Source organism: Salminus brasiliensis, chromosome 23 (assembly GCF_030463535.1).
Source record: "Salminus brasiliensis chromosome 23, fSalBra1.hap2, whole genome shotgun sequence".
In the NCBI taxonomy this organism is placed as follows: Eukaryota; Metazoa; Chordata; class Actinopteri; order Characiformes; family Bryconidae; genus Salminus; species Salminus brasiliensis.
The window spans coordinates 949,176-1,019,656 of record NC_132900.1 but is presented as its reverse complement, the minus strand read 5'-3'; the positions used below and the strand labels follow the sequence as shown (position 1 = coordinate 1,019,656).

Below are 70,481 nucleotides of genomic sequence, written 5' to 3'. Positions count from 1 at the left end.
AAATGTGGGCAAGGATGGCACCTGTATAACCAGCTCTACTTGCATTTAGCAGATGCTCTTCTCCAGTGCAACTTACAAAAGGGCTTCACTGTTTCTCAGAAAATACCTTTAGCTAGTTTATATAGCCAAGAATTCACAAATACCTTATCTTTGATACTACTCAACACAAGTCAGTGTGGAGATTTACATTTACGGTATTTGGCTGACAGTCTTCTCCAGAGCGCCTTACAAGGTTACTCGTATTACAGAGCGGGAATTGAACCCCAGTCTCCCACGTAGTGTGTAGGTCACTGGTAGGTAGTGATATCTGTTGCGCCACACCAACCACAATACTCGACACTACACTTTGCTCAGGTACTCCTGGAACAGATGGGTCTTCAGTCTTACATGCTCTTGGTCCTTTACACAGTAAAGGCCTTTCACTGGCCACTGTTGTGATCAGCTGACCTGTGATGTCCCTTACTCAAAATCTGTCTGAAAATCAGTCTGAAACATCGTTCATAACAGCTAGAGGAAAGATCAGGGCTAATCTGCTCCATCTTGAACATCATTTACACACCAAATCGAGCTCTTTTAAAATAGGAACATAAACGAGCCCATTAAACACACACACAAACCCTGCAGGAGGCTGTACCTTGGTGATCTTGCTGAGGCGACTGGTGTCGATGGGTCTGGTTTTGGTGGTGATGGGCACCGTGTTCCAGCCCTCGTCCTGAGGCTGGTTCATCCTGCCGCCAGAGGAGTGGGGCCCCCGGACTCCGCGGCCCTGAGTCGAGTCTTTCTTGGACAGCAGCTGCTGCTGGACTTTAATCTGCTCTCTGTGCTCCTCCAGCTCGGCCTCTTTGTGGATCTGATCAATCGTCTTCGGACCCTGGTCGCCCCTCCTGGGGACCCAGTTGTTCTACCGCACAGGACGAGAGAAGAGAAGTGGTCACACATCTACACTGACTGCTGAAGCAAAGTAACCAATCAAAAAGTGCATTAATACACAGGGGGCAACATCCAGACAGTGTGAAGTATTTACCCGTCTGAGGTCCAAAACGTCCTGCAGCATGAAGCGAATCCTGGAGGACGTTTTCCTCTCCTTTATGATTTTCTCCATCTGGTTGAAATACTGATCCATGCGAGGCTGCGTACACAGTGTTCATTATTAATGCTGCATCAGCAACTAAAGCTATGTGCATGACAGGTACAGATATATACAGAGATATACTTGCTGTTAACTATGCATTTGCATATGCATGCAGCACACAAAAAACATATATATGTATATAATGTGTCCCGAACAGCAAGTACCTCTAGCCTGGCCTTTGCATTTTCACCAAAAAATAAAAAAATAGGTGTGTACTTCTATTCACACACACACACACACACACACACACACACACTAAACTGGACTCAAAGAAATGAAGAAAGAAAGAGAAGCTTTTATTTAGAAACTGAGAGTCCTACCTTGGCCTTCTCGAAGTCCAGGTCTTTGCCAATGGTGGACAGAAGCCTGCAGAGGCACTCCAGGCTCTCCTCATCGTGGTTCTTCAGCAGCTTCACGATGCAGTCGTGCATAATCGGCTCCGTCAGCATCTTCAGCTTGAACAGTTCGCCAATGAACTTGATGTTGCCGAGAGAGCGGCGGCGGGCCTGATCCTTCCCCTCCTCCAGCTCCTCTTTCAGACGCTGGCGTTCCTCGTCCTGGAGAAGAGAGCAGACTAAGATTAAACCTCTGCTTAATAATGCTGTAGTGTGCAACGCATGCATTGCTACTCGATTACTGAGCCACTACAGCACAGCTGCGTGCAGGGTGAAGGTGGTCAATTTAATATAAATGAAAAGCTCCAGCTTATCTTCTGAACTCCAGCAGAACACACTGGAGAAACTGTACCTCCTTCGCTGCATCAAGCTCCTTCTGTTTCTGCTCGAAGATCTCGTCGTCATCCTTGTCCTTCTCAAACTCCTTCTGACAGCGGTTGAGCAGCAGTTTACGGAAATTCACAGTGACTCCCGGTTTATCTGTGGTGGGGACTTTCAGCTGGACGGGACAAAACAAACAAACCAAGGTTTTAGAGCTGTTGTAGATCTGATGCACAAACACACACACCCCCTTAAGATCTCTCAGATCTGCAGTGCCAAAGTTAGCAATGGGTACCATCCAAAACACACCCGAAAAAAGCTGTGAAACCTGGTGGCTCTGTGCTATGCATCACTGCTGAAACCATTAGGAGTGGTTTTACAGAGAAAAATAAATAAGAAAAAGGCAGAAATAAATAAATAAAACAGATTTTGGTGGACGCATGTTGATCGCAGCTTTACTGAAGCCCCTTTATTCAAATTTTTATTAAATTCTTAATAAGTGTGTTAAATGCTTCCCCTTTTTCTCCTAGTTAGTTTGTAGCTCCCCCTAGCACTAGCAATGCTCCAGACATTAGGAGGGACGGGAGGCTTACAGAGTGTGAGCTGCTGGGTTCCTTGGTAGACCCGTCTGTTTAAGGGTATCGGTATTTACTCATTACAGTACACAGCTACAGTCACACACACAGCTCCTCAGTTCCTCAGTCCCATCAGTGTACATCAGTGGCCCAGACACGTGGCACATAATGGAGGTCATCAGTGGAGCGACACACACAGACACACACAGACACACACACACACACAAAGGAGAGGCACCAGCAGAGTCACTCACCCCCATAAGGCAGCGGCACATGTTTGCGTAAGCTACAGAGAAGTTGGGTTCAGAGATGGCCTTCTCGAAGACCAGGTCAATGACGCCCTTCAGCCTCTCCTCCGTGTCGATGGTCAGCTCCGTCACCTGCTTCATCAACTGCTGGAACATCTGCGGGGTCAGTTTGTTGAGGACGCTGCGGACGCGGCGGAACAGGTCCTGCGTCTTCAACGTCTCCGGGTCTTCTTCCCCTTCTGCGGCACTACGCACACGGGTCTTCTTCGCCGCCGGCTTCCACGCCTTCTCTGCCTTGTTCAGCTGGATGTCGTCGTTCAGAGACACGCTGGCGATGATCTTACGCGGCTCTTTGCGCGGACCCTGCTGAGAGCGGCGTGGGCCGGGGGGCTGCAGAGGAGGCACAAACACAACCTATTTAAACATTTATAATGACTAAATAATGACTGACGGTAAACCAAACGTAAATATGACTGAGGAAGATTATTTCTTTAAAACAAAGTATACAGTATATGGACAAAAGTCAAAAGTATTGGGACAGCTGCTCATTCGTTGTTTCTTGTGAAATCAAGGGTATTAAAAAGAGTTGATCCTGCTTTTGTTGGGAGTAACTGTTTCTACTGTCCAGAGAAGAAGACTTTCTACTAGATTCTGGAAGAGCATTACTGCGAGCTCCAACACCATCATTCCAGAGAACACAGTTCTTCCACTGCTCCACAGCTCAATGCTGGGGGGCTTTATATCCCTCTAGCCCACGCCTGGCATTAGGCAGCATGGAGCCAATAGGGTCATGATGTTTCTCTGTCCTATTCTATTGGCAGTACTTCTCCACAGGGACTAGACAAGCTGTTAGGATAGCATTTGGATAGCACTGCAGCAGCTAAGTGACTCTGCATTTAAAGTTATCATTGGTTCATCAAACATCAAATTAAACGAATAGATCATTACATTTATATAAAATAGAATACAGCGTAACTTACAGGGCCACGTCCACCTCCACCTCCACCTCCACCTCCTGCAGGCTGTCTGCCCAGGTTCGCGAACGAGGGTGTGAAGTCCGGGCCACAGTTCATCAGCCGACTGGGGTCCAAGGGCCTTAAGGGAGTTTTATTTGCCTATAGAGAAAAGATAACAGAGGATGGAGCGACGTGCGGACGACAGCCACAATTTAACTGTACAATAATAAACAGTCTGTTTATGGAGCTTCAACACTGCAGCAAAAACAAAGGACCAGGAAAATGGGTTGTGCTTTTTCTGATGTTTGAAAGCAAGTTGAAATGCAGAAATTAAAGATTGACCCTTAGGCAAGATTACATATGTTTAAGTATTATTTATTTATTTATTTAAACAGCCAAACAGACTGTAATAACATCCCATCCTTGCTAAGCAGTTTGTCCAGTTTTATGGCTAATTTTTATTAGAACCTTTCATATGCATCAGTGCAGAAGAGCCAGTCCAGCTTATTGTGTGTCAAATGTTTAGGATTTGGTCTATAACTGGCCTTATCCTTCTGAAACAGAAGCAGTTGCTCAGTGCTGCAGAAGTACTTCATAAACTTTACTGTACTGCCCAACACTTTCTAGGCGCAATCCTGACCTTGTCCAACACAACGTCGGAGATGTGCGGCAGGCCTTCAGGCTTGTGCATGCTGGCGCTGATGAACTGGAAGCGCAGCAGGAACTCCCGGTCGTAACACTTCTTCTCCTCTGGATTAATGGGCTTCCAATGCTCTGCAGTCGGGAAAGACAAGGATCAAAATCACTTCAGTAAAAGTTCAACAACAACAATTTCCATATACTCCAAAAGCCAGGGCTCAGAAACGGTTCGTAAAGAGCAGCGTAGAGGAGTTCTCCATGTGCCTTTTAACTGCCTGCTGCTCAATAACTTGGAGCTTGGATTACTTTGAACGACTGAATCTATTAATGTGAAGAGAAGACCTACATGAAATGTGGCACAGGTAAATGGAACGGCGCAGAATTAGAAAAGCAGTCACTTTCTATATTTTAATGGGGGAAATTAATACATTTAAAAAGAATAATAAAAAAAAGTACATTTATTTATTTATCTTTTCCCCCTTAACCAAAAGGTCTAATTTCAGCAGACTCCAGTTTTTAAGTTTCCACATTTTAGCAGAGCGCCAATTCAAGAGTGAGGGTGCGTGAACCAGATGGGGAGACTGGGCTTCAGAGTTTTGCTGGATTAATCCATTATTCAATTTCCAAATTAAATGCAATTTCCCTTCCTGGGATCAATAAAGTATTTCTGATTCTGACTTAGTTCATCAACCAGTAAACGCTGGTTGTTCAAGCTTAATCGTATTTGGGGTAAGAGCTAAAGTACAACCTATAAACAGTGGAACTCTAAATATCAGGATTTAAAGCAGAGTATTGAGTATTTAAGTCAGAGCTGGTATCGGTACTCTGTGTCGGCAGATACTTAAAAATCTGGTATCGGAAAGGGAACAATTAGGTCTCTGTGTATCCCTAAAAATAATAATAATAATAATAATAAAATTGATGGATCAAGTTGAAAATTGCTTACTGACTGTACTTAATATGACAGAACATATAAACAAGGGCCTGGTGAGCCTTGTCCCAGGCAGACGGCCCATGGTTTAGGCAGTGTTTTAGTGGAAGACCTTCTCTCATTTGAAAAAGCACCTATACACTGGAGTAGCCAGCCTTATTAGCCTCATAGCTCCAGTGCTAAACTGAAGTTTAGCTGCTTTACCCATCACACAGGACTACATTTGTACCAAGCAATATTTCTAGCTGAATCACTTTGGAAGGGCTGGGATTTCAAGAAGCATCTCACCTTCTTTATACTGGTACTTCTGCTCCACAGCTTTAGACGCCTCAGGCTCTATATTCTCCATATCCAGCTTGTCCTCCTTCTCCTCCCACGTCTCCTCGGACTCCTCAGCAGCCGGAGCCGGAGCCGGAGCCTCTGCAGGCTGGACTGGAGCGACTACAGGTTCAGGAGCGGGTTCTTTCTTCTCAGGCTAAAGAATGAGAGACAGAACGTTCCAGAACAATTCAACACCAACCACATTAACGCACCTCTACAGTCCCTCGCTACAGGACACTGCGTTCTAGGCATCTGATCTCAGGATATACCCTTGGGTATAGCAGGGTATAGTCACTCACTCCATCACTCCTGAGAAAAGGTACAGACCTCTTTGAAGGCATCCAGGAGATCTCCCACATCTTTGTTATTCAGATCCTTTAACTTCTTTTTCTTCTTTGGCACAGTCAGGACAGCTGGAGAGAGAGAGAGAGAGAGAGAGAGGATACAGTCAGAGGCTTTCCAGAGGACAACCTGACAAACTTTACCAGAAACTTAAAGCCCACAAGTAAAGTCTTGACCTCAGGAGATCTACATGAGCTCAAAAGCACAGCTGACAACCTGAGGTGTCTAAAAAGTGCCCTATAATATTCAGGTGAGCATGGTGCTGTAGTGCTTGGAGAAACGCTGCACACACACACACACACACTACTTATTTAGTATTTGAGATATATATATATATATATATATATATATATATATATATATATATATATATATATATATATAATTATTTGTTATATGTACATATATTTACACACTATTTATACAAATAAATAAAGTGTGATTATACATACACATTCTCCCTCTCATATATATATATATATATATAAAGACAGAAGTATTGGGACACCTGCTCTTCTAAAACCAAGGGTATTACAGAGCAATGCCACAAAAAGCAGAAAGCAGGATCAAAGTAAAATATCTATAGATGTTTTTCAGTTGGAAACAGGGGGGAAAAAAACCCCACACCACTAATAATCAATAATTCCTACTGCCACACTCACACCCTGTTTAATCAAACATCAATGGAGTGCGTGAACACAAGCCCATCATTAAGACACCAATTAATGGACGGACGCACTCATTACCTTTATAAAAGGCAACCTGATCATCATCTTTATCATCCACTGACAAATCACACCAATATAGTTGATACAGAAAAATCTGATATAATTAATATAATAGAATCACCAAACTGCACTGCATTACTGCAGGATTAGCGAAGAGTTCAGACTTGACTTTCTAAAAAGATGGACGCCCTCACCTTGCATAGTCGTCTCCTCAACAGGAACCTCCTCTGCCTTCACCTCGACAACCTCCGGTACCTCCGGAGCTGCGGGGGCGCTCTCCTGCGCTGGCGGAGCCTCAGGTTCAGCTACGGGTTCGGCACTGGCCTCTGGCTTCTCCTCAGGCAGCTCTTCGGGGTCCTGTGGCAACCCGTTGGGCACTGGGACCTGCTCGGGCTGCGCGGTGGAGGATTCCGGCTCAGGTATTTCCACCTAAAAAAGGTGGGGGACACAGAAAACCACATCAGGACGACGGACCTCGAGTATCAGATGGAGTCGGTCAATATTGATCAGTGGGAACAACTGTCCCACCCAAAGCTTTCACCCCCATTACCTTTAGGGGAGCAGTGGATGTGGCCTCAAGAGGAGCTTCCTCACTGCCATTGGTTGCTGGAGCGGAAGCCTCCTCAGTGGGCATAGCAGGAGCAGCAGGAGCAGCAGCTGTAGGTGCAGGTGTAGGCGCAGGGGCGGGGGCCGGGGCGCAGACAGACACAGGCGCTGCCGTTTTGACCAATGGCTCTGGCTCCTTCTCTACCGGCGCCTCAAGTTCCACCTTCTCTGCCTTCTCCGGTGGCTGCTCCACGGGAGCTACAGGAGGCTCTTCAGGCTCCTCCTGAACCTTCTGAGGTGGAGCCTCTGGAGGAACAGGAGCATCCACACTGTCGCTCTGTTTTGGCTCTGGAAGAGCAGGACTGTCCGCTGGAGCAGGTGGAGGAGACGGAGACGCTGCAGCATCAGCGCTGACGCTCTGAGGCAGAGGAACTACAGGAACTACAGGAACCGGCGTAGCGCTCAGAGGCGGAGCAGGCTGGTGGTCCGGAGCAGCTTTAGGCTCGGCAGCAAGAGGAGCAGCGACAGCAGCTGGCTCTGGCGTCTTAGACGGAGGTGGAGGAGTCACGGAGGCTGCTGAAGGAGCCACGGGCTTTACGCGGTCATCTGAAACAGCAAAGACATGCAGTTATTCTACTGCTGTTCTGTTCTCAGGAGGACTGGTTCCCCTCAAAGTTCTTCTCCTTCTTGATCTGATGTGTTTCATAGGCTTATTTTAAAAAAGGGTCAGACCTGGAGGTCTAATAAAGCTGCTTTGTAAAGCATAAATTTATGCATATATTTTTTTAACAAATTTAACAACCATCCATTAAGAGTCCCACTCAGTGTGCAAGCATTCAGATTTACAGAGCGATCATGCTAGCTGTTGTTTTGATCAAACTAGACCTGCCAATTCTGAACACATCCTAAAAACTCACCAGGGCGGATCACGACAGCAGCCGATGGCGGTGCAGTTTCGCCGTTAGTCTGCACTGGTCCTCCCATCTCCGGGCCTACAGACTGAAAAAGACCAGAAGATTGAAAACACACACACACACGTAAGTATTTATAAAAACACTCCAGGAAAACGTAAACACACAACGCCACCAGCGGCGAGCTCACCTGAGGCGGCGTGGGCGTAGACGCAGCTCTTCCTCCAGACATGATCTCCTCTGTGATGTCTCGCCCTCCCTGATTCGGGTCTCGTATTCTGATCTGGAGGGAAGAGGCAAGAAAGTACTAATGAGGATAAAACCAAACTGTATAGATGCAAGTAGATCACAGGGAGTCATACAGGGCCAGAAACCACATGAGGAAATCTATCGGATATTACTAGTGGTTGATATGGTGGTCTTCAGAGAGGCATTAGCTTCCATTATTTGTTGAGGCTGTTCACTTGGCTCAGAAATCAAATTCTAATCATTTTAAACAATTTTAACTGCATACAAAACGTGACAGCCAGCAATTTATTAAAATCTGCTGTTTAAATACTAAAAATCGTTCTTTAAGCATTTCACAAAGTATCCATGATAATTTGTACAGATTCCCATAAAATCATCATCATATCACCCAGCCTTACATTTTAAGTGAGCTGAGCATTGAACTACTTTCCATTACCTGTTTGCGCTCCCTTTTGTGTTGTGGGGGCGGTGCTTGCTGAGGGGGCGGGGCCTGCTGCGGCTGGGCAGGGTTCATTATAACAGGTGGGGTGGCTACTTGCGGCTGGAACTGTGGCTGAGCAGGGTAATAAGCTCCAGCTGGAGGAGAGATCAGAAATACTATTATTAGGTACAATCCCAATTTAACTATAAGTTTATATACACACACACACACACACACACACACACACACACACACACACACACAGTCAATCTAAGCAAAGTCCACAATGCAGGGTTGCCCAGCGCTCATTATAAACTGTGTGTGCCAGCACCTTTAGAAACAGGGTTGTTCACCACCTGCACCACAGATTCATCCACATGCAAGTGGCAAGGTCTGATTTTGAGAGGCTTAATCGTCGGATTAAAATAATGGTGGAAATAAACTGGATCATAAACAGCTATTAGAGAGAAGCATGCACAAGACGACCCACGACTAACGACGCATGAGGCAGAGCAGTACTTCTGGCTAATTTACACTCCTGAGGCGGCGTGATGTGTGTACACTTAGCGCAATACTGGCGAACTGAACCACAAGTCTGAAGGGTTCAAATTTGAAAGGGGAATTCCACCAAATTTCAAAATGCAATGCTGCCTCATGAGCCTTTGGAGTCGAGGGTCACCGTGGAGGTCACGGCAGCAAAAAGGGCAGGTGCATGCTCCAGGAAAACAGAATTTAATGGCAAAAATAAAAATAAATAAATAAAAACACAAGCAGCCCTGCGTTCCAGACTCACCAGGGTAGCGCTGGGAGGTGAGAGGAGCGGCGTGCAGAGAGATTCGGCCGTTCTCTCGGCCCGAACCTCTCCCCCCACCCCCCCGCCTCTCCCTCGCTGCTAGAGAGGCCTCTGAACTCGGTCCAGAGGGAAAGAGAGCAAGAGAGAGACACAGAGAGAGGCCGAGAGAGAGAGAGAGAGAGAGAGAGAGAAGGAATGAGAGAAAGAGGGCAGGAAGTGAATGACAAGATACAACAGGAAGCACGTATTAAAAGCACCATGACGTTAGAGAACCAGCAGAGAGAGAACCGGCCACTGGTGAGAGATGGTAGACTGGAGAAATCTGACCTGGGGTCTGCTGTGGCTTAATATAGACTCTTACCATATGCAGAACTATAATCAGGGTTTGTCCCGGAGTAGAAGCTCGTAGCTGGGCTGGCCACAGAATACTGCTGGGCCTGGGGAACGTATGGAGTACGGTACTGCAATTCAGAGAGAAAACAAAGACGGTTAAAGGCTGAAAGAACAGAAATGAGTCACTCTCTAAACAGCAGCAGGTATCATTTAAACCTCGGTTTACCATCAGCTGAGCACTAAACGCCTGTTTACGACTCCTGTCAGGGCTCAGACGATTTAAGGGACGCACATTAAGGCTTCATTAATATTCATACAGCTGTCTGACTGCTCAGGCACTTTCATTTGTCGCATTCAAATGAGGGACCGTCTTTAAAACTGCACAACGAAGCAATCTCCACCTGTTTGTTTAACGAGACATCGTTTAGTCTGCGTTTTTCCAAATATGTCTAAACACTGTCCCAACTCCACCGCAGCAGCTAATGGACGGCTGTGCCGACAAACATCGCTCAAGAGTGATTAGGTAAGAGAGCCATCTACCCTCCAGGGGAGAGGATGGCCAATTGCGCTCTCTGACCGGCAAAGCGGCATGGCTCGGGATCAGACCTTGCGACCCGCAGCATTATCCCCAACTCCTCTTAATCCATCAGCCAAGACAATCAGCACTGTGATTTTTTTTAATTCTCTGACTGAATGTAAAAGTAAAAACAGCTAAAATTATTTAGAGTGGGGGTTTGGGGTGAAACTGGTTCTAGATAAGCTCCCCCAGTCAGAGTTGTGGTTCTACAGTGGAGGTTCTAGATAACCTCCTCCAGTCAGAGCTGTGGTTCTACAGTGGAGGTTCTAGATAAGCTCCTCCAGTCAGAGCTGTGGTTCTACAGTGGAGGTGAAGGGAAGCAGACGTCTGAAGCTCTACTAAAAGCTCCTCACAGAAAGTTCTTCACCTAATGGTGATGAAGACGCTGCCTGATGCCTGAGACACGGTTCTACCAGAGTTCTGAGAAGAGTTCGGCTCTAGAACCTGCTTTTAGAACCAGATCATTAAAATGGTGGAGGGATACATGCTGCAGGGTGTAGTGCGGCTACAGAAAGTAGTCCCTAAAGAAAACTGGATTAGATCAGATTCTCTATTCACTATTTTACCATCACATATAAAACAGTGGGCAAGTTTCTTTACAGTGAGGCAGTTTCACGCCAAACCCGACTCCGGCTGTGGAGTTCCCCTTTAAGCATCTCTATGGACCCTCACCTGTCCAGATGGGATGAAGTATGCTGGGCCCTGAGAGTTGGCGAACTGCAGCTGCTGCTGCTGGATCATCATCATCTGGGAGTTCGGAGGGTAAACATGGGCCGGCGGCACCGCCCGGGGTGTGCTGCTGGGGGGCACCCGCGGGGCACTGCTGGGCAGGTTGGGCCGATTGTGGAAATACTGCTGTAACAACAGAAGAGAAGAAAGGGCTTTTTAGGAAACTCAACTATTTTAAAGGGTCCATATGCAATATGCTTTCTTCCATGGGAAGCTGCAGGGATCCATTTAACTCCCAACAGCCAAGAACGGAACAACGTTCAGCCTCTTTCCCAACATCATATCTCCAATGGCGCAGAGAACGGGCAACAGCAGAGAGAATGGGCAGGGCTAAAGCACTACAGGCTGAGCAGGTGAGGCTAAGGAGGCCTTTTTTCGAGCCTAGTTTGCATACATGGGCCGAGGTCTAAAAGTGCAGTGCTGTAGGTCTTGGGGAAACACTGAGATAAACAAATATGATAAAGTCAAAGTGTGACCAAGTGGGACGCTCACTACCCTTTTATAATCAGGACAGATTACACAACAGACACACTGACTCAGCAAGAGCCAACGGTCCACACAGTCTGTTCAACCACAAGCGCTGCAGATCGGCTTTAACGACTCCTTTAACTTTAAAACAACCTAATAGGACAATGTGACAAAGGCCCTTAACGGTCCTGATGGTGACTTATTAATTATTAAGAATTAAGTGGTCAAATTCATTTATTAGCCATATTGTCAGGTATCCCACACCGTCACTGGGCGATGTTTAAAAGTTTTGAGAAACCCAGCAAATGAACAAACCCCACCCTTGCAGGCTACAGCAGCGGTCCTTAAACACCCACTGTTTAGAAGTGGGTGCGTCACAGAAAGGGGCACAACCAGCGCAGGGCTATGAGCCTCAGGGATAGGGACCACTGCCCGTATAGTCCATTTAAGGAAATTAAGAAATAACCAACTCATTTACATAGCCACACCTCTTCTGCCTACCAGTCTAGCCACACCCACTCATACTGTAGTTCTGCAGTTCTCACTGGAGCGCCTTTCAAATGAGGCACAGCTAATCAGAACATAGCTCCTGAACATCAGCGTGTTGACATGTGGGGATAAAAGCATGTAAAGAAAAAAATGACAAATAAAAAAACATGTAAAAATGACCATTTAAACTACGACCATGACCAAGCTGTAGACTTCATACATTATATTAATACAATAAAACTATAAATGGCTGTATAATCTACTACATCAATATCAGACACAGGCACGGTCAGTTTGCACTTGGATATAATGTGAATTTGGCAGGTTTTTTGTTAAATGGACCAATAGAAAAGCTCCAAAATGACTTAGAATATAATCTCTATCGCACATATACATAAATCCAATATCCGTGCATCCCTACTCAATACCACTGTAATATCTAGGACCCGATCAGTCTGTACAGCTGGTCACCCAAGTTTAAGGCACCCATAATCATTCAACACCTCAAAGATCAAGAGAACACTGATCCAAGATCAGGTCTCCGCCCATGTAATCTTATTCAGTGCCATTTAAAAGGCGCCCACTGATTAAAGATCAGAATTCATACTGAGAAGTTCGACCACATTATATCACAGCCATCTCCTCAGCAACGGCGCCACCATGCTGCAGGAAGGAACGACTGCAGGCACACAGAACACAGAGCGACCGTACGGAGCGCAGCGCTGCTCTGACGCCCAGACACAGAGGGAGGGAGAGACGGAGGAGGAAAGAGATGAAGTTACCTGCAGTGACCTGAATCCACCCTTCAGCCGCACCACACCAGAGGAGGGAGCGCGAGAGCGAGAGAGAGAGAGAGAGAGAGAGAGAAGGAGGCAGAAAAAGGGAGCGAGAGAGGAGGACATGAAGCAGCCGTTAATCAGTTAGCTGTTAGCAGCAGCACAAATAAAGCAGACATGAGCACAGTGTGTTGATCAGGCAATAAGAGAAGCACAGTGAGCACAAACAGGATCACCTCAGACACAGGAAGGGAAAAGTGCAGATGCTGGATCTACATGTGCATGACAACGATGGAGCTGAAAGTCATCGGCATTAACAAACTGAAGAGCTGCTGACTAATTCTTACTGGACAGTTTCCATCCACTGCGTCTGTAGCGTACACGCCGTTCTCTTACGGTAATCAAGCGTTCTCCTAAACAGTCAGAAAGCCTGCCATATGGACGGAGATGGATATGGCGGGGTTTATAAGAGTTATGGGTGAGGACAAACAGAGGGAGGGATGTAACTGTAAGAGTGGGGATAGTGCCGGGTAGGAGCATGAACGGTGGTGGGAAACGGTAGTACGGACGGTGAGGAGTGAAGGTAAAGGAACGGATGGTGCCAGAGAGAGGGGGAAGGGTATGGATAGTGAGGAGTAAGAGTATAGGTATTGATGTGACCGGTATGGGTAAGAACATGGATGGTGGCAGGTATGGGTAAGGGTAGGGGTATGGATGGTGCTGGGTACAAGTAAATGTATGGACAGTGCTGGTATGAGTAAGGGTATGGATAGTGAGAAGTAAGAGTATAGGTATTGATGGTGATTGGAATGGGTAAGGATATGGATGGTGAGTAGTAAGGGTACGGATGGCGCTGAGTATGGGCAAGGATGGTGCTGGGTACGGGTAAGGGTATGGATAGCGAGGAGTAAGAGTAAGGGTTTTGATGGCGACTGGAATGGGTAAGGATGGCGCCAGATATGGGTATGGATGGTGCTGGTATGAGTAAGGGTATGGACAGTAAGGAGTAAGAGTATAGGTATTGATGGTGCCTGGAATGGGTAAGGATATGGATGGTGAGTAGTAAGGGTACGGATGTTGCTGGGTACGGGTATGGATAGCGAGGAGTAAGAGTAAGGGTCTTGATGGGGACTGGAATGTGTAAGGATATGGATGGTGAGTAATAAGGGTATGGACAGCGCCGGATATGGGTATGGAGGGTGCTGGGTACAAGGGTATGGACAGGAAGGAGTAAGAGTATAGGTATTGATGGTGACTGGTATGGGTTATGGGATACAGATGGTATTGCAAGGGTGTAGACGGCACAGGGTATAGTTAAGGGTCTAAGGACGGATAGTAACCGTGCAGCCTCCGAGTCTAAAGGTTTTCTACCAGTTCAGGGAAACGTGCTGAAGTTGTTCACTGCAGCGGAGCAAACGATACAGACGCACTGGAATACGGACTGTAACGATGGGGCTGAAGCCTGTCCTGCTCTTATTCACACAGATCTGCATCCGAACGGAACACTAGGCTCAGTGAAAGCGTTAGTACCTGTTGATGTAAAGCACGCGGCCCTGGAGCGAACTGGCGGGACAGCAGGAGAGAGAGAGAGAGAGAGAGAGAGAGCGAGAGATCAAAAACAGAGACCAAAAGGACATCGACCCGAATGTGCACGCCCACCCAAACACTCATACACACATACACTCCCACCCACACCCTCAATCACATGAAGCAACAAGTTAGAGCAGACATTTAGCTTAGCCACAAGAAGCTCTGAAGTCTGTGTGTGTGGGTGGGGGTGTGTGTACCTGTCTGGGCTGCGGTGCAGAGTTCATTTGTGGTGGGGGTCCAAAGACAACAGAAGGGGGCTGGCCAGGGGGGAAGGCAGCCTGTCAGTAAACAAAAGAAAAATGAACAGGGGCGGTCAGAGCTGAAGACAGGCTGTTGAATCATCCGGACACATTCTATTTTTATCCCTTGTAGCACTTGATCTTGCATTAATCTCCAACTAAAATAATCTTAGTAAACTTTGCACCTAACAATTACAAATAAATAAATAAAAAGGGGAACTAAAAGAGCCCCTAAAACCAATACGCAAGGATAGATGAACAAAACCCCTAAGATAAAAATAATAAAAAGTATCATAATACATATCAACTTGCCTTTCTCAGATTTTACACTGTTTTTACACCATAACAGTTTCTCATCTTATCGCAGGGTACTGAATCGTGACCCCTGTAACGTGATCTGATACAGTTTTTTGGCCAAAACACAGGCCTAGGTTTTAACATCACTGTTAAAAGTGATTACAGTAACAATCAACACCACATGTTCAATTATTATCAGGGATGCACCAATCAGATACTAGGATCGGATATTGGTCCAGATACTAACAAAATTAGCTTGATCAGGTATCGAGCTCAACTCGATTCTCGCACCGCCGGTATTCTAGGCTTCATAACTCTGGATCAGAGCAGCCTACAGATGCGTTACACATCATAGCAAACAGCAAGTGTGGTGCCCTCAACCAGTCATCATCTCTCAGCACGCAAGCCTACTGGTCTTTCACATCAGGAAGCCCCTCTTCTGTCTCGCAGACTTCGAATTTCAGAATAAAAGTCCTGAGCCCAGACAACACTGAGTCGAGGTTCAGCACAGTTATTAATCTAGTGACCAATAATCAGACATTGGGTTCATTTGTATCTGTTAATTTGTTATAGTACGTTTTATAAAGTAAGTAAAGTAATGCCTTAAGTCTCTCCCACATGATGATGATTTATTAATTTAACAATACGCTAAGTTGATGTACCGTATCAGTATCGGAACAGAAAAAGATGGATCGGTGCATCTCTAATAATTGGCAATCTCTAATCATCTAGGCAAGTAACAATCTTAAGTAGACAATGTCATGGTCAGAGTAGCGTTTAAAAAATTATCATTTTAAAAATAAAAATAAATAAATAAATAAAAATGAACCAAAACGAAACACTGAAATTGATTGATGGAAGAATCAGAACACTATGGTTGTCTAAAGCAGTGTAATTAAAGCAGATATGTACTCTGCAGTAACTTAAGATACCTTAAGTCTCACCTGTGAGAGTCCAGGGGATGGGGCGGGGTGGGGGACAGAGGGGGGTCCGGCTATAGGCTGCGGCGGTTTATTCATTTCCCGTGGTTCTGCATGAGGGGGCCTCGGACCTGCCTGCCAAACTGAGGAATTACAGCATGAGTCAGCAAACGCCTTCACATACACACACACACACACACACACACACACACACACACACGAGAAGATACAGCGCTCAATCATTCACACTTCAGGCATTTAGCAGAAGCTCTTCAGAGCGCTGTACAATATAAAGTCAGAGTGGATCCCAAGACACACAACACTCAACTACACTACAGTGTGCCTGAACGCCCAACAAATCAAGTTAGACCAGTACAATCATAAGTAGAGGTTGACCGATATATGCAGCCGATATATTGTCCATCTAAAAAAATGAATAAAAATATCAGCATTGGTCGAGATCAGTGTTTAGTAGCACTGATTTAAAGTCAGGCACGTCTGCGGGCAGCCCGTGTTACTGCCGATAGATAGAGGGTAGAGTGAAGACGACTGAAATTAAAGCAAATTCCTTTTTATATTGTTCTGTAACATTAATATAAATTTCCTTCACTCAGAAACGAGGGGTTTTCTGCTGTTAGATTTTTAATGTCAAGAGCACTAAAATTTTTATAAAAGTTTTAATCACAGTTGGTTACTTGGACTTTTTTTTTATATAAAAATGCTGAACGTTGTGTTTGCAGCACGTTATATTTTCCAGTTTAATTGATTTTTTTATAATAATGGTTCAAGTGGTTCAGTGTTCAGTAAATGATTACGTTCAGAAACGTTGCGCATCCACTTACTATTAGTGTGACATTTTAGCATGCAAAGCAGAAAAGTCTAGATTTCAGCCCAAAAAAAAAAAAAAAAAAAAAGATAATATTGGCAGCACATAATCGGCCATTGGCTGACCCTGACCTCTAAACATTGGCATCTGTTATGGAAAAACTTATCAGTCAAGTCAGCCTTAATAAAGCACAAGACAAGTGCTGAGTAAGAGTGTGAAGACCGTGAGCAACACTACTGCTTAGACACCCAGGGGAAGCTCGTCCCACCACTTAAGCCTTGGGTAAGATACAGCACTGTCAGCAGGTTATAATCGACTGAGCTCACACTTTCCTCACTGATTACTACCAAAAATAAATAAATAAATACACGTAAATAAATTAGTTTTTAATAAAACAAATTATTATTAAAAATAAAAACACTGCGATGAACCGAACACGTCGCTCACGTTACTCAGGGGACGCAGAGTGGAGCCATCATTTGTGCCACTGGCCCAAACATGGAAACCGCTCTGGGTGAGGTCATGGGTGGGAAGACCGAGTCAGCATGGTCTATACAGACTGCAGAGGGAGCTGAAGGCCAGCCTACATACAAGACAGATGCTAGCTGGCTTCTTAATCCCTATTCGGACGGGATTAGTTTTACCAGGGGCGGTGGGGTAACGTAGTATCGGATATGGAGATGGCAGCGGCCGCTCCATTTACACACTGCGGTCACCTCCAAAAACACCCAGGCTGACTACCTACTTACAGCAATAATGACATTTTAGTGTGAAAATGAGCAGCTACATGTATATAGGCTAAAGGCTACGCTAACAATGACTGTGCACCTCTGAGGTGCCCTTTGGGTCGTCTTCTGGATTTGACTGAGGTTCATCACATGACCCGTGGTACGACCATGCATGACTAAGCGCCTCCATACTGGGGAAAACTCATAACCCCAGGTTACTTTCTCTACTTCGCAGAAATAGAGTCTGGTGATAATTACATAAGCCCACCTCCCCAAGTCCAACTAATCCCGCCCAAACAGGGCTATACACAAACTCCCCTTCCACCTTAAATAGGTCCTGCCGTTGCACACAGGTACTCACACCAGGATGCAGCTGCTGCATCATAATCATCATCATTTAAGGTGGAACACAAAATTAAAACAGCCTAAAAAACTGCATGTTTCATTCTCAATTTTCATTGGCTACTGGCAGAACCCATTCAGATTGAGTCGCTGATCAGGATACACTACTAGACTACACTCAGAACCAGACGCCTGATCTGAAAAGCAATCGGAGGCCCCTCAGAAATCTGCTGGAGACTAGAGCCAGCCAGCCCAGACTCAAGACTAAGACCCTGGGCTTTAGGAGCCACGACAAGGGCAGGAAAAGGTCTAGACGCTCGTCTTCTGTGCACCTTTAAGAAAGGCGGGTCGAGCGGAGCTGTACTTTGATCATAAAGGGCTCTTGGCACAGATTCGTTTTTGACCACTGCCATCAAGTCTGGAGGGGCTGGACCATGCTTTGCTTTCTAGGCAAGCGTCAGAGTTCTGAATGTGATGCGGGCAGCAGCTACAGGAGGCCGCCGAAGAGGACGCAGCGGAGGAGCTGAACAGCTCTGGATCAGCTGAAGGAGCCTGATGGTACGTATATAAGAAATCAGCTGGATGGGAGTTAATGACAAGAGACTGAACAAGCACTCATCTCAGGAAGGTCTACCATGCTAATAACAACTGACTGTAGAGAGAAAGGGTTATGGGACGCTAAAAAAGGGACGAGCGCCGTGTCTGCAGTACCTCTGAATCCGTTCTGTAAATCTCAGGCTCTTAGCAGACTCTGGGTCAGCTTCTTCTGTAGTGTGCCCTCTCTTCAAACCACCTGGGGAGGGAGGAAGGGAGCACAGGTAAATTCACCAGCAACACCTTTAAACTCACAGGACAAAAACACTTAAAGCGACAGTCTGGGGTTTAATAAATAAAAAAATCTAAAATATGATCAATCGCTGATCTACAACAGGAGTTGCTAGGCTAACATTGCTAACAAACACTGGACTGCTACTTAGAATCTCAATACACTAATCAGATCAATCAACTGAGTGAAATTAGAGTTAATTTTAATAATAATTAATAATAAATCAATGGAACAGTGAAGTCAGACCCGATGTGTGTGTGTTATTTTTATGATCGTGATAATAGAATACAGCAATTAACCCATAGTTAAAAAGGCAACTAACTTAAAATAGACATTAGAATTGCAATATTAAAAAAAAAACTTTAGCAACCCAAGCCAACATACCAGCTCAGAAACTAACGTGAACACAATGGCCAAGACAGAGGTCTGCAAGCTTAGTAACCATGACTGGCCTAGGTATAATCATAATACTCGAGACGTACTACCCCACGCTACACTGTATTTCTCATGGTACAGCCCCACTTGGCCTTGTGTGTCTATTAGTGTTCACTCACTACAATACCCAGCAGGCCTGACGTCAACACGACAGTGATCCAGGATTTCTATTGGCCCATTCACCACCTTCACACAACATTAAATAGAATTAAAGACTGGAGTTTAAATAAGACTAACGGTGCAATTAGCTGCTGCAAGTCCGACTGCAGCGTGTGGCAGCGAGGGCGGGGGTCCGCTGTCCCTTCTGATAACAGGACAAACCCCACCCTCAACACTAAAGGCAGACTAACACCCACATCCCATCTGCATAATTTCTAAAAGTTTGTGGACACCCCTTCTAATACATGATGCACAGATGTGTCTAGTCACTGTAGAGGAGAAGTACTGCCAATAGAATAGGACTCAAGACCCTACTGGCACCATGCTGCCAAATAATGCCAGGTGTGGGCTAGTAGAGGGTTATAACACCCCCCAGCATTGAGCTGCGGATAAACGGTGTTCTCTGGAGTGATGGTGGTGAAGCTCCATCTAGTACTTTTGGGATGAGCTGGCTGAAGGCAATCAAATCCTCACAGCAATGCTCCTCCTCCAAAATCTAGTAGAAAGTCTTCTTCTCTGGACAGTAGAGAAAGTTACTCCAACAGAAGCAGGATCAGCTCTTTAATCCCATTGATTTCAAAAGAAACAAGGAATAAGCAGGTGTCCCAATACTTTTGTCCTCAGTGCATTTATCAATAGAGAGAAACTGACTAGAACAGCATGTGAAACTGAACAGCCTGTTCACTGATTAACACATTCTCCTCCCGTCAGCGACCTGATGAGGGTCAGTGTGGACGGCAGCTGGGCGGCTGGGGGCAGGAGCCGAGTGTTTGAGACTGAAAGGCCATGGATAGTCAAGAACCGTCTGCCCTCATGACCCCCAACACAAAGGAAAAGTGGCTAGCTCTCAGCTCAGAGCTTTCTGATCCCGACAGATGGCCAACCAACTCCTTCTGAAGAGCCTCAGAGGCCCTGTGGAGCGGCACTCCATCAGAAGAGCCTGTCGGAACAAAACCTCGTATCTCAGATTGGTAATTCTACCTGGGAGAAGGGCTAGACGCCAGGGTGTAGCTCTGGAGCCTCGTGACCGTGTGTCACTGTATAAAGGGAGCACCATGCTGCCCTGGGTGTTGGATGCACTGCGATAGCTTCTGGGTGAGCGTGTGCAGCAGGGTTGCGCAATACTGTTTCCAGCATCACTGATAAACCATAAATAGTTCAACTATAAATTGGTGAGAAATGCTCGGTTCTAGATAAGCTCTCCCAGTCAGAGCTGTGGTTCTACAGTGGAGGTTCTAGATAAGCTCCCCCAGTCAGAGCTGTGGTTCTACAGTGGAGGTGAAGGGAAGCAGACGTCTGAAGCTCTACTAAAAGCTCCTCACAGAAAGTTCTTCACCTAATGGTGATGAAGACGCTGCCTGATGCCTGAGACACGGTTCTACCAGAGTTCTGAGAAGAGTTCGGCTCTAGAACCTGCTTTTAAAATCAGATCATTAAAATGGTGGAGGGATACATGCTGCAGGGTGTAGTGCAGCTACAGAAAGTAGTCCCTAAAGAGAACTGCATTAGTTCAGATTCTCTATTCACTATTTTACCTTCATCATCATCATCATCATCATCATCATCATTCCATATAAAACTCAGAAGACTCGTGTAGCTGCACTGGTGGGTTTGGGTAGGAGGTAAATTATGGGCTGTATCTGTGTTGTAGTCATGGCGACCGACGCCCGCTTCCATTCACCTCCACTGTGAAAAAGTCAGAGGGGGTCAGTTTCTCTACAGTGAAGCTCAGAATCCACCGAATCAACATTACGAGACCCAACAACCAGCCAAAGGAGAACAGCGGTTACCCCTGGTGGCATCGTCAGATCTTCACCCAGCGTGACTCTCCAGAACTCAGCCCAACCATCCATCCACCCCATCCCCCTAAACCCATACCCCAACAATCCCACCATGTAAACCCATCAACAGACACCCAATCTCACACAGTGCTGTTCACTCACACTGCATGTCCAAATGTTTGTGGACGCCCCTTCTAATGAATGCATTCAGCTACTTTAAGCTGCACCCATTGCTGACACAGATGTGCAAATGCACACACACAGCTTGTCTAGTCCCTGTAGAGAAGAAGTACTGCCAATAGAATAGGACCCTCTGGAGCAGATCAATATCATGACCCTATTGGCTCCATGCTGCCTAATGCCAGGCGTGAGCTAGAGGGGTATAAAGCCCCCCAGCATTGAGGAGTACCAGTACCACCATCATCATCATGACCTTACTAGCGAACACTCTTGGTGCTGAATGCAATCAAATCCTCACAGCAATGCTCCTCCAGAATCTAGTCTTCTCTGGACAGTAGAGATTTCTTAGTTACTATTTCAGAAGGGCAGGTGTCCCAATACTTTTGTCCATATAGTGTACTCACTCAAACAGTGGAACCTGGAGAAATTAGGCTGCTCTCACACACACACACACACACACACACACACACACCTTTCCTGTTAGCATTAGCAGCTCGTGGCCATATGGCAGCTCGTGCGCTGCATTTTAGAGGAACCTCGCTCGTTCACCGCAAATCCTCGCAAGTCCAACCATTTAGAACTTAAACTAAATCCTAAACCACGACCTTAAACACCACGGATCATTTATCTTCACTAATATTTCATCAATCAATCAATTATTAAATGATCAAATCTACTGAGGCCTGCTAACCAGGCCCGCGAGCGGCAGCTAGCAGCTAGTCAATGACCCTCAGCGTTTCTCGCCGGTAAAACACCAAAATAAAAGCACAAATACTGAAGAAATAAATAACAAACAATTCAGAAATCGATTATTTATCAATGTATTTGTTGTAATATTGGATTCCCGGCTTTAACTGCGCGGCCTGAGCAGCTACCCGAACAAATTACAGCATTTTAAGAGTTTCAGAAAAATCCCGAACAAAGTGAGTCGATTCACAAACGCATGAAACGCAGAGACAGTTTTACATAATAAAAGTCCCGCTGGGTCTGTGGCTCATTTTATTTGCCAATAACTGAAATCAATAACTGCCCCAAGCTTAATAATCAAACAATCAGCACTGATTCTGAATTTAAGAATAAAATGCACAATAAAATAAATCAATCCAACGCAAATAAAAGCCTTAAAAGCCAAACCGACATTAATAAACAAGTAAATAAGTTAAAATAACTTCAAGGACGTGGAGAGGGAGAGGAGCGGGCAGAAAACCGAGCTGAATTAGGCTGAATTCTGATGATCTGATGGATTAAAGCAGTTAAATGGGAATGAATGAGGTTCAGCTGTGAGTTTTTGTGTGTTTTTCAGCTGCAGGAGGAGAAGCTGCTGAGCTCAGGCCCAGCCTGGCCCTCATGGTTCTGGATCAGCTTTAGCTTTAGCAGCATTAGCAGAGGCGTCCGGGATTAACGCTACTCACCGTCGTGCGCGGAAACTTCAGGGCTTTATAAAGTGAGAATCGCGTCTGTTCCGAGCTTAACTTTCAGCTTTTAAAGCAAAAAGCGAAACCTCGTCTTCGGGTCCCGGTGAGAGTGGCGGCGAGGCGCGGGGAGGTGCTGTCCAGCTGCGGTCACTCTGCTGTTAAATCCCCTCCATCAGAGGTTTATAAAGTGACAATTTTGCAGCAAAACTGAAGAAATGTCGGTTCGGGAGAGACTACACGCTCGCCGAGAATCCGCAGGCTGAGCCGCGGGGCTGCAGGTCCATGTTTAAGGCGCGGATGGTGGCGGATTTTTACCGGTTTTGTGGAGCGGCGTTTCGGTGCTGCGCCGCGGAGCGACACCCGGTACACAGCGCTCCCCCGCGGCGTGATAAAAACACTGCAGCCGGCAAACTCTGCACCCCTAGGACCCAGAGGTCAGGGGCGGCCGAAGAGAACGCCGGCTCTTTACACACACATTATTATTTGTTATTTATTATATATTCTCATTATTGTTGTTGTTGTTGTTGTTGTTGTTGTAGACCTCTACTTGTCTTTGTCAATATGGCATATGGCGTTTTTTGAATTCATCATCGTCCTCTTGTAATAAGACAGCTGTAAAATCTGGAATATTTGCTCTAATTCTGTTTTTTGATTGATTTCTCTGTGAGTTTTACTTTTCTTCTGTTTGTTGTTTTCACTTGTTTGTTTGTTTGTTTGTTTGTTTGTTTCTTTTCTCCATTCTCCACCAAAACTGTATTTATTTGTAATCATATAATCAGAAGAATTTCATTATGCTCTGATCTGAGCTAATAAAAGAATAATATAATGACTTGTTTTTGCTATGATTGTTGTACGTGCTTCAGATTCAATGGAAAATTATTACTATTATTATTATTATTACTATTATTATTATTATTATTATTTATTAGGTATTATTTTATTTAACATGCCTTTCCATTCCCAGTACTCCCGGAAGAAGGCCAGTATTCCCAGTTTATCTACTCAGTCCTTCATTAAAGTGAAGGAGGTGAGCTGCTGTTCACAGAGAAGATCATCACCCAGACCTGTGCTCTTCTAACCAACATCTCAACTTTACTGACCAACAGCACACTCTGACCACTGACTTTATGTTTATTTGGGTTTATTCTAATGTTATATAGAGTTAATTACAGGTAGACACTCTCACTGACCACTGACTTTATGTTTATTAGGGTTTATTCTAATGTTATATAGAGTTAATTACAGGTAGACACTCTCACTGACCGCTGACTTTCTGTTTATTTGGGTTTATTCTAATGTTATATAGAGTTAATTACAGGTAGACACTCTCACTGACCACTGACTTTATGTTTATTTGGGTTTATTCTAATGTTATATAGAGTTAATTACAGGTAGACACTCTCACTGACCACTGACTTTATGTTTATTAGGGTTTATTCTAATGTTATATAGAGTTAATTACAGGTAGACACTCTCACTGACCACTGACTTTATGTTTATTAGGGTTTATTCTAATGTTATATAGAGTTAATTACAGGTAGACACTCTCACTGACCGCTGACTTTCTGTTTATTTGGGTTTATTCTAATGTTATATAGAGTTAATTACAGGTAGACACTCTCACTGACCACTGACTTTATGTTTATTTGGGTTTATTCTAATGTTATATAGAGTTAATTACAGGTAGACACTCTCACTGACCGCTGACTTTCTGTTTATTTGGGTTTATTCTAATGTTATATAGAGTTAATTACAGGTAGACACTCTCACTGACCGCTGACTTTATGTTTATTTGGGTTTATTCTAATGTTATATAGAGTTAATTACAGGTAGACACTCTCACTGACCGCTGACTTTATGTTTATTTGGGTTTATTCTAATGTTATATAGAGTTAATTACAGGTAGACACTTACTATGTTTATTTGGGTTTATTGGGTTTAATGCTGTTTTAAAATCAGTTGATTTAATAATATTTAGGGGATATTTTAGGCTGAGTAGTGAAGGTGTATATAAAAATATAAAAATAAAAGTCCTCTGGTTTTACCTGCGGTTATTAGAGTAACAGTCTTAACACAGAGCTGCTGGATTAATAAAGAGTGCAGGACAGGAAGCTCTGGGGGTGCAGGATTTATCCAACGCGATTTATAGCACACCACCGAGCAGGAGTGTATCCGGGTTACCCTGCTCGGCGCTGACATTTTTATCACATGCTGCGGTGGCGCTGGCAGGCAAAATAAAAGTCTCCGTCAGAATTCCAGTCAGAGGACTCTCATCAAAACCAGGACCAGCGGACAGCTGAGACCATTAACCACAGAGTCCTGCTTTTTATACAAAATCATCCAACACAAAACACACGTTTATACGCCTTCTGTCCCGGTACTGTCCACATTTCAGCAATGAAGACATGGGGTGCTAAGTGTCCACAAATTTGAAAAACAATTACAAATATATTTTGACTAAATATAAAAATTTCCATTTTAACTGATCTGACTGGATCACTGCGATCACTGCAGTACATTTTGTAAAGGCACTAAAAGCTAAAAACAACAAGCAGCTAAATTCTGAGGATTTATCTGAAGAAGACAGATAAATAGATGGAGGTGGATAAATGTAAAAAAAAAAGTAAGCATTTTGTTTTTATTATTGTGTTTAGTAATGTCTAAGCTTGGAGGTTTCTTTTGTATTATTAGTCTATTCTAACTAGCTGAGGTTTTTCTTGGGTAAATAGCAAAGCACTTTGTAAGTCGCTCTGGATAAGAGCGTCTGCTAAATGCCGTAAATGTAATGTAAATGTTTTCTTTAACAATTAGAATATACAGGATGTACAATCCTATGCCCAGTCCTAGGCTCAGCGGTTAGAGCGCCGGGATGTCGATAACAGGGTTGTGGGTTCGATTCCCGGGCTCGGCAAGCTGCCACTGTTGGGCCCTTGAGCAAGGCCCTTTACCCTCTCTGCTCCCCGGGGCTGGAGTTGGCTGCCCACCACTCTGGGTGTGTGTGTGTACTCACTGCCCCTAACACGTGTGTGTGTGAGTGTGTGTGTTCACTACCAGATGGGTTAAATGCGGAGGACACATTTGGCTGTACAGTGACAAATACGTGCACCTTTTGTACCTTTATCTGTGGTACTGCACACTGTACTTGTTAACTGACTGATGTAGGTGAAGCAGTTCCGTTGCCAGACTTTTATTTTGTAATTTCCAGGCTCGCTCTTAGATCATGTGGCTTATTTTAATCATCCTAGCTTTAGCTGGGCCTCTGATTCACCTGCAGACCTGAACACAGCTCCGACAACAGAGCCGAGTCCTCTCTCTGAAGCCAGTTTCTCTGATTTAAAGCCTCTTCTGATGACGTATCGTCAAGGTGGGAGAAACCTTATGGCTCGATTCTCAGCTGGTCTTTGATGGTCGAGCTGGTTGAGAGGCTGGTCCTTCAGAAGAAACCGTTCCCTGTACTGGTATGCTAGCTGGTTAACCAGCTGTTGACTAGCTTAGTGTGTGTCGCATTTTGGTCTTACTGGTCAACCAGCTTGGTGATGCTGGTCTTGCTGGTCAACCAACCTCCAGAGCGACTTACCCTTAATACCCTTATCTAGTTTCTACAGACTAGAGTCCAGAAGCTCCTCTAATCTTAGACTCTCCCATGGCCTGGCATGAACCCCATTACTACTGTACTAAAAATACAGGTGCCAAAAGGGGGATCTTTGGGGCGATGCCAGTGGTTTTCAGAGGTCTTCGGTGCAGGACAGAAAAAAGTCTGGACGCTTGTCTTCCATGGATCTTAAAGGATGGCGGGTCGGACCGAGCCGTACTTTACTCAAAGGTAAAGGTGCAGGTGTCAATGTGTCATTTAACCCATCTGTGGTAGTGAACACACACACACACACTCACACACACACTAGTGAACTAGGGTCAGTAAGCACACACACACACACCCAGAGCGGTGGGCAGCCAACTCCAGCACCCAGGGAGGAGAGAGGGTGAAGGGCCTTGCTCAAGGGCTCAACAGTGGCAGCTTGCCGAGCCAGAGTATCGACCCCAGACCTCTAACCGCTGAGCCACCACTGCCCCCAGAAAACGGGGGAGAGTGTGACGGCATAACCAGAAATGATGCAGCCGAGAGTCCCACATTTGGGGAATTCTCAGGGGTCCGGAGTGCAGTGGCTGAGCCTCACCCTGGGTGAACCACCGTCTTATTCATGGGAGCTCCCCGATCCTAGTCTGAATAAACTAGATAAGGGTATCTTCTGAGTGAACAGTGAAGCACTGCTGTCAGTCGCTCTGGAGAAGAGCTTCTAATAAACGCCTTCAATGGAAGAGTAAATATGGATGGATGTTTGAGACTAATAATAATAATAATAATAATAAGGGCATTTTATTTCATCGTTCGTCAACAAAACTCAAGTTTCAGGCCTGAAATGTGTCTTCAGCTTCAGTCCTGCAGTCAGAGGTGTGCTCCTGGCCAACCTTGTGAGTCTCAGTCTCAGTGACACTCTCAGAAACACAGGGAATATTATTTATATGTTTTTATTTTAAACAGTGTTGTGATAAAGAATGGAAAACCAGTAACGTCAGAGTAAAGAGTGATGGGTGAAGCTGGAACGGATGTGACAGGGGTCTGAAATCAGCTCTGGCGGCTTTGACGTGTCTCTGTGATGATGGAGCAGTCTGGTCACCCTATGCTTTCTGCTGGCAGGCATGGAAGGTGCAGGCCCGCTCCAGATCTGTGGACGCAAACAGAGATAGCTGTTAGTAATAGTTACGCACTTACTGGCCTCTTATGTAGCTCCTCTAGAACATCCTCAGGGGTCTCATACACTCATGCCAGCACCTCACACACACACACACACACACACACCACAATGTACACTTTCAGGTCAGTATAATGAATCTCCACCTCAATAAGATCTGGTAAGTCTGGTGGTCCTACGGTGGTCTACCTTATTGCAGGTGCAGTTACTGTTATATATGGACAGGTGAGCATTTTTACCTGACATACTGCTGGCACACTCTCGGAGAGTGTCCATGGTGCTCAAGTAGGCGGCTCCTAGAAACTCCCTGTAGCCCTTTTTATCGGAGACCTCTTTGAGACATTTAGTGGAGTCTTTGAAGAGCAGGTTCTTGCCGCCTTCTGACTGGAACATCTTGAACTGGGGTTCAGAGCCTGAACTGCCAAACCTGGCCTGAAATGCAGAAGAACATCCAAAACTCAGTAAAACTCTATGCAGATGTTAAAAGGGTGGTGATGTGTACACAAAAACCTCCACAATATGTCCAAATGTTTGTGGACACTGCTTCTAACAAATTCATTCAGCAATGCTACTCCAGAATCTAGTAGAAAGCCTTCTTCTCTGGACAGTAGAGACAGTTACTCCAACAGAAGAAACAGAGACTCTTTTAATACTCGTGATTTCAGAAGAAACAGGGAATAAGCAGATGTCCCAATACTTTTGTCCATATACTGTCGCTTACTAAAACAGCCTTAATGGGGAACTCCACTGAGTTGTTTAATATTTCTGCACACCTCACCGAAAACTAGTGGATGATTCTAAGCTGGTCTTTGATGGGCCACCAGCTTGGTGATGCTGGTCATGGTCTGACCTGGTCAGGGTTGATCGTGCTTGTAGAGCAGCTAAACCATCCTACTCAAACAGAAGCATACCCTATACTGGCCAAGAGCTAAACTGGTCAATCTGCTCAACCACTTCAGCTGGTCTACAGACATGTGAGGTGGAGACACAGAGGTGGAGGCGGACATGCACAGGCCGCTTTAAGGTGGAAAACGAACACTGTTAGCTCACCTGCTGCTCCTTGAGGACGGCCACCACGTCACTACGCGACTCTGGGCGAGTTACAACAGCATGAGCTGGAACCTTGGCGAGGTTACACTTTGCGAACTGTGTGACTTCAAAAGTCTCTGTGGGATGAGCGGGGCAGATCAGACGGTAATCTGACTTTTTCAGCTTTGATGCCCACTGTGGACCGTTGCCTACAGAGAGAGAGAGAGAGAGAGAGAGAGAGAGAGAGAGAGAGACAGGGACTGTGTTTAGCACTGAGTTTCTTTAGACAGGAAATGGAATACGCTGTTCCAGGACAGAGGACGGCCCGTGTGCAGACTCACCTCCTGTGTTTTCCTCTACAATAGTGTGCTTGATAAAGGCCACATCACCACCACCCTCAACCAGACAGCTGTAAGAGCAGAGAGAGGATCAGACACTCAAACGCTACACCTTCATCAGATACCAGCTCTGCAGACATCAAAGGATCCACATTTAATTTACTTCTTGTAGTGGGTGGAGCTGTAAGTTGAATGGGTGGGGCCAATCTAATGTAGAATAAATGGGCTGGGATAAACTGCTGTAGGCTGAATGGGTTTGGCTAAATTTTTGTAGGTTGAAAGGGTGGGGCTAAATTTATGTAGGCTAAATAGGTGGAGCTAAACTGCTGATGGTTGAATGGGTGGGGCTAAACTGCTGATGGTTAAATGGGTGGGGCCAAACTGATGTAGAATAAATGGGTGGGGCTAAACTGCTGTAGGTTGAAAGGGTTTGGCTAAATGTATGTAGGCTGAATGGGTGGGGCCAAACTGCTGTAGAATAAATGAGCTGGGATAAACTGCTGTAGGTTAAATGGGTGGGGCTAAATGTATGTAGGCGGAATGGGTGGAGTTAAACTGCTATTAGTTGAATGGGTGGGGCTAAACTGCTGTAGGTTGAATTGGTTTGGCTAAACTGCTGTAGGTTGAATGGGTGGGGCTAAATGTATGTAGGCTGAATGGGTGGAGTTAAACTGCTATTAGTTGAATGGTGGGGCTAAACTGCTGTAGGTTGAATGGGTTGAGGTAATCTGATGTAGGCTGAATGGGTGGGTCCAAACTAATGTAGAATAAACGGGCCGGGATAAACTGCTGTACAGTCAGTGGGTGTGGCTAAATGTATATAAGTTTAATGGGTGGGGCTAAAGGGCTGTAGGCTGAAAGACTGGGTCTTAAGTGCTGTAGGATAAATGGGCCCAACTAAAATGCTATAGGCTAAATGTGTGAGGCTAAGCTGCTGTTGGCTGAGGTATAGGATAAATGGGAGGGGTAAACTGTTTTGCATAAGAAGGTTTGTAATACTTGTTTTCACGTATATCAGTCATACCGGAAGGCTCCAGCATAGCCGTAGTAAAGCTCCTCTGCACTGGCCTTGCACTTGACCTCCTCGCCCCCAACGCCTTTACCACTGCCCGCGCACAGGGCACACAGGTTGGACTTCGGATCGGCACCAGGAGCACAACTCTGACTGAAGAACTTAGCTGTGTGGGAAACAGAGAGACAAACACCAATCAAACACACAGCAAACGCCAGCGGGAGAGGTCACATGACTCTGCAGGGCGGCGGAATTTACTGGAATATCTAAATCCAAACTGTTCTGTATCACCAGCACCTACACACAGCTTTACTCCAGTGACCTTTTCTTTTAAAGCAAGTCATCATTTATATATTTAACCAATCTTGTCTTTTCACTTATTTTGGGAATAATTATGCTGATATAATATGTTTTATTAATTTTTACTGATGCATGAATTTATTGGACACAAAGTGATAAAACGAGCCTTTAAAACAGAGGCTAAACTATTTAAATGGGCCTGAATATGTAAATATACTGCATCTAAACGGGCTGTTTTTTAATACACAGCCTATATGGACACTGTTTACTACTTAGTAATTAGTCTTTCTAGTCTTATATAGAAATAATAAGACGTGACATTACTAATTGAGGCACATAGAAACAATAAAATCAGTGAATTTACTTGAATAAAAAATACAAACACGATTTTGTCTTTAAATGTTCTTACCTTTGACAGTAATTCTGATGATATAAAACATTTTCTGAATCATTTAGGGCTAACTTAAGTAATTAAATAAAAAAAAAGCCAGTAAAACTCACAGAAGTCACACTCTCCAGTGCCCTTGTGGATGAGGCCCATGGGGACGTTCCAGCCTGCGGTGCGGCCCAGGCCGGTGTGGCAGGACTTTTTACCTTTCAGTGTGCTCCAGGTCACTCCCGAGTCCTTCCGCACTACAGCCACCGCATAGTAGGAGGGGTCCTCTGAGGGGGACAGTAGGGTTAGTCGCATCTGCATCTGCTTCTCTTAGGCGCTCATAACATCCACATCTGTATATGGATCTGAACTGTAAGTGGGCGTGGCCTAAGCCTGAATTTAGTCATCTCCAATTTCCCCCACTGTCTAGGACAACGCCCCCAACTGTGGATGTAGCTACTTCAGTAGGTGGAGTACAGAGTGAAGGTGGAGAAGATAAGACTTACCAACATCAGTAGGGCACGTATCTGAACCACAGCATGGTACTGTTGAAAGAGAGAAAAGATGAACAGTTAGCTAGTTGTTATACAGCCAATTACAGCCAACACACTGTGCCCTCTCCTCTGCCCGCTGCTAGCGTCCACTCATACTTAGCCATGCTGGCTATGTTAGCATTCTGGAGGGATGGTCCTGAACAGTTTACCAATCTGGGCACTAATGGTACTCTAGTACACAACTAGGCTCACTCGCTCTCTCTTGTGGGTTGTGGGTTCGATAGCCGGGGTCGGCAAGCTGTCACTTTTGGGCCCGTGAGCAAGGCTATTCACCCTCTGTGCTTCCAGCAATGGCTGCCCACCGCTCCAGGCATGTGTGCTCACCGCCCACTGTGTGTGTATGATTGATAGTGTGTGTGTGTGTGTGTGTGTGTGTGTGTGTGTGTGTGTTTACTGCACTGATGGGTTAAAGGCTGAGGCCAAATTCTGTCATCTGTGTCCGACACTAATGGAACACATTTCTTATCCAATCTATTGCTTGAAGCTAGTTTTGGCCCAAAGGTGGTTTAAACACCTGAAAGGTTTGAGTGCTGATAAGTGACATCACAATAAAGGGGCGTGGCTTTTGGCTTTATTCCCAAGCTAGCAAGGCCACAAACACCGTCACCAATTTTTACGTGTGTTACGAGGTTTCCTCTAAATAAACCTCATTTAGAACATTTAGAACGGTCCAGTTTCACTTTCACTATCCATGTGTCAGTGTGCTGCGTGAAGATAAGCTAATGATACTCACGACTGTACTTCTCCACCATGGCTGGTACCAGACCACATTTGCCCGCAGAGTACACCTGTCCTCCATCGATGGCCATAGCGTCAGCCTCTTTACGCTGCAGAGAGAGAGAGAGAGAGGGAGAAAGTAGTGGTTAGTGAGGTCAGGATGTTGGATGAACACCACCCCAGCTCCTCCACCATCATTCCAGAGAACACAGTTCCTCCACTGCTCCACAGCTCAATGCTGGGGGGCTTTATACCCCTCCTCTAGCCCACGCCTGGCATTAGGCAGCATGGAGCCAATAGGGTCATGATGTTGATCTGCTCCAGAGAGTCCTATTCTATTGGCAGTACTTCTTCTCTACAGGGACTAGACAAGCTGTGTGTGTGCATTTGCACATCTGTGTCAGCAATGGGTGCAGCTTAAAGTAGCTGAATGTATTCATTAGAAGGGGTGTCCACAAAGTTTTGGACATGTATAGTATGTATAGCTTGTATCATCCTTCCTTATTCCAGTAATATTTCAGACTTAAGGAAAATTAAAAATGAAATTTGAATAAACTGATCAGCAGATTACGCAATCCTTAACCCGATCAATTAATCATCACTGAACAGGTCAGGGACAATCTGCAGTCCCACGTTACAGTACCATGATTTTACTGAGGCACTCGTCCACGCTCTGTCCGTTCTGGCACTCCACCCTGGCGTTGCCGCTTGCGTCCACGCTGTTGATGGACCAGGCGTCACACTTGGTGGTCTCGGCGTGACCCACAGCGCACCACTTTAAAGCCCGAGAAGGGTCGGTGCTCAGCTCTGAGGAACAGCAGCAGATCAGTTACACTCTAAAACACACCCACGGAGCACATCACTGCTACACTACATTCAGAGGGCCACCATGACCCGAGGGTCGCTGGTTCAAATCCTGGGTAATCGGCAGCCTGGGCCTGGTGGGTGCACTCTCTCTCTCTCCACATCACTTCAGTGTGAGGCTGGTCAGCACAGGTGTCTATGACGCTGTATTGTCCGCTGTTAGAAAGGAGGCAGTGGCTGGTTGTGATGTGTTGGAGGAGGCATGTGCCAGTCCTCAGCCTCTCCCCCAGTGTCGAGGGGGGGGACTCCTAACGAGTGGGTTGGGTAATTGGCTAAATTATCTAAAATTAGGGAGTGAAATTGGGTAAAAACATAAATAGAAAACAGCAGTTTTAGCTCTAGGGTTAAACAGAAGGTTTCCGTTCAGTTCAGAGGTGTGCAAAAATCAAACTCGAAATACATCAAAATTAATTGTAAAATAATAAGAGTCACATCCTCTACAGGGAAACTGTAACATTTTAATTACACAATTACTGTTAATTTACTACATTTAACAGACTGAATATAAAACGTGGCACATGTGAAGATTATGGCACATTTTCTACATATTTTTGATTTTGATTTTAAATTCAGTAAATAGTAAATACCCATAAATGATGTTTGCTGTAAATGATATGTTCATTTATTCACACAAAAGAATCATCAAAGTGTCATTTTGCTTATAACCGTATTCAGTATCTAATGAGAATGAAATGTGAACCACTTATTATTTATTAACATAATTCAGTGTCTAGTATAAATGATTCAGAATATAGTGGGAATAATTCAGGATCTATTCTGAATGATTCACTATCTAATGAGAATGATTTAGGATCTATTCTGAATGATTCAGTACCTATTATGAATTATTCAGTAACTAATATGAATGATTCATTATCTGATATAAATGATTCAGTATCTAATATAAAGGATTAAATATCTGTTATGAATGATTCAGTATCTAATGAGAATGATTTAGGATCTATTCTGAATGATTCATATAAAGGATTCAGTGTATAATATAAGTGATTCAGTGTACAATATAAATGATTCAGTGTCTATTATGAATGGTTCAGTATCTAATATGAATATTTGGTGTCTAAAATAAAGGATTCAGTATCTTGCGTGAATGATTCAGGATCTATTATGAATGATTTAGTATCTAGTGTGAATGATTCAGTAAATAAGTTTATATTGAGAATGCTGTTAAATACTGTAATAAAAGATGGTTTTAATATTTAAATTAATATTTAAATATTTTCTAATAAATTATATGTTCACTTATTTATACAAAGGAATCATCAAAGTGTCATTTGATCATTTTGCTTATAACTGTAATTTAAATGTTATATACTATAGAAAATATATATTTACTATAAATACTATTATACACTATTATAAACACTATTATAGTATAAATATAAATGTATATAAACGGAGCAGCTGATGAGGGAAAGGAGATCTGGTATGAAACTAGTGAAGGTGAGGAGTTTAATTGAAAATGTGGTAATTGATCATTGGTAATTGGTAAATGAGTAACTCTCTGAACTGTAGAAGTGATTTCTACACCTGCTTCTAGTCTACGACTTGTTCTCTGTGGTTGGTGTGAAGACATGAGCATGAGGATTACTTCTCTAGTGTGAATGATTCAGGATCTATTATGAATGATTCAGTGTCTAATATAAATGATTCTGTGTCTAATATAAAGGATTCAGTGTCCATTGTGAATGATTCAGTATCTAATATAAATGATTCAGTATCTAATATAAAGAGCATGAGGATGTGGATCACCTTTCTTCAGAGAGCGGATGGTGGCCATGTACTCTGCTCCCAAATACAGGAAAGAGTCGGTGGTTTTCGGCAGCTCCACCAGCTTTTTCGTAGAGTCTTTGAACATCAGGTTTTTGGCGGAGTAGCCCTCAGAGGAGAACAGACCGGCCTCCTGGAGAACACAACGGCAGTGGGTGGGTCTTCTTATGAAAGTTGAGATGTAATGAGTGTCATGGTTGCTTTCAAAAATGAAATTATTCGGGTTGTTTGATCTTCAACACTGAGCTTCATGCTCACCAAGGTTAGGTTTTGACATCACTTAAGTGCCGCTAAGCCAACACTATTAGAGCTCAACATGCTTGGAGGAGAATGCTAACTGCTAATGCTAATTCTGTTTCCTAAGCTAAAGGCTCGCATCACCCTCACTAAGAGAGGACTGTCCCACACACCTAAAGAGAGCGATAGGACAGCAGACATGCTGTCTGGGACTTCTGGTTATTGATGGATGGCTTTGGCAGGGGGCGCTATGACGGCAGCTCCACTCTGGAGCCCTTGGAAGACCCAGCCCTGTGAAAAGGTGTCCCCAGGCAGTAGGGCAGTAAAAACAGACGTACCTGGAGTGGCTTCAGAAGCTCAAAGATCTGTGTGGCCAGTTCTGGATTTTTCCTGCTGACCACAGCGTGGGCGGGGACTCGGGCCAGACTACAGGTTTTGTAGTCGTCAATGCTCTTCCTGGTGTCATCCAAACACAGCAGCTCATAGTTTCCTTTCTCAGCAGCTAAAACATCCAGTGAAGAGGGTTAGTGCGCTGGAGAGCTTTCAGAAATCACCAGTCTGCCTGTTTACACTCTAACCTGAAATGTAACCACTTATTAATTATAAACATAATTCAGTGTCTAGTATAAATGATTCAGAATATAGTGGGAATAATTCAGGATCTATTCTGAATGATTCAGTATCTAATGAGAATGATTCAGGATCTAATAAGAATGATTCTGTATCTATTATGAATGATTCAGTGTCTAATATAAATGATTCAGTCTATAATATAAAGGATTTAGTATCTATTATGAATGATTCACTATCTAATGAGAATGATTTAGGATCTATTCTGAATGATTCAGTATCTAATGAGAATGATTTAGGATCTATTCTGAATGATTCAGTATCTAATGAGAATGATTTAGGATCTATTCTGAATGATTTGATATTGAATAAAGGATTCAGTGTATAATATAAATGATTCAGTATCTATTATGAATGGTTCAGTATCTAATACGAATGATTTGGTGTCTAAAATAAAGGATTCAGTATCTAGTGTGAATAATTCAGGATCTATTATGAATGGTTCAGTATCTATTGTGAATGATTCAGTATCTAGTGTGAATGATTCAGTATCTAGTGTGAATGATTCAGTAAATAAGTTTATATTTAGAATGCTGTTAAATACTGTAATAAAAAGATGGTTTTAATATTTAAATTAATATTTAAATATTTTCTAAAATATATATTTTTTGATCAATACTCTAGACATTACATACCGTAATAAACATCATCCATAATATTTGTGCATATAAATTTCAAAGCTCTTACCTGGGACTGTCAGGTGTTTTACAAAAGCAACATCTCCACTTCCAGCCTTCAGGCACCTGTAAGGACAGGTCAGAGACATGAGGTTAAACGTCCATCACACTGAAGGACCGTCCCACTGTCAGCTGCACTGAGAACACTGAATGCAAGAGCATGATAGCGAGGTTCTTACTGGAAAGCTCCATCGTAGTCATAGTACGGCTCCTTGTGTGAGCGTGAGCAGTCGACTTTGCACAGCTGGCACAGTTTGGAGCCCTTAGTTGCTCCGGGGGCACAGCTGGCTGAGAAATACTCCATCACCGCTGCAAAACAGCCACATGCAAACTCTGGTTTCAATTCGAACCTTTTAACCAACACAGCCAATCATCCCTTAATCCATTTCATTATAACGTATTTAAACATCTGGAGGCTTGATCTTCATGTGATCAAGCCGGACCCCCACCCCACACCACCAGTTGGTCTTCCCAAATGGGCCCCATTGTTACAGCCTCCCATCCTGATCCCATCACTGACTGTAGTGTGGGGCCGACATGGAACCCATAGACAAACCTTTCACCATGCAGAGCCCACACAGGCGGATAAGTATGAAAACAGGACCTGACTGACTGATCCCAGTCTGATTGATATCTGAGAGATCAGACACTGTCTAATAAACTACTGACTGAGTGGGAATGACCAGTGTTTCCTCTCTCTAATTACACATGAAAGATCTTCAGCTATTATTAATGAGTACACACCCTCCTCCACAGGCTTGTCCTCAATGCCGGCCCAGGTGATCTGTTTTCTGGAGACGAGTGTGCCGATGGGAATGTTCCAGCCCGCGGATTTCCCCAGCCCAGTGTGGCACGACTTCTTACCACGGAGCTCGCTGAATTTAAAGTCTGTGCCTTTCTTTACCACGGCAACAGCGTAGTAACAGGTCTCTGAATCTGAAACGAGAGATGATGCTAAAATCACTTCTGTAACTGGATTAGATTCATACTGGATTAAAACACACACACATACTGCAGATTCATACTGGATTAAAAACTACACACACCAGAGATTCATACTGGATTAAAAACTACACACACCAGAGATTCATACTGGATTAAAAACCCCACACATACTGCAGATTCATACGTGATTAAAAACTACACACACCAGAGATTCATACTGGATTAAAAACTACACACACCAGAGATTCATACTGGATTAAAATCCACACACTGCAAATTCATACTGGATTAAAAACTACACACACCAGAGATTCATACTGGATTTAAAAACTACACACACCAGAGATTCATACTGGATTAAAACCCCCACACACCAGAGATTCATACTGGATTAAAAACTACACACACCAGAGATTCATACTGGATTAAAAACTACACACTCCAGAGATTCATACTGGATTAAAAACTACACACACCAGAGATTCATACTGGATTAAAATCCACACACTGCAAATTCATACTGGATTAAAAACTACACAAACCAGAGATTCATACTGGATTAAAAACTACACAAACCAGAGATTCATACTGGATTAAAACCTCTACACAATTACATGCTATAGCTCCACACCCTTTCAGATGAATTACCTTGACCGTAGTCTTCTGCAATGATGGGATGAAGGTCGTAGTTGGTGAGGCCGGCTTTGTATATATCTCCTCCATCCAGAGTGATGGCATCTGCTTCACCGTCCTGATCAATTACACAATCACAGCATGCAGGTCATACCATGCGTCTTACAGCCTGCAGTGATGTGATATTTCTACTGAACTGAACTGAAGTAATATACTGACTCCATATAAATACAAGAAATTACAATAAATATTTCATTTTTCTTTATAGAATAATGAAACCGCAGCCACCCGCTATAGATTACATACATGAGTAACGTCCAAATATTAATTATCCTCATCACTAACAGCTGAAACACCTGCAGTTATGAACAATCAGAAAGTTCCTGAAGTTCTACCTTGATGGCTTTGATGCATTCCTCAGAACTGTCTCGCTTCACACACACCAGCCCTGGAGCTTTGGCGGTGAGGTCGCTGCATTTGCGCAGCTCCTGGTCTGATTTCAAACACCATCTGATCTTCAGGTCAGACCGGCCAGCCTGCGATAAAGCTGAAAGGACAAGACAGGACAAGACACCCATGTTCAGCATTACTGTTGGACACAGATGGAGTTTGGCCACACACACACACACACACATTGTGACAGTGAGCACACGTGCCTGGAGCTCAATGGCCCAGCAGTGGCAGCTTGGACAATACGCAGATTATTAGGCTGTCACACACTGCACATGGAGATTAGGATTATGATTATATGGGATATATTGATCTTTTCTGGATGAATAAACGACATCACATCCACACTGTTTAGTCGATCAGAGTGGTAATGGCTGTGTGATGTCACACAGCTTTAATTCAGGGAGAAATGATGAACACTGATGAAGCTGTAACCTCTGATAAAAGACCAAATATGACCAAATATCAAACATCAGTTTCAACTTATTTTAGTTTTGAGTTGTAAACTATTCCAGCACGTTGGTTCTTGTAAGTTTTTTTTTTTTTTTTTTTTTTTTTAAGTCATCTTGATAAAGCTGTATTTGCTCGATCTGTTCGTTTTTTAAGATTTAGCTTTCTGGGCTAAACTGCAGTGGTAGGGTTTTTTTTTACAAAACTGTTGCAAATTTGCTTTTATACACTTTTTGTTGACTGAACTGTTCCTGTAAGTTAGCTTTTATAAACTTGTTTTTACAGAAATGTAAGTTAGCTATTTTAAAACATTTTTGGCAAAATTGTTACAGTAATTATTGTTTTTATTTTTATTTTTTTAACTGAACTGTTCCTTTAAATTAGCTTTGCTAGGCTTGTTTTGACTGAGCAAGCTTACTTCAGCTAGACCGTTTCAGCAAGTCCCCTTTAAACTGTTGTAAACTGGCTGTTTGAAGCTCTTTCGGCTGAATTTTAGCGTCTGTAAAGATCGATTGGCCGCTGCTGTAGTTAGCTTAGCTTTCTGGACTGAGGTGCAGTTAATCCTGCTTGAACTACAGTAAGTCTTTTGACTGAACTGTTCCTGTAAGTTATGCATTTAACAATCTTGTTGGTGAAATTGTTGCTGTACTTATTGCTTTCTAAGCAAATTTATGTAAACTGAACTTTTCCTATAAGTTTCTCACTTAACTGTTCCTGTAAGCTAGCTTTTATAAGCTTGCTTTTTTTTTACTGAACTGTTCTTGTAAGCTAGCTTTTTATACACTTTTTTAATGGAACTGTTCCTATAAGTTAGCATATCTAAGCTTTTTTTTACAGAACTGTTCTTGTATATTAGCTTTTATACACTTTTTTTTTAAACTGTTCCTGTAAGTTAGATTTTCTACACTTTGTCTCACTGAACTGTTCCCTTAAGTTAACTTTTCTAAGCTTGTTTTGACTGAACTGTTCCTATAATTTATCCATTTTAAAGCTTTGCTTGGCAAATTGTTGCAGTAATTATTGTTTTTAAGCTTTTTTTGGAACTGTTCCTTTAAGTTAGCTTTCCTAGGCCTGTTTCGACTGAACAAGCCTACTTCAGCTAGACTGTTCCAGCAAGTCCCCTTCAGTATCTTTAGTTATCTTTACAAAATGAAATGAGGTTTTCTAAAAGCTGACAGCAGATTTAGTGCATTACCGAGGCATCCGAGGAAGGCAGAGATGAGTATGATGTTCATGCTGGGGGTCCGGGGCTTCCAAAGGCAGCTCCTCACTGTTGGAGGGGCAGAGGAGCTTTTTATAGGCAGTCTGGAGAAGAGTGGTCAATACAGAAGAGGTGGGGCTGCATTCATTGGTTGACGGCTTGTGAGTATGAGCTACTGTCCAATCCCAGCACATGAGGTGCGGTTTGCCTGAACGCAGGTGGGGTGAGGGTAGGGGGGAATTCCAATTTTTTGGAAATTCCCAAAGTCCATGTTCCTTTGTAAACATATCCCTTCACCAATTTACACAGACGACTGGATTTCACTAATAGCTGTGAAGCCTGATGGAGTTCTGTAAAAATGGAATAATGGACCCATTCACTGCCCCAGATTTCCCCCAGAGATTTTGGATGATTGTCCGCTTGAATAAACAGTGTAATAACATGCAGTTATTAATATGTAATAATATAATAAATACATTAATAATAATAATAATAAATATACATTCATTTACAGCTTTTAATTTGTGTGTGTGTGTGTGAGAGAGAGAGAGACTGTTACAGCTGCCTGTAGTTCACTATAGTTACCTGCAAGTCGTTGACTGTGGTCAGCTGTAACAGTCTACTGTAATCTGTAGGTAATGACTGTTGGTTGCACCCTGGGGTTTCTGGTCTCTGGGGTGACAAAACGTCAGGCCACTGGTAGACCTGGGGGGTCTCTCATGACTGAAGCCATGCACAGAGCCCTGCACAAACCCTGGGCATGGACAGTGGGTCAAGATTCACCCAGGTTCCCAGTCTACTGGTCTAATGCCCGTAGAGACTCGCTTCTAGCTCGGTCAGATCTCTGCATACAGGCTGTCCAGGTCTGTTACAGCTGCCTGCAAGTCATTGACTGTGGTCAGCTGTAACAGTCTACTGTAATCTGTAGTTAATGCCTGTTGGTTGGGTGTCATCACTGCTATAGTTCTGAACTGTTAGGTTTTCATTAAACCAATGCACATCTAGTAAACCAATATAAACCAATATTATGAAAATGCTTCCAATTGCTTTAATTGCATTACTTAAATGCTTTATTATATTTTTTGCATTATAATGGGAACTTGATCATAGAGTATGTAGCAAAAGAAAGCAGCATGCAGAGGTTATAGTTACTGTCTGGTTATTAATGTTTTATGCTTTATGGTTAACTCACTTCTGTTGCAGATGATACGTAATCAATAATAAACTAATCAGAACCAGCAGCAGGACTTCTACTGTAAAGAGCTGAGGATCTGGAGGATTGCAGTTTTCTGGGGACTCTGGTGTAAGAGTTTGTGTGAAGAACATTGGCCTGACCCAGACTTGTGTACACAGTCAATATTACCCGATCCAAAGGCTGAAAGTGAGCTACAGAGTAATCATTACAATGAAAAAGGGAAGAAGGAAAGCGCTGAGCAGCTGAAACCGCCTGTATCGACTCTGCTGAGCATCACGAGAGCGCTGAAGGCTGCAGATAGACAGCCTTACACTATGTGACGCATTAAAGAACCCTTTTGTTTGAGCTACGCTTTCCTGTAAACTCGGGGTCGTGTGTCACAGCCCAGAGCCAAGACCACACCAGCACCACACAGGTGCTCCACTGTGAGGCAACGCTGGAATCTCCAGAGTGAGCAGGCTTTCGGAAAGCCTCCCGTAATCTCTGGGCCTTTCCCCTTCACTCACCCTTACTCGGCTGCACATCTTAAACACGACTCTAATGAGCAAAACATAAACAAATCAGACCACTGTTCATCACTGTAGACATTATATATGTAAATGAGCTCTGCTCTGATTGGCTGTGCCTCATTTAGAAAGTACTCAGAGCTGAAACAACCCAGTATGAGGGGCGGGGCTAAACCGATTCTGGCTAAACAGGTAGATACGTATGTAAATTAGTTGATTTTTGTGACATTTTGTGACAAAAACTTTTTAATTATTTCTTAATTTTTCAATTTCTATATATATAATTTGTTTTATTTTCTATTATATATTTAATTATATATATTTATTTTTTATATTTTCAATATATATAATATAAAAAGAAAAAAATTATATATATATCTATATATATAAAAAAATATATATATATAAAATGAAAAATAAATAAAGAAATAGAAATTATATATATAAAGAGTCCAGAAGAGAGTTCAGAAAGTTCAAAAGAGTTCAGAAACCATTTTCCAAAGCATGTTCTATTATTTTTGTTCGTTTTCTATTATTGTATAAAATAAATGGTTTATGTGTAAAACTGTATTTCTTTAACCTGATTAATATATTCCCACTCTCCACCAAAACAAAAAAAAATGTAAACCTTTTAATATTTAAATACAATGTATTAATTACTGTTTGTTATATAATAATATATAGTATATAATATACTATTTGTCTAATAAATTAGATAATGTATTTAATTTATTTAATAACCGTTTGTTTATTATTTAATAACCTGTTGCAGAATTGCAGGTCCATTTACAGTATGGAAGGATTGGACTCATCGGTCAGCTCCATCATTGCTACACTGCTTAAACCAGTAAAACCATTTAAACCAGTAACAGAGAACATTTTGTGCCTCACCTCCATCTTCTTCCACACAGCTCGTCTACAAACACGTTTCATCTTCTTCATTTTTTTAATGATAATTTAATGAGATTGATGAGATAAGATTCACTCAATATCTCAAAAACAGATCTGACCACTGACCTTCCACCGGTTTTCTGCCAGAGGAAGTGACATCACTGGGTGCCGTTAATAAAGTAAACACAAACACCTGAATATTAGACTGAATTATTTCATGTGAATTCAGGCTGAATTTGTGAATCGGGAGCTGGAGGCAGGCAGGGACGTGGGGAGCGGAGAGATTTTGGGTAGAAGTTGTGCCTAAAAGCTTCATTAATAGTGAAAATATATGAAATTAGTGCATGAATTATTTAAATGTTTTTTCCTTCTTATTTTCCAATGGAAATTAATGTAAAATATTTTATTCAGTCCATTCGGTCCATTCATCATAAACTCTGAAACAGCCTGAAGAAGAACTGGCAGATGTGTTTGATTATATCCGATTATGGAGGAAAGTGAAAAATGGTCAAACTGGAGCTGGAAGATTTTACAGCTGACTGACTCAACCTGCAGGGTTAAAGGATCAGTATATGATCATCACACTCACTCATCCATTTAATGCCGACCTGGACCATACAAACCAAAGGCCTAAAGGTCAAAAGGTCACTGCAGCCACAGCTGGGGCAGTAAACGTAACGGGAGCACTAGAAGAGAGCAGACGTTACTGCGAGAGGCCGAAAGAGCTCACAGGCGGATCCTCAGACGCTGATCTTCCACTCAATCCCTCAATCCATACGCCTCTGCAGCTGGACCGGTCAGCCAGACGCACATCGCACACGATCACAAGGACACTGACCTGTGAGCCTCTGATATCAGCGAGAGATAAGCAGGCATATGCGCACCTCAGGCAACGCAGGTCAACCCTGCCCACCATTATACACTACATGTCCACTACATGTTAAGGACACCCACTTTAAGCTGCACCTACTGCTGACACAGATGTGCAAACACACCTCCCCCCCTCCCTGTAGAGAAGAAGTACTGCCAATAGAATAGGACCCTCTGGAGCAGATTAACATCATGACCCTATCGGCTCCATGCTGCCTAATAATGCCAGGCGTGGGCTAGAGGGGTATAAAGCCCCCCAGCATTGAGCTATGGGGCAGTGGAAGAATACGGAGTAGTGTGATATATACACACACCATAGGGAACGCAGGCCGCATCACAGGTCAACCCTGCCTACCACTCTACACTACATGTCCAAATGTTTGTGGACACCTCTTCTAATGAATGCATTCAGCTATTTTAAGCTGCACAGACGTGCAAATTTGCTCCCTTCATGTGTGGTCTACAGGGTCCACAAGGTCAGCAGGTCCACCTATAGGCTAACAGACGTGATTCAGTACGTCCTCCTTTACTCTTAGGAAAGATGCTGGAACTGCAGGATCATGGCCTTCTGCATTTGGGAGGTGTTTACAGATTAAAGTTCAGCTGATATGGACCCTCAGATGAGCACACCATCTGTCCTATATGTCACACAGCTGTCAATCAATCCACACTGAAATAGAGCTATGAGAGTTATTAGTCATAAAGTTATTACGGTCATTAGCAGATTTAAGACGCTCACTGCTTTTAGAAAACACAGAAACACAACAAGTAAACTGACCATCAATAAATCACTGAATTAATGAATTAATTACAGCAACAAAACAATGCAGATTATTAATATGAGCCTTTCAATTGCCAAGCGACAGCTTCTGCGTATATACGTTTACGGACAACAGCTCATTCATCTTTTTCCACAATGCTGTTGACTCTATTTCAAAGAGTCTGATCAGCCAATCAGATTTCAGAAGCATTGTTTTAATCCTGAGATTCCTTTTCTTGCATGTGGACCTTTGGTCTGCAGAGTAGCTGCCGTTGCGAACGCGGCAAGCTGTGCTAAGAGCCAACCCAGTCACACATTAACCAGCTTCTGAGAAAGTGCAGTAGGCCTGTCCTCGCTTTACGCAAGCTGCAGCTGCAGGGGGTTCGGTTTACTCAGATTAGATTAGATTACGCCTTGAACTGATTCCAGCAGCCTTGATTTCTCTGATCAATTCTACACTTTATAGATCTTACAGCTTTTATAATTTAATGTGTTTATTAATGTTTTATTGCCCATTTCAGGCCCTGTTCCTCCGCTCACCGCTGTAGCATAAAAAAGGTTCCTCAAAACGACACTCAGCTAGATCACGCTATACGGACAAAAGTATTGGGACACCTGCTTGTTCATTATTTCTTCTGAAATCAAGGTTTTATGTTGGAGTAACTGTCTCTACTGTCCAGAGAAGAAGACTTTCTACTAGATTTTGGAGGAGGAGCATTGCTGTGAGGATTTGATTGCATTCAGTGACAAGAGCGTTAGTGAGGTCACGATGGATGGATGGATTGGACCTCATCCCATCCAAAAGTACTGGATGGAGCTCCACCACCATCATTCCAGAGAACACAGTTCTTCCACTGCTCCACAGCTCCTCAATGCTGGGGGGCTTTATACCCCTCTAGCCCACGCCTGGCATTAGGCAGCATGGAGCCAATAGGGTCATGATGTTGATCTATTGAGTCCTATTCTATTGGCAGTATTTCTCTACAGGGACTAGACAAGCTGTGTTTTGTGTGTGCGCGCATCTGTGTCAGCAATAGCTGCAACTTAAAGTAACTGAATGCATTGTCCACAAAGGGGTGTCCATAAATATGTGGACATATAGTGTAATTTAAATGTAATTGAGAACAGAATGTTAGTAATGTCAGTGTAAATGAAATTAAATCACATTAAATTTACATTCATGACGCTTATCCGACGCCCTCATCAGAGCTCTTACCCTGAGAATCGTGTTCCACAGAAGAGTGGAGGCTTAGGCGTCTCACCCAAGAAATCGTATTGGCTTATCTGACCACGAAATCGAAGCCCAGATGTCCACAGGTAAGGAGGCGGTGTTATCCACCATGCTACACAAACTACTGCAGAAGAATTGATGACCATTAAATGTGGGAGTGTCTTTATGTGAATGAGGTTCATCAGCATTTGTTGCACATTTGATCAGTTCAGTTATGGCAGTTCTCAGTTTTAGAACATGCATTAGAACCCTTCGACTGAAGAGGCCCCCGGTATCTTCTCTGCATCGTGAGCAACGTGTCCAAGTTCAGGTCTTATGAGCTTCAGTGGAGGTCAACAGCCCAGCTGTTTGAGCAGCTGCAGGAGGAACTCTGTGACCCTGAGACCAGCTTAGAGTGGAGGGGGAGCACAATCGAGCATGAAGATCACGAGTCAGTCATCTGACCTGCGTGCATGTTCTAGGCCCTCAAGCGCCCTCTTGTGGATTTGGAGATATCATTGACTTTAGTAATCCAACTTATTTCACTTGCATCAAAAAAAAATATTTAAAATTATACATAATTAAATGCTGGAGAAACAAAGATAGAACAATTTCTAATTTGATGCCTGAGCACAGTCAAATTACCCCCCCGCCCCCCACAACCTCACACCACCTCCACGAGCCCGGACTGACAAAGCAGGTTGGGTCCATGGATTCAAGCAGTCAATTTCTGTCCCTACCCTCCATGTTTTCCAGCAGAAACCCAGATTCATCAGTCCAGGCTACGCTTCTCCAGTCTCCACCTGTCCAGTGTTGGTGAGCCTGTGCTGTGCTGAGCCACTGCAGCCTCAGCTTTCTGGTCTTGGCTGGCAGACTGTGATTCTTCTGCTGGTGTAGCTCATCCATCCTACTCAGGGTTGGAGGAGGTGGTGGTGGTGTTCATTCTGAGATGTGTTCCTCCTCTCTACAACTGTACCGAGTGGTTCTCTGAGCTACCGCAGCCTTTCTGTCAGCTCCAACCAGGCTGACAATGCTGCTGACCTCTTGACCGCTCTCTGTTTTCGTCTGCAGAACTGTTGCCCACTCATTCCACCATTCTGAGTAACTCTAGAGACTGAGTAACTTCTATCTCCATTCTGATGGTTGAGGTGAGGTGAACGTTACCTGAAGCTGCTGGTCTGCATCTGCATAACTTTATACATTACACTGCTGCCACACATCTGGCTGAATGAACAGGTAGGTGTACCTAATAAAGTGCCATCAACATCAGATCAATAAAGAAAGCAGTCAATAGTAGACAAAAAAAAAGGGAAAGTTGCTACTTACGTGACTTTGCTGACGTATCTCAGGGCGTGTGGCACAGCTGGGACTGGATCTGGGCTGCACTGCTGGTTCAGGCAGTCTTTCTTAAGATGGACTTTGGAGCAACAACCAACACAACAGTGCTATATTCAGCTCCTAGAACCATAATTACACAATTATCCAAGACTCATACACCTCCATGTGACATTTCACGCAGTCCCACAAGCTCACGATTCTCAACTCATGTGCAGATGTGAAGGACAAAGGCCGGAACTGAGCAAACAGAACATAAACGAACCACACGTCCCTTTTCTCACGGTTATATTTCAGAATCAACATTTTTTGTGGAAATGATGCAGCATATAAAAAAAAAGAAAGACAGAAACTCACTATAACTAAATGCAACGCCCTACACCCTCCCTGCACAGTGCAGATCAGATATCTGAGGGTTTTTTCCCCTCTAAATATGGTCTGAAGAGCGCCCCCTATCACCCGAGCATGTGTCCAGCCCTATCAGTCACCGACAGGCCTGAGTTTCAGACCATGATTGGGCGCAAAGGGTGGAAATCCTCAGAGAACTTTGTGGATACATGGTTTAAAAAAAAAAAGAAAAAAAAAAGAAAAGAAAAGAACACGTTTTTTTTCCTATATCAAATGCGGCCACCTGTCAATCAAAGTGATGTCACTTGGTGGGATGTGAACAACATCAGAACCTGATTTTGACAGTAGGCCTTAATCTCAAACTATTCCACGCTGCTTTTAAACCAATGAGCAGCAGAAGGAGCCCCACCTGGCCCGATAGGGGTGCGCAGAGTTATTCACAAATAAATATGAACTGTGGTCCACCTACAGAGAGCCGTTTTCTGGGGCTTTTACATTTTTGGGGGGAGAAAAGGACCAGTCGCCCAAGGGGCATGGTCCACTTCCATCTCCGTGGAGAACAAGTTGCCATTAGAGGAGAGAGGAGGAGGCTTCGAACCGAACAGAAGGGCTAGTTCCTCTCCTGCACAAACACAGTTTCCTGTGGGCACAGTCCAGCTTCCTGCAGCGTGATCTCATAGTCCAAGTGAGCGAGCTTCCGACGGGGGAAGTTGGTGACAAGTTCAAAACGTTCATTTGGGTAACCCTTCGACTGCACGTGTCGCACCAGAGCCTGCAGGGAGAAAACACAGTTACTTAAAACTTAGATTATTCATACCGTATCTGTCTTACACTCCAACATTAATATCCAGTATGAAGCTCTAATAACATTAATATCCAGTATGAAGTTCTAATAACATTAATATCCAGTATGAAGTTCTAATAACACTAATATCCAGTATGAAGTGTGTGGTTTCGGACACTGAGACGTGCAGTTTTCTATTCATGTTTAAACTGGATTTTTTAGCCAGACTCTGGGAGTCAGCTTGTCAGGCTGTGGCGTCTCTGGTCGAGAGGATTCAGAGTGACCCCTGTTGACCGAGGTGGTATATTCAGTCAATAAGGAAACCTGAGAGGTAGAGCTGTGATGTTGAAATGGCTGACTGCGCCTCAAAAGCAGTATAAAAAAACAAAACAAAAAAAGGTTCATACACACCATGAGCTTATCATTAGCAGACAGTGCTATCTGTTCCCTCCGGCCGTCTGGATATCTCAGCATTAGACGAGCCTTTGGACCTACAGAAGACAACGTCAAATAAAGTCAAAATGTTCATTACATTTCTTAATATATACATTCAATAAAAGAGTGAAATAAAAATAACCTGGCCTGCTTGATTCATTAATTAATTATTTATTGAATTATTCATGTATAGACTGTAAGGTATGGTTGTCAAACCCTAAACAGACTGTCGTTTTATGTAATGCTGGGTGTAAAAAATACATTACAGTCACATTGGCATTTAGCTAATGTTGTTAAAGTGGTACTTTTGTTAAACAGTAGAACTCGCAGAGTGCCTCAGCAGTACTGGACTCCACTTCCCAGAATCCACTGAAACACACTATGAGTGATCATGTGACTTCAGCAAGCTATCCTCGCTCTCAGTCACTCAGAGTTCTGATATTGCACCTGTTATATTGATAATTAGCATAGTATATAATCCCGGGCTTTGTATTGTATCCGTATTTTGGTGATCTACAGAGAGCTATTTCCTGTGTATGACTTTACCTGACTTCCTGCCTGCGTCTTGGTTCTTTGGATTTATACCTATTGCCTGTTTATTCGACTACGCTTTTGCATTTAGCCCCTCTGGGTGTGTTCCCTTGTGTTCATTTATTGACTTTGGATTACTGCCTTTTTATTAAAGCCTCTCTTTCATTTTAAGTCTGCAGGCGCCTGACCTTGTGTGGCACGTACCTCATGCTAATTTGTGGTTTCTAGCCCAAATTTACTGTCATGGGTTTATTATGCACAAACCCAAAGGTTATTCCTACCTCTCTTTCTCCCTTAGAATTAAACAGACTGCTTGTTACTGTGCCTTTAAGAATGATATATGTAAATGAGCTTTGTTTTGATTGGCAGCCCTACTTCCAACCTCAGTCCAGCCTGAAACACTTGAAACAGTAAGAATTAGAGATAGACCAATCAGTGTTTTTGGGGCCAGTATCAATCACCAATCAGCCTGTATTGCCATCTAGTGGTTGAATGAGGAACTGCGGACACCCCACACAACTCTTGAGCAACTTGCAATATTGGCGGACTGCCCACCACATATTTGGTCTGAATGGACCGGAGGGCCGAACTGCGTGTTTCTAAATCTTAAAATCCATCCCGACTCAGATCTGAATTAAAGGTGGGTGTGGTTACCGTTATCCTCCGGCTCCGAGCTGCCGGCTGTGGGCTGTGAGCTGTGGGGGGGTGTGGAGTTCTGATGCTGCCGCTGCTGCTGCTGCTGCTGCTGCTGGTGGTCCTCCAGCGGTCTGTGGCTCGGCCCCGGAGGCTCCAGGTGGTTTTTCTTACTCTCTTCTTTCCTGTGGTTCTGCTCTTTGTGTGGAGATTTCCGGTGATGGGCGGGGCTGTCTTGCCTGGCGGGCAGGGCCTGTTCTGATGATGCACGCCCATCCAGAGAGTCCTCACCCCCGCCCCCCGTTTCGTTGTCCGAGCCGTCCACCGATATCAGCCCCTCGCTGTCGGAGAAGGCCTCGGCGTCCGAGTCGTCGTCGGAGCGAGACTCCGGCTTGTTTTCGGTCGACTCGTAGTGCGTTTCCTGCAGAGATGCTCGGATAGCTGCCTCCAGCTGACTGTCCTCACTCGCGTCAATCAAACTCTCCTGCAGAAGAACATGGCGTTACAGGTTACAGTGCAGCACAGAGAGGACCAACAGTGCCGGAGTCTGGTCTGTTAGAGCTGATGATGAGACACAATTGCAGACGAGTATTCATAATTTAAAGTATGTGGTCAAAATAAATTCATTCAGCCTTAAAAAGCTCCTCATTCAGCCCTGCTGCTGCTGCTGCCACAGCGTCCCTCTCCGGTCACTGCGGCCTGTAGTGTTACTACCTCATACCTCTGTAGTGCAGCTCTACACATGCTGCTCCTCTACAGACTTCATATTTCCACTGCCGCCCTGCTCTCTGCTATTTACTGTAACTTTTCTTTGTTGTATTTATTGTAATAATGTGTGTCTGTTCCCGTGTGCAGTATGTGCAGCACTGTGACACCGCAGTTTCCTCCGGGATCAATAAAGAGCTCTTATCTCTCTTATCTTCTCGTTAATTTGTTTTATTTATTATTAAAAATGATAAAAACACATGCACCAGAGGATTATATATAATTATAGTGTATATTATAGTGCAATTAGAAAAGTTATGATGCTTTAAAGAATAATGCAATATAGTAATTATTACATATTAATTACTACATATTATAATTTCTATTCTTACACAAACTGTAACAACGGCAATTTCCCTCCCGGGATCAATAAAGTATTTCTGATTCTGATATTGAATTTCTATTATAAAGAATCCAAATAAAGCTGAATCTTTGCATGGTCAGATATTTACACCTCTAATAATTCAACTACAAATTAATAATTTGGAAACACTGTTTAAAACCTATTCAGATGCAGAAACATCCTTCTGTAATAACACCCAGAATGCCTGACATTTAAAATAGGGAGAGATCAAATGTCCTATAAAGCTCTCAATATACGGTGCAATCAATTAAATCATAATTATTGAATAATTATTAAATAATAATGATAAAAATATAAAATAATTATTAAATACTTTTTGTCGCAGCTCTCTTTGCTGCAAATTGATTAATTAATATTAAATATCACATGCAGAAATGCTTTCTGGTGTCTTTTCTGTAATATCACTATTCCTGTTATCAAACACTGTTATTTGATCAGTGTGTGCATCAGATGGATGTCTATAGATTATTTGTATAGATATGAAATTGTATATACTATATGAAAGTGGCTGCAGAAACTCTGAGGAGCGTCTCTGAAGTAAGCTGGTGCACAGACAGACTGAATGATGCGTCCTTACAGAGCGAGCACGTTTGGCGGGTGGTTGAGAGGACAGACCGTCCAGCTGCCCGTGCTCCGTCAGAAATCCCGTCACCTGCTCCAGAAATGAAGTCACGTCCAGCTGGTTCCACTCGACCATCTTCTGACCTGATTATTTAAGATTGTATTTAAGAAGGTAATAAATCTCATTATAACAGAGATATTAGCTTAGCTACGATTTAAAGAGATTCAGAGAACCAATGACGTTAACTGCATTAACAAGAGAGCATCGTTAATGCTGGTTAACTGGATTTACTTTAAATAAATATAAATATTAATAGTAAATGTCAAATGTGACACTAGAATTTTTTTTTTTTGTAAATACTTTGACGTCCCGTATCAGGAAAAGTTATATCACCCACTCCTAACCTCAACCCTTCTACTGCATACTAACACATAGTAACATTTAACATCTACAAAAACAGCCTGTAAATAATAGAAATTACAAGTGTTAACGGGAAATTCCAGAGGTCCTCCATTAACCTCACCTGTACGGGGGTCCAAAATGGAAATATAAGGAAACTTGTTGAGTTTGTAAAACTGGATGTAGCGCTGACCCTCTTCACTGTCATGGTAAACCTTATAAAACAAACAAACAAACAGTCGCTCACAAACATTCAGATTCAAAAAGCAAACAAACCCAAATGTTCAATGGATGAGAATCCATCTGAAAAGGCATCTACGGCACTTCGGGGGTGACGAAAATTATGTTTTTTTAAATAAATAAAAGGGAAAAAAAACAAACCAATAAAACCAAAAAATATGATAAAGATTTAATATTCAAAATATTAAAAATATTTAAATACAAATATTTCAATTTGGAAAACCTATAACTAAATATTTGAGTTGTTACTCAAAAATATTTAAATATAAGTCAAATTATAAGTGAAACATAACGTACGTTACACTATATGTTCAGATGTTTGTGGACACCCCTTCTAATGAGAGTATTCAGCTACTGTAAGCTGCACCCATTGCTGACACAGATGTGCAAATGCACACACACAGCTTGTCTAGTCCCTGTAGAGAAGAAGTACTGCCAATAGAATAGGACTCTCTGGAGCAGATCATCATCATTAACCTATTGGCACCATGCTGCCTAATGCCAGGCGTGGGCTAGAGGGGGACAGTAGAGACAGTTACTCCAACAAAAGCAGGATGCTGAACTCCTGAATAAAGAGATGTCCCAATACTTTTGACATATAGTGTATGATCAAGACAAACAGTAACAGTGTTTATTAAGCTAATATATAAACAGTAAACAGTGCTGCTGTTTATCCTCGGAGGACATAATTACATATTCATTCAGAGTTTAACTCCAGTAAAATTATCTGCAGGTTTTTTTTTTGTGTCTGTGGTTGAAAAGAAATATTTTGCAGCTGAAACTGACAGAGACCGAGAGGATGAAGGGTGAGGTGGACCAATACCTGCCAGAAGATGAAATGCTGTCTGATGATGGTCTTGACGGCCTCGTTGCTCCACACGTCTCTGTTCAGACACTGGCAGGCGAAGTCCTGGACGTTCTGGATGTTTATCATCAGCCACTTGTTCTCCAGCTGGCCGCAGTCTTTCGCCTGGACGACAACACATTCATAATATTGTTTATTGCTTTTTTAATTCTTATTTATATCGTGTATATAGTGTAAATTATTTATCTAAATTCTTGCTATCCCTTTCTGCTGTCACACTGTGAATTTCCCCACTGCGGGACTAATAAAGGACTATCTTATCTTATCTTATTAAAGAACCTCAGACCCCTTTCAGGCAGATCAAGAGCTAAAGGATGATGGATCCATAAAACAGGCGGCGCTGAATAACCCGTTTTACTGAACCGGAATAATAAACTTGGAGCACACGGAGCAGGCCGGTTCCTCACCGTCTCAAAGCTGCCTTTATGCATGAGTTCGATGGGGGGCCGAAACAGATCAGCCAGGGTGCTCAGCTTCTTATCCATCGCTCCTCCGTTCCTCAGCTCCTGCTCCTGCCTGACTGCAGGAACACACAGATCCAACCATTACACAGCACTCACACTGAGTTAGTGGTCTGGGGGTGGGGTCGGGTACTGTTTACAACTGAGTAACGGTACCAAACGCTTCTTTTTCGGTACTTCACTCTCTCTGTGCTAAAAAAATGAATTTCAGATAAAAATAATTTAAACATTTTTTACATGATTTACACAACAGAGTGATGCCACTTCAGGTGTGTGGCCATGCTCCATGTATTACTATTGTGTGTGTATATATATATATATATATATATATATATATATATATATATATATATATACACACACACACACACACACACACACACACAAACACATACACACACATACACACAGACATACATATATAAATTCTGACCAATCGGCTTTTGTGCTGGTAGTGGTCGTTGCTACTTCTGCTGGGTGGAGTGATCCTCAGTGTGTCTCTGATTAGTGGTGTCCAAATTCTTTGCTCTGCTTCTCCAGGAGGCTTGTTAATTTTACACGTTTTACAGCAGCTTTCGATCGAGCACAAGTCGTCCAGAGTCTCGGGCAGCAGACGTTCCCATGTTGCCAAAATATGTCCAGAAATGTGTGGACGCTCCTCCTAATGAATGCATTCATACTTAAAGCTGCACCCATCGCTGACACAGATGTGCAAATGCACACACACAGCTTGTCTAGTCCCTGTAGAGAAGAAGTACTGCCAATAGAATAGGACTCTCTGGAGCAGATCAACATCATGACCCTATTGGTACCATGCTGCCTAATAATGCCAGGCGTGTGCTGAACTCTCTAGTTCCTGGACAGTAGAGACAGTTACTCCAACAAAAGCAGGATCGGCTCTTTAATACCCTTGATTTCAGAAGAAACGGTGAGTGAGGGACTGGCGGCAGAGTTTCTGTCTGGACGTGCAGCGGGAAAACTGTATTCCACACTTTCAGGCGGTCAACAATCCAGTAGACTTTTCAGTTTGAGAGGGTCAGAAGTGTTTCCAGGTCCAGCCTGGCATTTCCAGTTCCAAATATGTCTCAGAGCGTCGTCTGCATTAATTTTCTAAAAACCTAACCACTCCAGGGGCAGCGGAGGCTCAGCCCCTGCAAGCCAGCAAGCAAGCAAGACCCATCTCCCTCTCTGGGTGCTGGAGCTGGCTGCCCACCGCTCTGGGTGTGAGTGTGCTCACTGCCCCTAGTTCATTAGTGCATGTGTGTGTTTACTACCTCAGATGGGTCAAATACTGCACCTTTACCTTACTTGAGACCAAGCGCTTGCAGGAGTGTGAATCTGTGTATCTGTGTTTATGCCTCCAGTTTGTCTCAGTACTAGATCAGTACAGATCAGCCAGTGGAGACTCCTCACTGTGCTATTACTACTTACTGGTTTCAGTCTGGAAGTCCCGAAAGCCGTCAAATATGGAGCGCGCCGGTCTGCGCCTCTTTGGTACTGCAGCACACAGAGAGAAATACAGCTAAAGAGACTGTTAAGACAGGAGTTGGCTTAAGACCGCGAGGGAGCGGAGACGATTACCTCCAAACAGAGGCTCCGGCTCCACCAGGATCTCTTGCTTCTGAGGGATCGGTGCTCGGACCTCATCTCTACCAGGATGAACATGCAAAATCAGATTAAGCAAAAATCACAGATCAGCATCTCAGAAACAGACCCACTCAAAGTCATGGTGATCAATCATATTTTATATATATATTTAATTCAGATGACATCTTTCTTGAATGAACATCATGTAACTCTAGTAGCAGCTGCAAAGTCGCTGTCTCACTCTGTATGGGGAAGTCTGCTGCACGAGGCTCCGGCCGAACTAGAACTCGTGCTCGGTTCCTCTGGGATTCCTCCTCCGTCCAGAAACATGGTGACCGCCATTTCCAGGTTATTGTTACATGCCTCTAGCATGTGTATCCCTACGCTCTCGGTGGCTCCTAACAAAAAATAAAACAACCAAGATCAGCTGACTGTAACACTTTTCACAAAGTCATTACTTATGATTATTTAACTGAATAAATTATTAATTAAAAATCAGTTAAGTCTGAATATCGAGTCTTCATCCCTCTCAGCGCAGGTCTTTCCTAGCCTTCCAGTGTTTCAGTGGCAGTGGTGGCTCAGCGGTTAGAGCGCCGGGATATTGATAACAGGGTTGCGGGTTCGATTCCCGGGCTCGGCAAGCTGCCACTGTTGGGCCCTTGAGCAAGGTGGGCCCTTTACCCTCTCTGCTCCCCGGGCGCTGGAGTTGGCTGCCCACTGCTCTGGGTGTGTGTGTGTGTACTCACTGCCCCTAACACAGGTGTGTGTGTGTGAGTGTGTGTTCACTACCATTTCGCTGTACCGTGACAAATACGTGCACCTTTACCTTTTTACCTTTCTAGTTTTCTACAGCTTGATTTAATTAATTATTTATTATTATTATTGTACATTATATTATATTATCTCAGACACTGGCTGCACAAATTGTCCAGAAACTAAAAGCTAAAACCTCCTAAAAGCTTTGAAAGGTATTTAAAATCACTTCACTTTACAAAACAACTGAAGTCTGAACCCTAAAGCCTCAGCCCCGCCCCCCAGCAGCGCCAGCCAATCGCACCGCATCCCTCCTCCTCAACGCTGGCTTCGTTCCCGCCCACTCCACGCATGCGCAGCAGCAGCAGCAGCAGCGGGCTCCGTTTCCCCTCGCCAGTCTTTCCATCCTTCATTTCAGCAACAAAAGTGAAAGTTGAGGCTTTAAACTCGTGATATTTTCAGCTTCAGCGAGTCTAGGAGCTCGTATCTGCACGGAAGGCTCCTTTAAGAGCTCTCGGCGCGCAAACGGAGAGTTTAAAGCCCGCAGGTCAGACACGTTAGGAGTCAGGAGGCAGACAAAACTGGAGAAAGTGGAGATAGCAGCTTTTACAAACCCGCCATGTTGTAGCCAGGCTGAGCTCATGCCTTGTGGCTCGAGCTGCTCAAATGCACGAGATAATTTCCCGAAACGTTCAAAAAGCAGCAGTTCTGTCAGCCTGTGTGCATAAGTCTGCTGCTGAGAGCTGCACTGCTGCTGCAGACGCTGTGGTCAGCCCTGCTCTGCAACTTTCCAGCGCAGACACCTGCATTTGTTCCTCTCTCAGAGAGTCCAGCAGCCTGCAGTGCTGCTGCACAGCCAGCTGCAGGCTTAACCCGGCGCACGTGCTTCTGTCCACACACACACACACACACCCCCCCACGCTTTAATCCCACCTGTAATTCCCCGATAGTGTGTTTTAATCTCGTGCACTTGCTCTTATTCAGTGTGTGGGTTAGCAGGTTAGCGTTAGCCTGCTGTTTACCCGAGTAGGGCAGTAGGTCAGAAGCCCTCCACACTCAGACCGCTGCTCCTAAACTGCTCGCTAACCCCTCCAAACCCGTCCCGGGTCGCTGCTGGGGCTAAAAATACTGATATTTACCTGTTATGGCAGTGAACTGCTGGATTAACCCCTTCAGACCCGGCGCTGCTGCGTCTCCGAGCGCCGCCATCTCACTGTCAACAACACAAACACGCGCATGCGCGGAGCAGGCCAATCACAGGCGCTATCTGAGGCACGACGGCGTTCGTCACTCTGGTGGGATTCTGGGTATTGTAGTGGGACGAATTCTGCCTTCCTACACAATTTTAAAATATAGAGTTTAAAGATTAATCTGTTTCTGATTATTTTTCTGAAGTTATGTTGAAGTATTTTTTGAATCTATTTTAAGATGCGAAGCAAATTACATCGCATTCTCACTTAGGTTTAGCATTCAGAGAAAATGATCCACAAGGGGGCGCTATTCTATACCCGAAAAAGTAAAATAAAATATTGGTTATGATTTATCTCATAAATCTATGATGTATTAGGAGGGGGGTGCTCTAAGATTATCAGTTTACTATTTTACACTGCTGATTTTATTTTACAGTACAGGATTGATGAAGATGGATTATAGGTGAATTTGCATCAGTTAACTAATATCCAGCAAGTAATATATATCATAAATACATGCAAATCAGCTATTATATTTATATATATATATATAATAATAATTTAAGCTATTATATTATAGATCTATGATAGACCGTAACTGATCAGTCAGCTCTGTTAAAACAGACTAGGGTCAGACGTTGCATCCAGATTCCTTTGGTCTAGAGTGTCTACAAGGCCTGCAAGGGGTTCTAGGTAGGCAGTGGGAAGTGCCCAATAACAGTGGTCCAATAAGAGGCACTATGAACTGGCCTCACCTCGCAACCCGTAGAACGTCTTGGTGCCAGATACCAGAGAAACCACCAGAGGGATCCATTGTGGTGGAACGTGGAACACCACCATATTAGTCAGGTGACGTTTTGGCCTGTGTGTGTGTACATTAAATATTATGACATTAATCTCTCAATATTTCATACAGGAATGACATTCATGGCAACCTCCATAATCACTTTTCAAATTACTTTTATTATTTTGTTGTTTATAATACATTCAGTTCAAAACAGTCAACCAAGCACTTGAAAAACAATAAAAAAAATAAAATATAATAAAAGTCCCCAAATAAAACACTAATCGAACAAATTTTAAATACAACTGGTATGTTTGAAGGAACGTCCGGTGATGCTAAAGTTGTATTTCTGTATTTCAGGAGAATTTAAAGGCCTAGCTCGCCCAAAACATGCTAATATAACTGTGAAAATGGACTTTAGTAGCCATTAATTACCCTGACGTCATTGGTATTCCACTATTTAGTGGCTACGCAATCTCATTAGCATTTCAGCTCACACTATTCCTTTAAAGCTCATCAAAACTGCATTAACTCTGTTAAACGTTCAAACAACCATTATTCTTTTATTCCATCACCAGTTTAATCCCCCAGCTCTTCTCCTTCGCTTGCTTTACTGGAACTCCAGCTTTATTACAATTTGCGCATTAAACGCTCCAGTATGTTTTTGTTATATGCGCCCTATCTGCCCTTGAGCACCCCCACCCCACCTACTTGAGATCTCACATATTCTGGAATCATCTAAATAAAGCCTACACAGAGTAACGTTGGCTTGTTTAGTGCATCTGCACTTCTGTAACATGGGGGTAATTTGAAGAATGCAGATTTCTGAGGATCTGAGCGGCCTAAATTCTGATCTAAATCAGCTTTCCGTTAAAGATTGTAGCTTTAAAACCTGACCTACAGGTGATCCATTTAATGTGATTTTGTCCTTATTGGAAATGCTCGTTTTATTCAAACCTTAATTAAGACTTCACAGCTGAACAGAGAAGACAGCGACCAAAAAACCCAGCCAAATCCACCCAGAGAGCGCAAAAGTGTGTGTTTAACCTTCAGCTTTTAGCTAGCTAGGATTGATCCTGTGACTAAAGCGATCATTCGATGAAATAAAAACGGATTAAATTCTCAGCCATGCAAACTGAGCGCAGCCTCAATAAAACATTTGCTTTTTACACTTTTCCAGGCCAAAAACACTCAAATCCCATGAAGAGTTTACTGCTAATTTAATATCAAACTGAAACACCGTGTTCTGCTTAGGGCTGACCCAACTCATGCGAATAATTGAGTATTTGGTTTTGTTAGTATTTGATACTTTATTTAGTAATAAAAAGCCTCGCCTTTTTACTGTTGCCTAAATGACCATACATTTGATCAGCAAAGGTTTTTTTTAATCAACATTAAACATTTAAATTAACTGAACGTTAACAGCCGATTTCAGTTCATTCGCACCGGCACCGCTATAAACTATTAAAGGGTTCGTATAATTAAGAAAAATAGATTGATGGGAGTGTGCAAAGATCTATAATGTACTGTTCGCTTCCTTCAGTCCATAAAGCTTATAGCTAAATGAACCCTACGCTGCAGAAAGCCCCATTCTGGAAGAGTTGTTTCTGAGATATCACAAAAGCCAACACATTTACATATATCCATCTATTTAGCATAGCTCCACCCATTTGCACTAAAAAGTTATAAAGACTGTTTCAGCAGGGACTGCTTTTGGAACAAGCCACAGCCAATCAGAAGGGAGATTAGTCAGAAAACGTCATATAAACAGTGACCATTGTTTGGGACAGGACATTAATTTGAGGGGGTATAGACGAAAAATGTAGACCAGGGGGCGCTTTATCGATGCAGACTGGAAATATGTTGAACTGCAGTAAGATGTTTTTTAGCGTTAATATAATTGTTGGATGGTTTTTAAAAAGAAGGGAAAAAAAAGACCAAAGACTATTCAGGACCTGTAAAAGGCCATCCGGGCCAGCCCTAATTCTGTGTTGTGTCAGTGCATTACGGTTTTCCCTTGTAGAGTCAGGTCACACTCGGCAGGGTCGCTGCCCTGAGCTGGAAAACAAAAAACAAAAACCGAAACAAAAGAATAATGAAGCCTTTCAGACAGTAGCCTAGGTCACGGGAAGAGTGTGTGCAAGTGTGAGAGAGTAGAGAGAGTAAAGGGTGCCTGCACGAGGGTGCTGAGAGTGCGTCGTGTGTTTTATTCGTTCTAAAAGTGAGGGGAAAGCAGGGTGCTTAGAGGAGGAAGAGCAGCTGGAGTGTACGTGTGTGTGAAGAACACATGAGGCGAGTTTTAATATGGAGCTCTGTAGACCTCTGAGGTCATGCGTCACTCTGTAGGCGTCCACCACATCCATATGCGGAGGTGTGGGTCTAGGCTTCTTGGGGGGGGGGGGGGGTGCAGATTAGCAGTTCTCTCACCCTGTGGTAAACAATGTTCCAAACCATATGAACTGTCCTGTGTACACTTTCCTCCTGAATGCCTCTCTTCAGATCCTGAATTTCTGAATTCTCTCGATCCTCTGAGCTGATGAAGATAAACATCAGTTACTCCCGCTGTCTATTAAACTGACGGCACAGTTATGCACGGCAGCAGCGTTAGCTTAGTCATTAGAAATGTACAATAATATTGGCATCATATCGGTGTCGGCAGATAACTGCTTGAAACCAGATCAGACAGATACATTGATCTGACATGTGCTGATGTGTTCATTGATCAGATAAATATTGATAAATAATAATATTATTACTTTTGCCTCCATTACTGCCAAAGGCTTAAAAACTTCAATTTCACCACTTTGCATGATCTCCAGACACGCCCCACAAATTATAAATATTTTTTATATATAAAAAAAACACAATGCCATCAGTGCTGGGAGGATAAAGGCTAGCACTGTCTTCCTCCAAGACATGCAAAGATGCTCCACCACTGCCACTATAGCAACACCACTGGAGCTTAACACGCTTGGAGGAGAACACTAACTGCCCTGCTGAGTGATGCGGGGGGAAAACCTGCATGTTATTCATTTTACTGTATTTATAATCCTCTAATGTTATATTTTTCTGTAAAGCTGATCAGCGGGATATTTATAAATTTATTTATGATCATCGGTGCATCGCCTAATATTCAAACCTCAACTCTGAAAGGATCTTTAGGGACATTCTGAGGGAAAATGTACATAATCAGTTCTGGGACACGTTTGTTTACCACAGGTCTTAGTTCACCTTCAGAACCAGCGCTCGTCCGGACGCTAACGGCAAACTACGAAAGGACGGCACATCCTCAGAGGTCTACTGGGAGGGTTACGGGAGGCGGGGCCGGCACTGGGGGCGGTGCAGGAGGTCAGAGCGTCAGAAGCGGATGAAGGTAGCGTCAATCTGCCGGACGCTGGGCAACGCCAGCATGATCTTGCGCCTGTACTGAGGGTCCTTCTGCAGGGGGTTTCGCTCCAGATACACCGTCTCTAAACCTTTGGCGTTTTTCAGCTCGTCCAGATCGCTCCAGTTCTCTATCTGGTTGTCGTTCATCTGAGAATAAGAAACAGAAATAATAACTGAACAGACAGACATTCAGATTTCTGTGATTTTACCCTCTGAGGAATACTGCCAGACTCCAGCCTTTTCCTTTCTCCCGGTGATGAGAGACGCGTGCATGCTTTACTCTCAGGCTAATACTCCCTCCAGAGGCTCCAGTATGTTCAGAACTGTGCTCTCACAAACACCTCGTGCTCTTATCACTCCTGTACTTGCACAGCTGCACTGGCTCCCTGTCCGCACTCCTACTGACTTTAAAACTCTTACTGTAACATACATGGCCCATGGTGCAGCTCCAGGCTATCTGTGTGACTACAGTCTTCTGTTAGGAAAGACTACTGTACAGCAGCCTCTCTGAAATCTGTGGGTGAGAAGATTCTCCTACAGAGAGCCTCAATTATGAAGTGCCTTACTTCCATAATAATAAAATAATAATAAAAATATTAAAAATGCTCCTTCATTAGTTTGTTGTTTTCAAAGGTTACTTACAGCAAATCTCTTCAGATCTTTTGTATGAATATTATTTATTCCAGTTTAAGAATAGTGCATTAAAAGTGAACATTTATTATTATTATTATTAGCTAACATGCCTGGGATAAAATAACACCTTACCCAGAATTCCTGCAGCTCTGTTAGGTGACTTATGTTCTCAATTTTCTTTATCCTGTTTGCTGCGATGTCCAGGGTTGTCAGTTTTTTCTGAAAAAAAAACAGAAGCAGATGATCTGAGCCCGAGGCAGGAGAAGATAAAGGATGAACTCACTCAGAAGATATTATGAGAAACATGACGAAAAATTAAAGACAAAGCTGCACACAAGGACACATCTGAAAGGTTATGAATTATGAAATCACCAGAGTGATTTTTGGATGACACAGTGTACACTCAAATACACAAGTCTCCTCCCAGAACGGATTCTGGGTTTACTTAGGGGGAGGGTCTCATCACTGGTTTGCTTTCAGAAACAAGGGTTCCATACAAGCAGAGAAGAACTTCTGGGGTCATGGCATTTCACTGTGCAGGATCACCTGCAAACAAGTAGCCTTTCTCATGGAACCCAAAAGTACTGGATGGAGCTCCACCACCATCATTCCAGAGAACACAGTTCTTCCACTCCTCCACAGCTCCTCAATGCTGGGGGGCTTTATAGCCCTCTAGCCCACGCCTGGCATTAGGCAGCATGGAGCCAATAGGGTCATGATGTTGATCTGCTCCAGAGAGTCCTATTCTATTGGCAGTACTTCTTCTCTACAGGGACTAGACAAGCTGTGTGTGTGCATTTGCACATCTGTGTCAGCAATGGGTGCAGCTTAAAGTAGCTGAATGCATTTATTTGAAGGGGTGTCCACAAACATCTGGACAGATAGTGTAGGTGTGAAAGTGCTCTGTTGCTCAGTAGGACTTACATTGTTTTCCAGACCCTCAATAACCTCAATGCCATTATGGCTCAAGTAGAGCTCCCGCAGGTTCACCATGTTCTGGAGACCCTCGAGCTTCGTGATGCGATTGCTCTGCCAAGAAAACAGAGACTATTTATAAAACTGAAAAAGAAGGAAGAAGAAGAAAGAAGCATGGGAAGGATGTACTGTCTCACAGTCGGACTGATTGAGCGTACCTGAATACTGAGGACAGTCAGGCTGTGCAGGCCGTCCAGATTCTGCAGCTGCATGATTTTATTTGTGCCAAGAAACAAACTATCCAACGAGGTAAGAGCGTCTAGATTCTCGATGATCTACAGAAGAAAACACACAACCAGAAAGTGTTTTTCTTTCAGTCATGATAAGAGACAGACCTCAGATGTCACATCTGATATCAGAATAAATTGGAAAGGGGCGTGGCCACGGTGGCCCAGCACTCGGCACAACACAGAGAAGCGGCTTTTATCCAACAGAACCCATCACCAACACCCAAACCCAACTAAACTAACATACCCACGCCCAGCGGGGCTCTAAGGGCAGCACCGAGCAACTGGACCTAAATCAGTCCTGTGGAGGCTCTTTGGCTTGTGAAACATGAAGAGCCCTTTCTGTACACCACCTAAAGCACTGAGTGCTAATAGGCTCCAGGTGGCAGTAGCAGTAAGGGGGTGGTCTGACGGCACCTGAGAGGGCCTGGACCTGCATCTCCGCCTCCTCACAGCCACAACGAGTTTAAGAAAGAGGGTGAGGTAGCAGCAAGAACACTGTGTTCAAGATTTAGACACATGGAATTGTGCTTTTCTGGGCAGGAGGTGTTTATTTCCTCAGTAAAACTATTTAAAAAATTAGAATAAATAAATTGTAATATCAGAATAAACACTAATAATAATAACAACACTCCTACAGAAAGCGATGAAGGTTCTCCATCACTGTGTTCATCATTAGAACATCTCCAAAGTTCTCCTCATGTAGTCTAGTATTATTTGGAGTTCTCCTCAGATCAACAGAATCAGATCAGGGCTAAATGATGGTAAATCAGGTGAGCTGCTGCTGCTGCTGCTGATGATGATGGAGTTGAACACATCCACAAGCTGTCATATTTGTGCAAAATCCCATAACATCTCTCTACGGTGCATGTGTAAAGCATGCGTTTTAATAGTGGCTCAAAGCATAATTTACACTTGACTGTAGGGGGAAACCAGGAGCAATAAGTGGCAATTTTCCATAAAGCTGCTTTAAAGTGACTAGCAACCTAATCTGTATCTGCTGCATCTGTCTCATATATGTTTATAATCATAAATATAAACAATAATAATGTCAGTACATTCACTGAAATGAAAACCCAATGACTCAAATTGAACCTAGAATGGACGTCAGTGAGCAGCAGTGGAAAACCATCAGTAAACAGGTATGAGAAACTTTTGGGACCCAACCCAGAGAATATGCAAATATCTTGTCAATAATTATAGTGTATAACCTTTGTATGAAGTAAAGGTTGACATCTCTTTCACCAATATAGAACCATGAGTACTTTTTTAAAAAACCTTACTCAAATAAAAAACAACAAAAAACATTGTAGTATCTTTAAAAGTGCATATAGTAAAATTTTAAAACTCACCCTGATGCGATTGGACCCCAGCTCCAGCATTTGAAGGCCAGTGAGGTGTTCAAGGTTAGCGATGCTCGTTATCTTGTTGTGCAGCAAGAAGAGCTTCTTGAGCTTCGTTAGCCGCTCCAAACCTTCAATCTTCCTCAGGAGGTTAAATGATATGTCTAGCTGTCTGTTAAGTTCACAACCAGCAGATTAAGATCAAGCTCAGGGTGGGTAATACGACATAGTTATTATTTTTATATTATATATTATTTATATAATATATATAAAAATATATATTTTTTTTGTTTTGTTTTTTTGAATTATCATTGGACAGGTACTTAGGGTGGGTGACAGGTAGGGCTGGGCGATATAGTAAAAATCCTATATCATTATATTTAAAGACTTTTTTGCGATAATTATCAATATTTATCACGATACATGTAATCACAGACTAAAAACATCAGTAGAAGCAGATTCTATTCAGAATATACTTTTCAGATTCTCTCCCATACTGAATACAATCTAGTCTAATTACACTGTTAGTAATAAAACCTGCAGCTGATCAGTGTTTATTAAGCACCAACAGTCTCCTCCGTATGATTAGAAAAGCTTACTGTATCACCATAACAACATTCATCACCATACGATAAAATATCATCATATTGCCCAGCTCTAGTGTCAGGGCAAAGATATTATACTGGAACACTTTTGTGATGATATGCAGTATGCAAGAGCAGTACCAGGCTTTTAAAAGTGCGTTCAAAACCAAAATTGATGGCTGAACATCTGATGAAACACTCTAGTTCCTACTTAGTTTTATAGACCTTGTTTTTAATAAATGTAGCTCTATTGTTTTCCTGCACATTTTCCTAATTTTAACGGGCTTTTACAATCCATACAAATTAAAATATTGAATAAACCTAAACTTTAGGCACTGTGAGGTTATATTCATCACGATTATGATGTTATGCATCACTCTTCCTTATAAAGCACAGCATGAAGTGATTTCAGCAGTTATACAGTATAACAGTACAGGACACCCAAAACATCAGTTGTCAGTTCAGTCAGATCAGTGAAATCTCTGTGGACTATATACTGTATGATCATAACCAGACTGTGTGCCACTCACTCCAGCTCGGTCAGGGCCTGCAGGTTCTCCAGTTTGCGGATCTGGTTGTCATAGAGGTCAATCTCCCGCAGAGAGGACAGGCTCTCCAGGTTCTCAATCTTTTTGATCAGGTTTTGTCTAAGAGAAAGAGTCTGACAGCACACAGGAGTCATCAGTATCAGCCCTGCATTTCTGTGCCTGCGTCACTACTGACAACCCTCTTCGTGGTACTGCTATAGTTTGTGTAATTAAATAATAATAATAATAATAATAATAATAATAATTAATAAAAAAATATATTAATAATATTACAAAAAAAAGAGTTCTGATTCTGATCTTAGCTTTTATAATTCTGTCATGTTCAGACCTGGGGTTGCAAAAAGGTGGAACATTTCTAATAAATTTCCAGTAAAGTACCGGTACCTTTCCATGGGAACTTTAGCAATATTCCAAAATATAAACTTTCCATGGAATTTATGGGAACTTATTGGAATATTTAGGAAATACTGGATAATTTACAGGAACTATAATCATACACTATCATCAATGTACCATTTCCTTTGTCTACAGCAGACATGAAGGCAAAACAATACAAATAAATCTACCATGGGAATGAGTCAGGTTTCTAGAAATCATCTGGACCTGTGCTGGACATGTGATGGAGGAGGAACGGACAGTGGATGCAGGGGGTGTGGTCTCTCTATAGCCCTGCAGTGTGTAATGTGCCGTGTGCCTGGGACTGAGGAGCAGCTTTGCTATTCAACTGTCTCTGTATTATAACTAATAATTTTAGCCAAGATTATGCCTCAGTATATTTGACCAACTGAATGCTTCAAAAGTTTCTCACCTTAGCTTCAAATACTCCCATTTTATTCCCATTAACTCCAGTTCATTCCTGTGGTAAATTCCCAGAATATCGCAACCCTGTTTAGAGCATTTGGGGCCACAAACAAGTCATGTGACCAAGCAGCAGGGCCTGAGTGTTTAACTCAGAGAGGCGAGGAGAGTTTAACTGTCAAAGTAAAAACAACCTAAAAATCTGACCTGAATAAACTGCAGGATGTTAACAGTGGAACAGTGGAAACGCAGAACAGTGGATTTGGTGAATGTGTGCAGTCTGGAGGCTGGAAATCTAAGGTCCACTGTCTAGCCCGCCTAGTCACTCACCTTGGCCTTCTGCAAAACTTCAAGCCCCTCAATCTTCCCGATCCGACAGTGGACCAGATCCACATCCTGTTAGGAAGAACAGAAAATGAAGAATCCGCTGATTGTCCTGTAATGGTTTAATATCTGAATAACCCGTCTCCAAAACAAGACCAGCATGTTTACCATCTGTGACGAACACAGACGTGCAGTGAACATGAACACACAGACACAGACACACAGACACACAGACGGAGGGGTGGGCAGCCATTGCTGCAGCGCTCGGGGAGCAGAGAGGGTGAAGGGTCTTGCTTAAGGGCCCAAAAGAGGCAGCTTGCTGAGCCCGGGTATCGAACCCATAACCCTGTCATCAATAGCCCGGAACTCTAACTGCTGAGCCATCACTACAATATTAATACTTATACAATACATATACAATAATAATACTAATATAATATAATATTACTATTATAACAATGTATTATTACTATTACAGCCATGTCAGGGGAAGCTCGTTCCTCCACTTCTGTGCAGGACAGTAAAAAGTCTGGACGCTCGTCTTCCGTGGATCTTAAAGGATGGCGGGTCGAGCCGAGCCGTACTTGAAGCTGGAAGGGCTCTCGGGGCAGAGTTCTCTGCTGAGTTCTCTCTTCACTGGCTTCCTGTAGCTGCTGCCCACATCAGATTCAGACCCCCGACTCTGGTCTACAAAGCCAAGACTGGACCAGCCAGCCCCTCCACCAGTACTTGATGGCAATGGTCAAGAGCTGATCTGCACCAAGAGCCCTTCCAGCTTCAAGTACGGCTCGGCTCGACCCGCCATCCTTTAAGATCCACGGAAAACGAGCGTCCAGACTTTTTACTGTCCTGCACCGAAGTGGTGGAACGAGCTTCCCCTGGGTGTCCGAACAGCAGAGTCCAACGCTCACTGTCCTCAAACCCAGACTGAAGACCCTCCTCTTCTGAGAGGACTTGGGTGAAGAGTAGAGTATTATGGTCTCCATACTGACTTGTGTTTAGTAGAGTCTAAGATTAAAGGATCTTTGATTTTTTTAGTCTATTTAAACTAGTTTTTTTTTGGGTAAATAGCAAAGCACTTCTGTAAGTTGCTCTGAATAAGAGCGTCTGCTAAATGCCTTAAATATAAATGTTAAATGTACTATTATTATTATTATTATTATTATTATTATTGTTATTATCAGCCCTCGTTATTATTGTTATGAACAGTTCTCCAGCCTTAAAAAAAGGTTTGAGTTCTTTCTAGCAGTGGCAGTGTTTTTAAAACTGTTTTTTAACCTGTAGTGTAGCAGTTGTTTTTGTTTTTGCCATCAATAAGCTCTAAAGCAGAGCATCACAGACCGATTCACTGAGAGACTCCTTCCTGCTCACCTCTTCATTAGGGTCGAGGGTTATGGTGTCCATATCAACAGGCGACTCTTCTGGAACTGCACGGAAGAGCAAGAACAGTAAATGAGGGCTGAGAAGCCGGGACCAGCAGCTGGAGGTATAACTGAACTGGATACGCACCTGTAGAGGCCTGCTGGGAATCCAGCTCAACCTCTCCATTAAGGCTCTTCCTCTTGGTCTCGTCATCTCCAGACTCCTCAGACTCGCCCCTCCTGTCAACTACACAGAGCAGCACCACAGTTACGGGTCAGGCTTTAAAATCAGGCTCTTACAGATAAACGTATTCTGATGTGACGCCAAACCCCGACTCTGACTGTGTTTCTCTCACACTTTAAATCATGTGGCAGACAGGCAGACAGACAGGCAGACAGACAGGCAGACAGACAGAGACAGTGAGAAGGCAGACAGACAGACAGGCAGTGAGCAGACAGACAGGCAGACAGACAGACAGACAGGCAGTGAGCAGACAGACAGACAGGCAGTGAGCAGACAGACAGGCAGACAGACAGACAGACAGGCAGTGAGCAGACAGACAGACAGGCAGTGAGCAGACAGACAGGCAGACAGACAGACAGACAGACAGGCAGTGAGCAGACAGCAGACAGACAGACAGGCAGGGCTGGTGATGAACACTGGAGGTTCTCCAGAGCCTCAGCAGAAGCCCCAGCTGCTGTTCTAGCCAGCGTGCAGGTTCTGCAGCCAGTGCTGCCATTCCATACAGCCCAGCTAGCCCAGCTAGCCCAGATTAACACCTACATCTGACCAACACGTTAAAAACGAACTGAAAACCAGGTGTTTTTACACTAAAATCTCACAAATTACAGCAGAAGGTACAGAACCAGACCAGCATGCTAAGCTAAAGCTAGCTCATGCTAACAGCGCTGTGAACGTAAACAGTGGATGAATGGTGTGTCAGCAGATAAACCCTGACAGCTACAGAAACACACTCCACACGCACTTACACACCCGACCAGTGTCTACACACCCGCCCCGCTCCCCCGCGCTAATGTGGAGCACTGTAATGATCAGATTAGTGTTTTTCACCTTCCATATCTTGCGGTTCGCAAACAGGCAGGGTCGCCATTTTATTCCCTCTCGACCCGCCCACCGGGCAATGACTGACAGCGGCCTCAGCCAATCGGAAGCTAGAACGCTTGCACTAAGCAATAGCGCCGCGATAAAACGCTGATCACAGGCTAATCAATATATTAATGAGCATAAATAATATCAATCAAAAGAACTGTAGCGTAGCAGTGATGCATGACTGACTTTTATTAATATGTGGGCTATTAATATGAATAGTAGCCATCGTTCTAAAAATAAGTATATATACATATGTAAAAAAATAATAATTTATACATTTTATACAGCTTAGAAATATGTTTAAGATTCTCAGGCTAAAATTACATTAATATATAGAAATTATGTTGTGCAGATACTAATATAATATTAATATATTCATAAAACAATTATTCAATCAAATATTATATATATATATATTATTAATCATCATGTCATTATGGAAAATTATTGCTGTTCACCACAAGGCTGATCCAGGTTTATAATCATTTACTTATATATATATATATATAGTCTATAAATAATATTATAACAAAAATGGTGTTAATATTTTATAATATTAATGATAATATATACATTATATATATATATATATATATTATTATTATTATTATTATTTTTTATTTTTTTTTAATGAACATGGCTATTTTATGCTGTTATTAAAACACAGACAGTTTCATGTATTTCACATTTATTTTTATGTAGGAATCTTGCCGTACAGGCCGCACGGCAGAAAGACAAAAGCTTAGTTAACTTTATTCCCTATAAAATGAGATCAGTGATGTTGCCTCAATCGCACCGGGTCACACACACTCCTGTTTTTAGTGTTATCTGGCAGTGCGTACAATAGGGATCAGTCATCACGCCGAACAGCCGATAAAGGAACAGGCCAGCGTCCTTAACCCCAATCACAAGCTGAGGAACCTGCAGTGCTCGGGTGATTACTGCAGACAGTCACTTTAATGTGGTTCCCTGACCAGTGCAGCTGTAAAGTGACCAGATCAGAGTCGACAGGTCTTCTGAAACTCTGAGGTCTGTGGAAACTAACCGCCCGACTGAGGAGCACCAGATACAGATCACACTGGAGTACTCCTTTAATGTGTATGTTAATGTAAACCCATTGAGAAATCACCACCCAAACACACACACACACACACGTGCAGTTTCACCATTATAGCCTCACGTACTGTAGATTAAGACCAACTCCTGTAATCTGAGACTAAGAGGGAATGTGGTTTATTGCAGACTCAGATTTCTTCACAATGAAGGTGAATGAAAACAGACATCCTCCAAAAAACAGTACAGTGATTTATCAATAACACAGAGTTCCCTAGGGACTACTTTCTGTAGCCGCACTACACCCTGCAGCATGTATCCCTCCACCATTTTAATGATTTGATTTTAAAAGCAGGTTCTAGAGCCGAACTCTTCTCAGAACTCTGGTAGAACCGTGTCTCAGGCATCAGGCAGCGTCTTCATCACCATTAGGTGAAGAACTTTCTGTGAGGAGCTTTTATTAGAGCTTCAGACGTCTGCTTCCCTTCACCTCCACTGTAGAACAGCTCTGACTGGGGGAGCTTATCTAGAACCTCCACTGTAGAACAGCTCTGACTTACATCTTAACCATTTAATCACGTATATAGAAGGTGGAAACTGGTGGAATTCTCTTTAAAGCATCTTCTGTTAGAGATTAAAGATCTTAAAAGATCTCTTGTGTGTACGGCTTTAGGAAAGTTAACTGAAAAAGTAATAAATGAATGAATGAAGGTGGAACTGTTTCCATATAGAAACTCTTTCAGCAAAACTTCACAAAACATCTCACTTTCATTCAGAAAACAAGAAAATAAGACAAGAATTACGACTAAAATGTTAGTTCACAGCTCCGTCCTTCACACAGAGGACCTTTAAACCCCATTAAAAGTGTCTGAAAGGCACATCCTATGGCATGTTTACATTACATTTACATTTACAGCATTTAGCTGACGCTCTTATCCAGAGCAACTTACAAGGTTACTCGTATCACAGAGGAGGTCAGTGTAGTGTTAGGAGTCTTGCCCAAGGACTCTTACTGGTGTAACGCTGCATAGTCACCCAGACTGGGAATTGAACCCCAGTCTCCCACAAGGTGTGGTAGCTCACTGGCAGACAGTGGTGT

The 70,481-nt window shown here is 43.3% G+C and overlaps 5 protein-coding genes and 1 non-coding gene across 9 annotated transcripts in view; all 6 read right to left on the bottom strand.

Annotated features, from left to right (window-relative positions):
• The window catches only part of eif4g1a (eukaryotic translation initiation factor 4 gamma, 1a), a 33,498-nt gene extending 10,507 nt beyond the window's left edge, over positions 1-22,991 (bottom strand). The window contains exons 1-22 of one of the 4 annotated variants that reach the window (XM_072668951.1): positions 22,616-22,991; positions 18,534-18,615; positions 15,951-16,069; positions 14,668-14,748; positions 14,411-14,443; positions 12,887-12,907; positions 11,091-11,273; positions 9,870-9,969; positions 8,731-8,870; positions 8,236-8,328; positions 8,052-8,133; positions 7,139-7,740; positions 6,783-7,017; positions 5,846-5,931; positions 5,486-5,672; positions 4,268-4,401; positions 3,652-3,786; positions 2,678-3,061; positions 1,880-2,026; positions 1,453-1,689; positions 1,025-1,129; positions 635-901 (exon numbers count right to left, since the gene is read on the bottom strand). In XM_072668951.1, the coding sequence (XP_072525052.1) occupies positions 635-901; positions 1,025-1,129; positions 1,453-1,689; positions 1,880-2,026; positions 2,678-3,061; positions 3,652-3,786; positions 4,268-4,401; positions 5,486-5,672; positions 5,846-5,931; positions 6,783-7,017; positions 7,139-7,740; positions 8,052-8,133; positions 8,236-8,328; positions 8,731-8,870; positions 9,870-9,969; positions 11,091-11,273; positions 12,887-12,907; positions 14,411-14,443; positions 14,668-14,748; positions 15,951-16,025 (3,327 nt within the window). In that variant the 5' untranslated portion in view covers positions 16,026-16,069; positions 18,534-18,615; positions 22,616-22,991. Of the gene's footprint in view, positions 1-634; positions 902-1,024; positions 1,130-1,452; positions 1,690-1,879; positions 2,027-2,677; positions 3,062-3,651; positions 3,787-4,267; positions 4,402-5,485; positions 5,673-5,845; positions 5,932-6,782; positions 7,018-7,138; positions 7,741-8,051; positions 8,134-8,235; positions 8,329-8,730; positions 8,871-9,508; positions 9,590-9,869; positions 9,970-11,090; positions 11,274-12,886; positions 12,908-14,410; positions 14,444-14,667; positions 14,749-15,950; positions 16,070-18,533; positions 18,616-22,615 lie in introns of those variants that run through there. The other 3 variants (XM_072668952.1, XM_072668953.1, XM_072668954.1) reach the window with 3 other exon arrangements.
• Positions 2,535-2,610, bottom strand: LOC140546255 (small nucleolar RNA SNORD66). The gene has a single exon (XR_011978317.1). It is a non-coding gene; the product is annotated as a small nucleolar RNA SNORD66 (small nucleolar RNA).
• A 4,138-nt stretch (positions 22,992-27,129) lies between the features above and the next one.
• On the bottom strand, positions 27,130-39,639 carry tfa (transferrin-a). The gene is made up of 17 exons (XM_072668297.1): positions 39,565-39,639; positions 37,865-38,016; positions 37,485-37,587; positions 36,636-36,827; positions 36,071-36,200; positions 35,902-35,957; positions 34,923-35,086; positions 34,330-34,480; positions 32,339-32,502; positions 31,712-31,805; positions 30,931-30,969; positions 30,550-30,711; positions 29,761-29,914; positions 28,740-28,807; positions 28,420-28,607; positions 27,609-27,801; positions 27,130-27,342 (listed from the first exon to the last, which is right to left on the bottom strand). The coding sequence occupies exons 1-17, from the start codon at positions 39,602-39,604 to the stop codon at positions 27,296-27,298; spliced, it is 2,097 nt and encodes a 698-aa protein (XP_072524398.1). The 5' UTR covers positions 39,605-39,639; the 3' UTR covers positions 27,130-27,295.
• Positions 39,640-46,610: 6,971 nt separating this feature from the next.
• Positions 46,611-56,282, bottom strand: ubxn7 (UBX domain protein 7). The gene is made up of 11 exons (XM_072669295.1): positions 56,204-56,282; positions 54,553-54,709; positions 54,306-54,373; positions 54,156-54,221; positions 52,671-52,783; positions 52,222-52,368; positions 51,283-51,373; positions 50,775-50,902; positions 49,090-49,552; positions 47,881-47,960; positions 46,611-47,457 (listed from the first exon to the last, which is right to left on the bottom strand). The coding sequence occupies exons 1-11, from the start codon at positions 56,271-56,273 to the stop codon at positions 47,296-47,298; spliced, it is 1,545 nt and encodes a 514-aa protein (XP_072525396.1). The 5' UTR covers positions 56,274-56,282; the 3' UTR covers positions 46,611-47,295.
• A 915-nt stretch (positions 56,283-57,197) lies between these two features.
• On the bottom strand, positions 57,198-68,354 carry ppp1r7 (protein phosphatase 1, regulatory (inhibitor) subunit 7). The gene is made up of 10 exons (XM_072669104.1): positions 68,291-68,354; positions 67,367-67,465; positions 67,229-67,284; positions 65,864-65,929; positions 64,718-64,848; positions 63,613-63,775; positions 62,192-62,308; positions 61,983-62,087; positions 61,191-61,277; positions 57,198-60,572 (listed from the first exon to the last, which is right to left on the bottom strand). The coding sequence occupies exons 1-10, from the start codon at positions 68,328-68,330 to the stop codon at positions 60,396-60,398; spliced, it is 1,041 nt and encodes a 346-aa protein (XP_072525205.1). The 5' UTR covers positions 68,331-68,354; the 3' UTR covers positions 57,198-60,395.
• A 1,841-nt stretch (positions 68,355-70,195) lies between these two features.
• Positions 70,196-70,481, bottom strand: part of gk5 (glycerol kinase 5) — an 18,820-nt gene continuing 18,534 nt past the window's right edge. Inside the window, exon 16 of the mRNA XM_072669008.1 lies at positions 70,196-70,481. This exon is cut by the window's right edge and continues 4,643 nt beyond it. The gene's annotated coding sequence lies outside the window, so the exon portion shown is untranslated.

Bases quoted from the DNA above. Each gene is read 5' to 3' on its own strand.
- tfa (XM_072668297.1), bottom strand. From the start codon at position 39,604: ATGAACATCATACTCATCTCTGCCTTCCTCGGATGCCTCG. The intron at 30,970-31,711 runs GTGAGTATCATT...CTCTTTCAACAG, and splicing joins CATGGTGGAGAAGTACAGTC to TACCATGCTGTGGTTCAGAT. The intron at 27,343-27,608 runs GTAAAAATGCTC...TTGCGTCCACAG, and splicing joins GTGTGCCAGCAGTATGTCAG to ATCTGGAGCGGGCCTGCACC.
- ubxn7 (XM_072669295.1), bottom strand. From the start codon at position 56,273: ATGGCGGCGCTCGGAGACGCAGCAGCGCCGGGTCTGAAGGGGTTAATC. The intron at 54,222-54,305 runs GTAATCGTCTCC...TGTGTGCTGCAG, and splicing joins GCCGGAGCCTCTGTTTGGAG to TACCAAAGAGGCGCAGACCG. The intron at 51,374-52,221 runs GTATTGGTCCAC...TTGTTTTATAAG, and splicing joins AGCATTTCATCTTCTGGCAG to GTTTACCATGACAGTGAAGA.
- ppp1r7 (XM_072669104.1), bottom strand. From the start codon at position 68,330: ATGGCGACCCTGCCTGTTTGCGAACCGCAAGATATGGAAG. The intron at 62,309-63,612 runs GTGAGTTTTAAA...TTTCTTCTGTAG, and splicing joins TGGGGTCCAATCGCATCAGG to ATCATCGAGAATCTAGACGC. The intron at 61,278-61,982 runs GTAAGTCCTACT...TTTTTTTTTCAG, and splicing joins TTGAGGGTCTGGAAAACAAT to AAAAAACTGACAACCCTGGA.